Consider the following 71397-nt stretch of genomic DNA (forward strand, 5'->3'; position numbering starts at 1 on the left):
CTCAGGTGATCCTCCTGCCTCAGCCTCCCAAAGTGCTGGGATTACAGGCATGAGCCACCATGCCTGGCCAGCTAACTGCCTTTTCTTATCTCGTAGCCCTGCACCCACAGAAAATTATCCTTATCTCTTTTAGGAATTTCCCTAAGCATTTATCTCCATGTTTCTGAATAATATGCTTATATTGTGTTTCTCAATTTGTTAGTTTTAGACTTTACTGATTCATTCGCCCCTCCCAAGGTAATTATATAAATATTTTTGTTAGTGGTTGGCATTTACACTACTTTGACAAATATTGTTCATTGCTAAGATATGATTATTTGTTTTTCCTGGAATTAATAATTGCCTCACTTTTTCATTTACCTCCTTTTCCATGTAGTCATAATTAATTTAATTTTGTGACTCTCTGACACACATTGAGCAATGATCTTCCTTCCTTCCTTTCTTCCTTCCTTCCTTCCTTCCTTCCTTCCTTCCTTCCTTCCTTCCTTCCTTCTCTCCTTTCTTTCTCTCTTTTTTTTGTGAGATAGAGTCTTACTCTGTTGCCCAGGCACAACGTTCTAGGCTCAGGTGATCCTCGCACCCCAGCCTCCCAAGTAGCTGGGACTACAGGCACGCACCACCATGCCCTACACCATTTTGGTTTTTTTTCTGTTTGTTTGTTTGTTTGTGTGTTTTTTGTTTTTTTAATGGAGTCTCACTCTGTTGCCCAGGCTGGAGTGCCGTGGTGCGATCTCAGCTCACTGCAACCTCCGCCTCCCGGGTTCAAGCAATTCTTCCTGCCTCAGCCTCCCAAGTAGCTGGGATTACAGGCGTCTGCCACCACGCCTGGCTAACTTTTGTATTTTTTAGTAGAGATGGGGTTTTGCCATGTTGAACAGACTGGTCTTGAACTGATCTCGAGTGATCCACCCGCCTTGACCTCCCAAAGTGCTGGGATTACAGGCATGCACCACCACACCAGCTAATTTTTGTATTTTTAGTAGAGACAGGGTTTTACCATGTTGTCCAGGCTGGTCTCGAACTCCTGACCTCAGGTGATCCACCCGCCTCAGCCTCCCAAAGTGCTGGGATTACAGGCATGGGCCACTGCACCTAGCCAAGTTTTGTATTTTTTGTAGAAACAGGGTGTCACTATGTTGCACAGGCCCGTCTCAAACTCCTGGGGTCAAGCAATCCACCTGCCTCACCCTCCCACAGTGCTAAGATTACAGGCATGAGCCACCATGCCCAGCAATAATATTTTCTATATTCACAAAGCTTTGCGTTCCATTTTTTTCCTGTATGTAGTACTGGTCAGAGTTCTCCAGGGAAACAGAACTGATGGAATGTGTGTTATGGGAAGGTGGAGCAGTGTGAGGGTGTGTGGGGGTGGTGGAGAGAGAGGGGAATTCAGTTTGAAGAATTGACTTACATGATTGTGCAGGCTGGCAAGTCTAAAATCTGCAGGGTAGGCTGGCAGGCTGGAGACCCAGGGAAGCGTGGCTGCGGCAGCTCCAGTCCAAAGGCAATCTAGAGGCAGAATTTGTGTTTCTTTGAGGGTCATCAGTCTCTGAAGGCTCTTAGGGCCTTCAACTGATTGAATGAGACCACGTGATGGAGGGTAATCTGCTTTACTTAAAGTCTACTGATTTAAATGTTACTCTCGTCTAAAAATACCTTCACAGCAATGTCTAGACTGGTGTTTGACCAAATATCTAGTTATCGTGGCCTAGCCAAGTTGACACATAAAATTAACCATCGTAGCTTTAAAAAAAATTAACCATCATGACCTCTCTCCCAGATTCTCTGTTCATGAATACGGCCTTCTGCATTCCTGCCCTGCTGGAACATCCTGAGCTTTTCTTCCTTGCTCTCTGGAATGCTTTTTTTCATTCACTTGCCCCCACTTTGATGGAACATATCCTCCAGTAGCTTCCAGTGCACAGAAAGTGGATTTTCAAAGCCATAGTATGTTTCAAAATGTTTTTATTCTTCCCTCACACTTAACTGACATGGGTCACTCCAGAATCGTGGCTTACTCTAACAACTCTGGGTTGTACATACTTTTCCCTTCGAATTTTGGAAGCAATATGCCATTTTCTTCTCGTTTTCTGAAGTTGATGCTTTTGAACAATCCAGTGAAATTCTGATTTCCCACCTTTTGCTTATACTTTCCTTTTTCTCTCTGGGAGTTTAAGAATGTTCTCTCTTGATTCCCAGTGTCCTGAACTTTCACAGTGATGTGTCCAGGGCAGGTCTTTTTTCACTTACTGTGTTGGGCACTCAGTAGAATTTTCATTCTGGAATCTCATGTCCATCAAGAAAATGTCTTGTATCACTTTATTAATTTCTTTTTTCCACTTTCAATGATTTTGTTTTCTGGCAGCTTTTAATTTTAGCTGAGTGGACTTTCTGCCCTGATCCTCTAAATTTGTTTCTGTTTTTCTTCCCTTTGACTGACTGACTTTCTTTCTTTCTTTCTTTCTTTCTTTCTTTCTTTCTTTCTTTCTTTCTTTCTTTCTTTCTTTCTTTCTTTCTTTTCTTTCTTTCCCTCCCTTCCTTCCTTCCTTTTCTTTCTTTCTTTCTTTTCTTTCTTTCTTTCTTTCCTTCTTTCTTTCCTTCTTTCTTTTCCTTCCTTCCTTCCTCCCTCCCTCCCTCCCTGCCTCCCTGCCTGCCTCCCTCCCTCCCTCCCTCCCTCCCTCCCTTCCTTCCTTCCTTCCTTCCTTCCTTCCTTCCTACCTTCCTTCCTTCTTTCCTTCCTTCTTTCGAGATGGAATCTCACTCTGTCACCCAGGCTGGAGTACAGTGGCATAATTTCGGCTCACTGCAATCTCCAACTCCCGGGTTCAAGTGATTCTCCTGCCTCAGCCTCCCAAGTAACTGGGATTACAGGCGCCCACCACCATGCCCAGCTAATTTTTGTATTTTTAGTAGAGACGGGGTTTCGTCATGTTGGCCAGGCTGGTCTCGAGCTCCTAACCTTGTGATCCGCCCACCTTGGCCTCCCAAAGTGCTGGGATTACAGGCGTGAGCCACCGCACCCGGCCCCCTTTGACTTTTTAGTTAACCTTTTGGTTGGTGGGTTTCCCTGATTTAATTTTCCTACTTATTATGAATTTTTTATTTACACTGTTACATTTACAGTTTTCCAGAACCCTTTCTTGGTTTCTGCTGTTTGTGTGTGTTTTTTTTTTCCTTGTTGTATCTCAGTTGCTCCATTCTCAAGGACCTTAATGGCATCATTGCTGCGTCTTCTTGCACTATTTCTCTTTCCTCCAAGGCTTAGTTAGTTAGTTGGTTATAAATCTTTCTCTTTTATGTTGGAGACTTTTCCCAAATGTGTAGTCATCCCTGACTGTCTGTTTCTATTTAAGACAGTGAGGTCGTTTTTTAATAAGCAGATGTGAAGTTCTATGTGGGACTTACTCACGCATTAGTGGGTTCTCTATTAGGGAATCAATCAGTGAGCCACCCTTTTCATGGGGGAGCCCTAAGCTCTTTGCCCCTGATCTTCCGAGGATGGGATGAGGGAAAGAACTGTGGTCCCCACAGTTTATCAGGAGACTTTCATCATGCTGAATTCAGTCTGCTGCTCATCCCAACCTTTTTTTTTGAGATGGCAGGAGGGTGGAGTCTCGCTCTGTTGCCCAGACTGGAGTGCAGTAGCACGATCTCGGCTCACCGCAACCTCCGCCTCCTGGGTTCAAGCGATTCTCCTGACACAGCCTCCTGAATAGCTGGGATTACAGGCACACGCCACCATCCCCAGTTAATTTTTTGTTTAATTTTTAGTAAAGACAGGGTTTCACTAAGTTGGCCAGGCTGGTCTCGAACTGACCTCGTGATCTGCCCGCCTCAGCCTCCCAAAGTGCTGGGATTACAGGCATAAGCCAACGTGCCTGGCCTTCCCTGTTCTTTATGTCCCTAAATTCAGAACTTTTCCAAATCCAAAGCTTTGGTTATTCAGCTTCCCAAGAGAACAATCCTCAGATCTCCTACGCGTCAGGGAGGGACTGTTGTCTTATGAGTGGATACAGGAGAATGACCCAACTGCTCAGCCCTTCAACATTCAGCCAGTGCTTTAGTTTCATTAAAGTCTTTCTTCATGGTACTTGGGAAATCCAGGCACTAAGTCTGTGAGCCAACTGGCTTTCTTCTCTTCCATATCTGCCTCTGCTTAGGTTGTAACATTCTCCCTTGTTAAGTTGATTCCTCTGGTGTCTACTTTGTCTTTCAAAAATTCATTGAAATCTTTCTTCCACTGTGATCCTGTAGGCTCTTTTGGCAGGGGCTTGACATTATTTTTTTAGAAATTAGATTCAAGGGGCACATGCACAGGTTTATTACATGTGCAGTTATATTGCATGATGCTGCAGTTTGGGCCTCTGTTGATCCCATCACCCAGGTAGTGCACACAGTACCTGATAGGTAGTTTTTCAGCCCTTTCTCCCTTCCCACCCTCCCCTCTTTTGGAGTCCTCAGTATCTATTGCAGTCTTTTTTTTTTTTTTTTTTTTTTTGAGATGGAGTCTCACTCTGTCACTCAGGCTGGAGTCAGTGGTGCGATCTTGGCTCACTACAACCTCCGCCTCCTGGGTTCAAGCGATTTCCGGCTAATTTTTGTATTTTTAGTAGAGGCGGGATGTCATCATATTGGTCAGGCTGGTCTCGAACTCCTAATCTCAGGTTATCCACCTGCCTTGGCCTTCCAAAGTGCTGGGATTATAGGCGTGAGCCACTGCGCCAGCCTATTGCTGCCATCTTGGTGTCCATGTGTACTCAATGTTTAGCTCCCACTTATAAATGAGACTATGCAGTATTTGGTTTCTGTTTCTGCATTAATTCATTTATAATAATGGCCTCCAGCTGCATCCATGTGGCTGCAAAGAATATAATTTCATTTTTTATGGCTGTGTAGTATTCTATAGTGTATATGTACCACTTTTTAAAAAATACAACCCACCATTGATGGTCACTTGGGTAGATGCCATGTCTTTGCTACTGTGAATAGTGCTGCCATAAACATATGAGCGCAGGTTCCTTTTTGGTAGAACAATTTATTTTTCTTTGGTTATATACCCAGTAATGAGGCTGCTGAGTCAAATGGTAATTCTATTTTTAGTTCTTTGAGAAGTCTCCAAACTGCTTTCTACAAGGGCTAAACTAATTTACATTCCTCTCAAGAGTATATAGACATTCCCTTTTCTCTGCAACCTTGCCAACATCTGTTATTTTCTGACTTTTTAATAATAGCCGTTCTGACTGGTGTGAGATGGTATCTCATTGTGGGTTTTCTTTGTTGTTTTTTTTCTTTGTAGAGATTGGATTTCACTATGTTGACCAGGCTGGTCTCGAACTCCTGGCCTCAAGTGATCCACCCGCCTCAGCTGCCCAAAGTGCTGGGATTGCAGGCGTGAGCCACCATGCCTGGTCTCATTGTGGTTTTGATTTGTAACTCTCGATTAGTGAAAGATGTCAAGCATTTTTTCATGTTTGTTGGCCACTTGTATGTCTTTTTTTCAGACAGAGTGTCGCTCTGTCACCCAGGCTGGAGTGATATCGGCTCACTGCAACCTCCACCTCCCAGGTTCAAGCAATTCTCCTGCCTCAGCCTCCCACGTAACTGGGATTACAGGCATGTGCCACCACACCTGGCTAATTTTTGTATTTTTAGTAGAGATAGGGTTTCGCCATGTTGACCAGGCTGGTCTTGAACTCCTAACCTCAAGTAATCCACCGCTTCAGCCTCCCAAAGAGCTGAGGTTACAGGCATGAGCCACCATGCCCCGCCTGTATGTCTTCTTTTGAGAAGTGTCTGTTTATGTCCTTTGCCCACTCTTTAATGGGGTTATTTTGGTTTTCTCTTATTGGTTTGTTTAAGTTCCTAGATTCTGGATATTTGTCATTAGATGAATAGTTTGCAAATATTTTCTCCCATTCTGTAAGTTATCTGTTTGCTCTGTTAATTTTTTTTTTTTTCTGTGCAGAAGTTTAATTAGGTCCTAATTATCAATTTGGTTTTATTGCATTTGCTTTTGAGAGCTTAGTCATAAATTCTTGGTCTAGGCCAATCTCCAGAAGAGTATTTCCTGGGTTTTATTCTAGGATTTTTATAGTTTGAGGTCTTGCATTTAAGTCTTTAATCCATCTTGAGTTAATTTGTGTGTATGGTGATAAGTAAGAGTCCAGTTTCATTCTTCTTCATATGGTTAGCCAGTTTTCCCAGCACCATTTATTAAATAGGATATCCTTTCCCTCAGTGATTATTTTTGTTGACTTTGTCAAAGATCAGTTGGTTGTGGGTATGTGACTTTTTTTGTGTGTTCTCTATTCTGTTCCACTGGTTTGTGTGTCTATTTTTGTACCAGTGCCATGCAGTTTTGGTGGTTACTATAGCCTTGTAGTATAGTTTGAAGTCAAGTAATGCGATGCCTCCAGCTTTGCTCTTTTTGCTTTGGATTGCTTTGACTATTCACGTCCTTTTTTAAGTTCCATATGAGTTTTAGAATTTTTTTTCTAATTCTGTGAAAAACTGTGGTTGAGCCTGGTGGCAAACACCTGTAATCCCAGCACTTTGAGTGACTGGGGTGAAAGAACCACTTGATCCTAAGAGTAAAAGACCAGCTGGGCAACATTTTGTAGAGACTTTGTCTCTACCAAAAAAAAAGAAAAAATTGTTGGCCAGGTGCGATGGCTCACGCCTGTAATCCCAGCACTTTGGGAGGCCAAGGCAGGCAGATCACGAGGTCAGGAGTTCGAGACCAGCCTGGCCAACATGGTGAAACCCCATTTCTACTAAAAATACCAAAATTAGCTGGGCGTAGTGGCAGATGCCTGTAATCCCAGCTACTCGGGAGGCTGAGACAGGAGAATTGCTTGAATCCAAGAGGCAGAGGTTGCAGTGAGCTGAGATCGTTCCATTGCACTCCAGCCTGAGCAACAAACCAAGACTCTGTCTCAGAAAAAAAAAAAAAAAAAATTGTTAAATTAGTTGGGTGTGGTGGCATGCACCTTAGTCCTAGCTACTCAGGAGGCTGAGGAGAGAGGATTGCTTGAGCAAGGGAGGTCGAGGCTGCAGTGAGTTATGATCATGCTACTGCACTCCGGTCTGGGCAACAGAGCAAGTCTCTGTCTCAAAAAAACTTATGTTGGTAATGTGATTGGAATACCATTGAATCTGTAGATTGCCTTGGGCGATATGGACATTTTAACAATATTGATTCTTCCAATCCATGAACATGGAATGGTTTTTCCATTCCTTTGTGTTGTCTCTGATTTCTTTCAGCAATGTTTTGTAGTTCTCCTTGTAGAGATCTTTCACATCCTCGGTTAGATACATTCTGAAGTGTTTATTTTATTTTATTTTATTTATTTTATTTTATTGTGGCTATTGTAAATAGGATCGCTTTCTTGATTTGGTTCTCAGCTTGAATGTTATTGGTATATAGAAATGCTGCTGACTTTTGTATGTTAATTTTGTATTCTGAGGCTTTACTACAGTTGTTTTTTCATGTCTAGGAGTCTTTTGGTGGAGTCTTTAGGGGTGTCTTGGTATCAAATTATATAATCAGTGGAGAGAGAGAGTTTGACTTCCTCTTTTCCAATGTGGATTCTCTTTATTATTTTATCTTGCCTGACTGCTCTGGCTAGGACTTCAAGTACTGTGTTGAGTAGGAATGGTAACAGTGGGCATCCTTATCTTGTTCCAGTTCTTAGGGGGAATGTCTCTACCTTTTCCTGATCAGTGTGATGCCTAACACTATTTTACCCTGTTTTACAGTTACTCTAGCAGGGTTTTGGGAAGGAGGGGAAATAAATGTGTGTGAACAATCTGTCATTTTTAACCAGAAGCTCTAAGTAGCCAAGTTTTCATGAGGAAACAGAGGGTGGGGCTTTATCTGGGAAGAGGGCTCAGATGGTGCATCGCGGGGCTGGGCACACTGGGTAGCTTGAAAGTATAGAGCCCCTGGGTAGAGCTGAGAAAGGTACATTCCAAGGATCTGCAGAGAGGAAACCCAAGAAGGCTGGAGCACTCGAGGAGCACTCATAGTTTTGCTCTAAGTAATCCTGCTTGAACCAATCACCATACCTATAATGAATTTAATACCTACCTTTTCTAAACTAAGCACAAGAATCAAAGAGCAATCAATGTTCTTCCTATCTAACCTATATAACCCCTCCTTTCCTTGTCACTTTTTGTTGGTTTTCTCTCATTTTGCAGGGTCTTTCACAGAAGTTGAGGTCATTTTATTATTTTCTAAATATACGTTAGTAGGTCTGATCTCACATAGACATACCTTCATATTCAAAAATAAGTATTTGCTCTCAGGGAGACTGTCACATAAAATTGTATGATCACTGCGTGCAGGGGCTCACGTCTGTAATTCCAGCACTTCGGGAGGCCGAGGTGGGTGCGTCACTTGAGGTCGGGAGTTCAACACCAGCCTGGCCAACAATGATGAAACCCTATCTCTACTGAAAATACAGATATTAGCTGGGTGTGGTGGCACATGCCTGTAATCCCAGCTACTCAGGAGGCTGAGAATCACTTGAACCGGGCAGGCAGTGCTTGCAGTACGCCGAGATCACACCACTACACTCCAGCGTGGGTGACACAAAATTTCATGATCAGAAGGATCTTAAGATGTTGTCTAGCTTATGTTTCTGTGTCTGAAGATGAAATGATACTTAGGAAGTGACTTTACATACTCATTCACAACTGCTGAGAAACAGAGGGACAGAGCTGGGAATGGCATTACAAACCTCTGTTGGCGTCCGTGCTCTCACATTGCCTGGAAATGAGCTAATGGCTGAGATCCTCAGCTTCTTTGTCCACAAGATTGCACAAATACTTGCCGTGCCCATTTTGTCAGGTTGTCGTAAAATCAAATGTGGTAATTTAGATGAAGATATTTCTTAATTGTACACTATGCTGGTGTATTTATAGATAAGTTAATGGTGTTTTCCAGGAACTTCGCAAGGTGTAATATGGAATGTGCAGTTAAAAGTTGTACAGTCTCTGACCTTATGAAACTTACAATTTAGTAACATCCCTTTAGAGAAAAACAACAGACAAAAATCTGGCTTCATTTTTTTTTTTTTAACACTGGAATTTCCTTTTCAAACTTGAAATAACTCAGTGCATACTTCTCTGATTCATGCCTACTGCCATTAACTCTATTTTGTTTTTTTCTTTACCGGTGTACAGCACATTATATTTGTACTAGATTGTACCTCAACAGTTTTCAGGAGTTGCTCTAATCTGCAAATGAAGGCTTTAAAATAATTAAATGCAATAGAAACAACCCAAATGTTCATCCATGGGTAACTGGATAAACTAAATGTGGTATATACATACAATGGGATATTATTCATCCTTAATAAGGAAGAAAATTCTGATACATGCTACAAGCATGGATGGACCTCAAGGGCATTATGTGAAGTGAAATAAGCCACTCCCAAAAACGCAAATACTATGTGATTCCAATTATATGAGGTACCTACAGACATAAAGTAGAATGATGGTTGTCAGGCACTGGGAGGAAAGGGGGGTTATTTAATGGACAGAATCTCAGTTTTACAAATGAAAAGAGTTCTGGAGGTAAACAGTGTTGATAGTTGCACAACAATGTGAATGTGCTCATTACTGAACTTAAAAATGTTTAACATAGTAAGTTTTATGTGATTTTTATTTTGCCACTTAAAAAAAAAACGAAGTACTGATACATGCTACAACATGGGTGAGCTTTAAATACATTCTGCTTGGTGAAATAAGCCAGATGCAAAAGATCACATGTTGTATAATCCACTTACACGAGATACCTAGAATAGGCAAATTCATAGAGACAGAAAGTAGAATAGTGGTTCCCAGGGGCTGGGGACTAGGGGGAAGTGGGAGATTGAGTTATTACTAATGGGTACAGAGTTTCAGTTTGGGTTGATAAAAAAGTTCTGGAGATGGATGGTGATGATGGTTGTACATCAATTTGAGTGTAATTACCGCCACTGAACTGCCACTTAAAAACGTTTCAAAGAGTAAATTTTATGTTGTGTATATTTTACCGTAATAAAAAATGAAGAAAAAGCTTAGAAATAAAATCAAGTGGCTGGATGCGGTGGCTCATGCCTGTAATCCCAACACTTTGGGAGGCCGAGGTGGGTGGATCATCTGAGGTCAGGAGTTTGAGACCATCCTGGCCAACATGGTGAAACCCCGTCTCTACTAAAAATACAAAAATTAGCTGGGTGTGGTGTCATGCGCCTGTAATCCCAGCTACTTGTGAGGCTGAGGCAGGAGAATTGCTTGAACCCAGGAGACGGAGGTTGCAGTGAGCCAAGATTGCACCAATGTACTCGTCTGGGCAACAGGGCGAGACTCCAAAAAAAAAAAAAAAAAAAGAGAAAGAAAAAGAAAGAAAATGAAGTGTGCATGACATCTGCTACACAACAGTAGACATTACCGAACTTAAAACTCGTGGGATGTGTTGAATTGCATTGGATTCCTACATACCTGCTTTTCAAGTGATTTCAAGGCTGAAATTATTCTGAAGCCTGAGTTTTCTGGACAAAATTTGAAGGAGTTAAAGAAAAGCTGACTAAAATTGCTTTCAATAAATCCTAAATTCCAAATTTTACATTAGAGAAAACAGCAAAATTATGGGGACTACACTTTCAAAAGGAGAGTCCATCTCAGTTGAATTATATTCCTAACCTTCTAAATTACTGGGATTTTTGGTAAATGACAGCCTTTCCACTGGGAGGGATCTTGGGCAATCATCCGATCCAGCCCATGCCTTCAGGCTGGTAAGAGATCATCAGCTCATTTTTCAGATTAAGCAATCCTAGTGCCCAGAGAGGTAAAGCCACCTGTCTCAAGTCACACAGCAAATGGGGGACTGGCATCCAGACTTCAGGACTCCTGCCTCCCAAGATTTGTGCTTTTTTTCGGTTGTCATGCTGTTTAATATAACTTCTTTGGATCTCTATTTTTCTACCACATTCTAGAGTTAAAATATTAGCCATTCTAATCATTGTGTAAAAATTCCTTGAGTTTCCCAGGCAGTTGCTTATCTAGGTAAAGGTGAGTGATCAAAAAGCTTTTACAGGGGAGATGTCGTAGTTATCTGGAATCCAGTCCTAGATTCAGAGTATAAACACAGAAATCTGAGCATGTGATCTGGATGAACTGGTTAATCTTTCTAAATCTCAGGTTCTTCATCTGTTTCAAAACATGCCCAACTAAAATATTTTTGGGAGAGTTGAATGAAATTTGTGAATGTATTTTGTAGAGCATAAAGCAATGGTGTGGTCCAGGGAGTCTTGGGGCTCCCCAGACCCTTTAGGGAGGTTTCTGAGATCAAAACTTTTTTTTTTTTTTAGAGATGGAATCTCGCTCTGTCACCCAGGCTGGAGTGCGGTGGCGCAATCTCAGCTCATGACAACCTCCGCCTCCCGGGTTCAAGCGATTCTCCTGCCTCAGCCTCCCAAGTAGCTGAGGTTACAGGCGCGCACCACCACGCCTGGCTAATTTTTTGTATTTTCAGTAGAGTCGGGGTTTCACCATGTTGGCCAGGCTGGTCTTGAACTCCTGACCTCAAGTGATCCACCCGTCTTGGCCTCCTAAAATGCTGGGATTACAGGCATGAGCCACCATGCCTGTATTTTTTTTTTTTTTTTTTTTTTTTTTTGGTGACAGGGTCTCTTGCTGTCACCCCAGCTGGAGTACAGCGGTGTGATCACAACTCACTGCAGCCTTAACTTCCCCAGGCTCAAGTGATTCTCCCACCTCAGCCTCCTAAGTAGCTGGGACTACAGGTGTGTACCACCAGACTCGGCTAACTTTTGTATATTTTGCAGAGACAGGGTCTTGTCGTGTTGCCTAGGCTGGTCTCGAATTCCTGGGCTCAAGCAATCCTGCCTGGGCCTTCAAGTGCTGAGATTACAGGTATAAGTCACTGCACCTGGCCCCAAGATCAAAACTACTTTTGTGATAATATTAAGATGTTATTTGCCTTTCTTTTTATTTTATTATTATTATTTTTTGAGACAGAGTCTCACTGTGTTGCCTAAACTGGTGTGCAGTAGCATGATCATGGCTCATTGCAGCCCCAACCTCCTAGGCTCATGTGATCTTCCCACCTCAGCCTCCCAAGTAGCTGGTACCACAGGCATGTGCCACCACGCCCAGGTAATTTTTTGTAGCTTTTGTAGAGACGGGGTCTTGCTATGTTGCCCAGTCTGGTCTCAACTGCTGGACTCAAGTGATCCTACTGCCTCAGCCTCCCAAAGTGCTGGGATTATAGGTGTGAGCCATCGCACCTGGCCTAGTTGCCTTTCTTCACAAGTATACAACAGAGTTTCCAGAAGCTATGGGACATGTGATATTTGTAACAGATTGAATGCAGAAGGAGATGGAAGATATCCAACTGTCTTCTAATAGGTCAGACATTCAAGATATTTTGCAAATATGTTAAACATTGTTACTCTTCTCATTAATTCTTTTGGAGATAAAATATTTTCCAGAAAAATGTTATCTATGTTAAAATGTAATGTGTTATTACTATTGTTTTAGATTAATTAATAATCTAAAAACTGTTGCTTAAACATTTTTCTTTTTTTTGAGACGGAGTCTTGCTCTATCACCCAGGCTGGAGTGCAGTGGCGCGATCTCAGCTCACTGCAACCTCTGCCTCCCGGGTTCGAGCAATTCTCTGCCTCAGCCTCCCAAGTGGCTGAGATTACAGGCACACACCACCACGCCTGGCTAATTTTTGTATTTTTAGTAGAGACAGGTTTCACCATGTCAGTCAGGCTGGTCTTGGACTCCTTTCCTCAGGTGATCCAACTGTCTCTGCCTCCCAAAGTGCTGGGATTATAGGTGCGAGCCACTGCGCCCAGCCTAAACATTTTTTCAATTCTAATTTCTGTTATGGTACATATTGTCAGGTATAACCATATAAGCGAAGTTCTTTAAGGCTCTCAAAGCCTTTTAAGAGTGTAAACTGATCTTAAGACCAAAACAATTAAACACGGCTGCTATAAGGTACCATGTAAATAGTATATATTTTTACTTTATACCATTGATTTTTTAAAAAGTATCACATTATTAAAAGGGGTGCATGCTTCTTATAGAAAATTTAGAAAATTATAGAGAAATATAAAAAAGGAAATAAACATTATCTGTAATCTCATCATGCAAATAACAAGATACTTTTGTTTTTTTTTTTAGATGGAGTCTTACTCTGTCGCCCAGGCTGGAGTGCAGTGGCATGATCTCGGTTCACTGCAACCTCCGCCTCCTGGGTTCAAGCAATTCTCTTGCCTCAGCCTCCCAAGTAGCTGGGATTACAGGTGCATGCCACCACACCCAGCTAATTTTTGTATTTTTAGTAGAGACAGGGTTTTGCCATGTTGGCCAGGCTGGTCTCGAACTCCTGATCTCAAGTGATCTGCCCACCTTGGCCTCCCAAAGTGCTGAGATTATAGGCATGAGCCACCATGCCCAGCCAAGATGCCATTTTGAAAGCATTTTTCTTAATATTCTTTCATTGTAAACACCTAATCTGTAATTTAACCAGGCTTCAGAGTTGAAATTGGGGTAGGAGTTTTAGACTGCATTTTGCTGGCTCTAGGATCCACCTTCAGGACCTCATCTCTGTTCCAGGTATTTTAAATTTTGTCTTCAGTGGATATCTCCTATGTGCTCGTCAGTGAGTCTTCTCAGTTACCACGTGGCGTCCACCCTTTTATTCTTCTACTGTTGTAGCCCTCTTTGGTGATGTTGGTTGCTAAGGTCTCAATGGCCTGCCAAAGGAGATACCTTGGTTGCCCTTGGTGATGCCATCTCCTATGGGCTGTGCTGGGCACCTCCACTGATGATAGTTAGGAGCTTGGACTATGGGAATGATGGGGTGCTATGTCTATTGGAATCAGTCCTGGGTGTCCCAAAGCCTTGCTGTGGTCAGGCCCTCCCTCCCATTGATAGAAATTTTGTCATATAGGTATTGATAGTGTGCAGTTTCACTGAAAACATCTCTTTTTCCTTGTCTTCCTCCCTTTGATTCTTGTGTCTTTCTAGTCCGGAGATAGGAGCCTATGGAAGGCAGGAGATGGGGCAGTTTGCACTCAGAACACTGAATATCATCAGAAACAGCCCTCTTCTTTGATGATCAAGGCTTAATATTGTAGTACTTAGAGCTGGGCGCAGTGACTCACGCCTGTAATCCTGGCACTTTGGGCAGCCGACATGTGTGGATCACTTGAGGTCAGGAGTTTGAAGCCAGCCTGGCCAACATGGTGAAACCTTGTCTCTACTAAAAATACAAAAAAATTAGCTGGATGTGGTGGCGGATGCCTGTGATCCCAGCTACTTGGGAGGCTGAGGCAGAGAATTGCTTGAACCCGGGAGGCAGAGGTTGCAGTGAGCTGAGATCACGCCACTGCACTCCAGCCTGGGCAACAGAGTGAGATTCTATCTCAAAAAAAAAAAAAAAAATTAGTACTTAGTACTTTATAGCACCAGTTCTCAAGCTTTTTCTTTTTTGGTCTCAGGACCAGTTTGTACAATTAAAAATTCATGAGGACCTCAAAAAGCTTTTACTTATATGGCTATCTCTATGTTTAGCATATTAGAAATAAGAAAAATATTTTGAAGTATTAATTGATCTCAAGTAACAGTAACAACCCATTTTTATATATATATATGTATATTTATGCGTATATATGTGTATATATGTATATATATGTGTATATATGTATATTGTTTTTGTTTTGTTTTTTGAGATGGAGTTTCTCTCTTATTGCCCAGGCTGGAGTGCAATGGTGTGATCTTGGCTCACTGCAAACTCTGGCCCCTGGGCTCAAGTGATTCTCCTGCCTCAGCTTCCCGAGTAGCTGGTATTACAGGCACGTGCCACCATGCTCGGTTAATTTTGTATTTTTAGTAGAGATAGGGTTTCTCCATGTTGGTCAGGCTGGTCTCGAACTGCCAACCTCAGGTGATCCACCCACCTTGGCTTCCCAAAGTGCTGGGATTACAGGAGTGAGACACTGTGCCTGGCTCAACCCATTATATTTTAGCATAAATAATATTTGTATGAAAAATAGCCAGGACTGGATAGCTTACTGCCTCATGGAAATGGTAGGATCATATTCCAGCTTTGCAGTGAGCTGAGATCCGGCCACTGCACTCCATCCAGCCTGGGCGACAGAGCAAGACTCCGTCTCAAAAAAAAAAAAAAAAAAAAAAATAGTTGGTGTTGATTTCCCAGTTTGTAAAAATATTTAAGAAATGGATTCAATTCTGATTTTAGCTGCATTTTTATTAACTTATAGGACACCCCATTTTTTGCCTTTTAGCACAAAACAAAAGGACAGCAAAGAATTTACAGGAAATTAGAAATCTACCACTATGAATTTGGGAGCTTGTTTTTTGTGTTTTCCTTTTTTGGGGTTGACTCTTGGGTTCATGGTTCATGATTTTGATGTTGCATATACGTATGTTAGTCATAGTTTCTATTGGTAAAACAGTTCTCAAGTCTTATAATTACATATTTTAAAGTTTCACAATATTTTCCAAAGAGGACCATGACATTCAGGAACATTCCCACAATCATCTAAGGATTTTCACAGTCAGCCAGGCTTGTCTTGTCTGCCCAGAGATTTAGAAAGAGAACACTTCTTGTTTCTCAGAACAGATACAGCTCAGAATCCAGTTTAAGATGATACAATTGGGTCTTGAGCACTGAAGTAAATTATATAGAACTTGTGGAAAGTCCACATGAGAGCCACGAATGGCTTCCAAATTGAGAAACCCTAAAGGAAAAATCCAAAGTTCAGTTTTACACAACACAGAAAAGTGATCTCTGAGTGGTACCTTGATTACCTGCTTTAGCAACTGCGCATGCTGGGTAGGTGTAAACTGAGGCCTACAATGACTATTCCCTGTGTCCTGCACATTGATTCCAGTGAGACATTACAGAGAATTTTCCAATTTTAAGCAGTGTCAGAGAAGTCACTTTTGATGCCCACTTCACTTTCATCACTTTCATTGAAGTATCAATGAAAAGGAGAGTGGTTTACTTTGAAATCTGGGCGAGATGCAGGCTTACCTAGATTAGGAGGGTGGGAAGTGTGTTAGTAGATCTCTCATAGGGGTAAGTTGAAGATACCCACTTCCAAGGAATGAAAGCATAAATGATATTTGTTGGGTCACATAACTGGAAGAGAGAGGATTGGAGCTGGCCTCGGGCTTGGCTGTGTTCAGTGCTCCCTCCTTCCTTACTTTTTCCATCACTCATCTCTTGTTGTCTCCATTCTCTCAGATTCTGCCATGTACAGCAGAGATGACCATCACAAGACTGAGGTCAGGCTTACAATTTGGCATCTGAGATGAAAGAGCAATTCCTCCACCTCTAATTTGGAAAATTCCAGGGAAAGACTGAATAGGTCAGGCTCTATGTCAGAAGGGACAGAACGTTCTAATGGACAGCCTTGGGGGAAAGGCAATTTCCTAAAAAATGGTGAGGTAAGGAGGCAGGGGAATGTTGACACCAGAAGGGATCAGAATGTTAGATAGACATACTCTCCCACGAAGGAAATGACTTTTAACATCATTCTTCTCCAGTTCATATTTTTCCTTTGACTTATGTCAGTTTGCTGATGCCAAAAGTTTGGTTACACCACCTTGTAAACATCAAGCTACTTTACCTCTCTGTGCCTCAGTTTCCTTATGCTATTTTCATACTTATATAGCTTAATAATACCAGTACTCCCTTCAACACATATGCTAATTGGAATGATAGAGAAGGTTAGCATGGCTTCTGTACAAGGATGGCATGCAAGTCAGTGAAACATTCCATGTATTTCTTAATATTTTCAGTAGCAGACTACGCTGACTATAGTTAATAACAATGTATTGTATGTTGCAAAATAGCTAGAAGAGAGGACTTGAAATACTCCCTAACACGTGAAACAGTAAATACTCAAGGTGAGGGATACCCCAAATACTCTGACTTGATCATTACACATACTATGCGTGTAGCCAAAATATCATATGTACCAACAAATATGTAGAACTACTACAAATTTATAGTACATTTCATGAAGAGGTTGTGAGAACTAAATGTTTGGAAAGATGCCAGATACACAATAAGTGATAAATAAAAGTCCACAGTAGAACAGCTGGGCACAGTGGCTCACGCTTGTAATCTCAGCACTTTGGGAGGCTGAGGTGGGTGGATCACCTGAGGTCAGGAGTTCGAGACCAGCTTGGACAACATGGTGAAACCCCGTCTCTATTAAACATACAAAAATTAGCTGGGCATGGTGGCACATGCCTGTAGCCCCAGCTACTCAGGAGGCTGAGGCACAAGAATCGCTTGAACCGGGGAGGTGGAGGTTGCAGTGAGCCAAGATTGCGCCACTGCACTCCAGCCTGAGCGACAGAGCAAGACTCTGTCTCAAAAAAAAAAAAAGTCCACAGTAGAAGAACTGGGCAAATGGATGAAACTAGATAGGGTAGATACCAGAAGGATAGAACTGTAGGTATAGAAGTTCATCCATTAGGTAGAACAAGGTATCTCGTAGGCTGTGAATTGGAAACCACAGGCAATAGTCTAGGCAAACTTGTCAGCCCTGAGAGTCTGGCATGGTCACCCCAAACCAAAGGCAGCACAATAATGCTCCCTCCCTGGTTCCCGAACATGTAGAAATATGAAGGTGTGGGTTATGGTTGATATTGTGACTGGGATGTGGCTGGCATCTTGCGTCTGGGAATTCTGTGCATGGGACAGTCTGACCCAAATAATTATCCTGCTTAAAATGCCTAAAGCATCACTATTGATGAAAAAAAAAACAAAAAACAAAAAACAAAACCCCAGAATGATCTCAATAGGCAGGCCTCAGAGTGTCAGGGAATGCAAGAGTAGAGATACTGAGAAATCCAATCATTAGTGGTTGAGGTCAGTTCCCAAGTAATAGGGCCTCTAGCCACCTGGCTTAAGGCAGGATTCCTGTCTCTAGGGGAGGAGGCACAGGGTGGAAAGAGTGACGTAGAACTCAGATTTTATAGGAGTGGAGACAAAGACTCCAGATGCTGAACACGGCTCCAGGGCTCTTCATGCAGTACCGTGGTCAACAGGCATGTCTCTGAGTTCTACCCCAGCTCTGCTACTACTTACATTTCTGTGTGATATCATTTGTCTGAGTCTTGATCTCCTTCTCCACAAAAGAGATATAAGAATAGTACCTATTTGATAGGGATGCTGTATGGATCAAGGGTGATAATACAGACAGGTGCTTAAGCGTGGTGCCTGATTCATTCTAAGTGTGCAATCAAGGGAAGCTACTAAGATTATTGTTATTAATAACAATGACAGAGATCCAATTAGGGAATGTGGCCAGGCAAGGTGGCTCACACCTATAATCTCAGCACTTTGGGAGGCTGAGGCAGTGGAACACTGGATCCCAGGAGTTCGAGCCCAGCCTGGGCAACACAGTGAGACCCTGTCTCTACAAAAAGTTTTTAAAATTAGCTGGGTGTGGTAGCATGTGCCTGTGGTCCCAGCTACTTGGGAGGCTGAGGTGGGAGGATAGGTTGAGCTTGGGAGGAGGAGGCTGCAGTGAGCTGAGATTGCGCCACTGCACTCCAGTCTGGGTGACAGAGCAAGACTCCGTGTTAAACAACAAAACAAAACAAAAACAATTAGGAGAATTTGGGTAATAAGTTGGGACCTTGGCCTTAAGAAAGCAAAAATACCCTTACTAGACTGGGACATCATGTTCACAGCTCTATCAGAATGTGGAGCCAGAGCTTCTCAGCGCCCTCCTGTGTCCGAGCAGGGTTGGTGCTTGGGACAAGGATGGCTGTGATGCTGCAGCTGGAAACCCAGCAGGTCTTTCTATGAGGAGAGGGAAAGTGGAATATCCCAACTTGGTCGTGAAGGAAATAGCAGCCTCGCTGGGGAGCCAGAACCAACACTCATCAACAATGAAAAGCAATAGCCCGATGTGGTGATGGGCACCTGGAATCCCAGCTGCTTGGGAGGCTGAGGGGGGAGAATGACTTGAACCCAGGAGTTTGAGTCTACCCTGGGCCACACAGGGAAATCCTATCTCCAAAAAAAGCAAAACAAAACCAATCAACCGAACAAATAAAACAAAACAACTAAAAGCAATAGCATGTAAAATAGGATTGCAAATAAAAATGATATCTTTTTGTTCTGTATGGGAACAAAAAGATATAGGAAAACAAAAGTTTGAAAGGACATGCCCAATATGTTAACAGTGGAAACCTATGGGAGATGAAAATATGAGTTTTTTAAAAATCATGAATTTATTTTGTAATTTTAAAACACTATTAGTTGCAAGTGATACAAGACAGCATATAATTCAGAGTTAAGAGTTCAACATGGCCGGGCACCGTGGCTCATACCTGTAGTTCCAGCACTTTGGGAGGCCAAGGCAAGCGATTTCTTGAGCCTAGGAGTTCAAGACCAGCCTAGGCAACATGGTGAAACCCCATCTCTACAAAAAATACAAAAATTAGCAGGATAGCGGGACGTGGTCAGGTGCACCTGTAGTACCAGCTACTTGGGAGGCTGAGGTGGGAGGATCGCTTGAGCCCAGGAAAGCAAGACCATAGTGAGCGATAATCACACCACTGCACTCCAGCCTGGGGGGCAGAGTGAGATCCCGTCTCAAAGAAGAAACAAAAGAGTTCTACAGCATCACAGAAATAAGAAATCATGTGTTCTAGAATAGTGTGGGAAGCTCTCATAAGGAGCTCTCGTAAGGATTTATTGCCTGTTGACACTAAATCCACTCTTTACTCTGCTTTGTGATTCTGGTGCTAGACCCTGTAGACATCCTTTTTCACCAGCTGGCATAATTTTAGGCTTTGTCCTCATACAATGTATCTGAGGGATGGAGAAATGTCCTCCTGACCAACAAAGGGATTACAGAAAGGAGACCAAGACTGGCCAGATAAAGTACAATAAGATCAAGCAGGGTTGGCCAGGCGTGGTGGCTAACTCCTGTAATCCCAGCACTTTGGGAGGCTGAGGCGGGTGGATCACCTGAGGTTAGGAGTTCAAGACCAGCCTGACCAACATGGAGAAACCCTATCTCTACTAAAAATACAAAATTAGCTGAACTTGGTGGTGCATGCCTGTAATCCCAGCTACTCGGGAAGCTGAGGCAGGAGAATCACCTGAACTCAGGAGGCAGAGGTTGTAGTAAGCCAAGATAGCGCAATTGCACTCCAGCCTAGGCAACAAGATCGAAAATCCATTTGAAAAAAAAAAAAAAAGAAGCAGGGTCTTAAACTTCAGGCAGGAAAGGAATTTGTTCATGAACTGAAAGACAAATGGGAACTCTATTAGGGGCCGCTGAATGCAACTATGAGGCGTTCCAAGCCTTTTGCCTTCTGGTCTTCTCATCTCTGCCTCCTAATCCTCATCCTTGAGAGTCTGGACCTTCCTGACAGGTACTGATCCCTCGTCATGTTGTCCAAGATATTGTCACTCCCCTAAACACCCTCTTCCAGTCCTTTGTGCCTTGATAAATATCTATTTGTCCTTCAAAAGGCTCATCGAGCATCATTTTGGTGGTTTTCTCTGGTTCTCCTCCCTCCAGCTTAATAGCCTTCTCATTTATATTACTTCTATTCTATGCATCAATTTTAAATGGCCTTATTTAGTAGCTTTGTTCATCTTTTCTACTAGAATGAACTTCTTAATGGCTTTCATTCTCTCTTGTGTTGCCAAGGCCTAGCAGACTACCTAGAACAAAACAGATGAACTGAACTGATTTAGGCTGTACTGCGGATGTCACTGAAAGGAAGAATAGCACTGAGGGTGTCTCTAGAAGAAAGAATTGGGGTTTTTTTGTTTGTTTTTTTGTTTGTTTGTTTGTTTGTTTTTTGAGATGGAGCCTTACTCTGTCATCCAGGCTGGAGTGCAGTGACGCGATCTCAGCTCACTGCAACCTCCGCTTCCTGGGTACAAGCAGTTCCCTGCCTCAGTCCCCCAGGTAGCTGGGATTACAGGCGTGTGCCACCACACCCGGCTAATTTTTGTATTTCTAGTAGAGACGGGGTTTCACCATCTTGGCCAGGCTAGTATTGATCTCCTAATCTCATGATCCGCCGACATCAGTCTCCCAAAGTGCTAGGATTACAGGCGTGAGTCACCACGCCGACCAAGAATTGTGTATTTTTAGGGGATTAGAACACTCAGAAGTAGTGGGACATTATTGCTAGGGTTAAGATAGCATTTCAGTATTTCTGGTAGAGAGGATGTTGGCTGTCCACTGTCTATACCAGTAAATTTCCTCACCATAATATCTCTCTCTCTCTGTCTGTCTTCTCTCTCTTGCACACACGAGAGAGAACTATGACCTGCCGCGTAAACAGTGGGAGAATTAGGACCTACTGTGAATCGTCTGCCTGGGGCCCAACCTGTAACATCACAAGAAGAAAAACTCTGTACTTCCTCATGAGGTTCTTTTCAATGTCCATTTTAGTTCGAATGTCCTCATAACATAAAGGGAGGGGGAAGTTCAGAGATACATCATAGAATATTCATCACATTGCTGGCATTCTGAGAAGAATCAGGCTGGTTAAGTGACTCCCAGGCTGCTCTTACCTATCCAGAGCCTAGAGCATCTAGATTTTGATTGGACCATTGCCAGAACTCATTAGCATAGTGTACCCTGACCTGGAGTAGGGAACAGCGTCTGCTCAGAAAATGACCAGAGCCTGCTGGGACTTGAACCAGCAGTAAGATTTTCACGACACAGTTCTGTCTGCTTCTCCGTAAGAAGTTAGAAGGTAAGGAAGCCAGAAATCCCGTGGAGAGGCAAATGTAAGGGATGCGGCAACGACCACTCCATTCCTACAGGGTTTCATTTGTTCTAGTTCATTTTTCTGTAGAAATGATGAAAATTGAATATAGTTTGCGCAAGTCGCTTTTAAAAAAGTAGTCTTGACAAGTGTAGTTTTTCAGTCCTAGAAGAGGAAAACAGAGTTTACTTAAGGGCTGTAAAATGGTTTTTTCTTCTTTCCTATGTTTTGTTCTTAACTTTTAGGGAAATATTAAATTAATGCTCATTCGCTTAGCAAATGTTAATATTGGGAGAAAATCTAAAAAATAACATAGTTGTTCTGTAATGAAATTTTCTGTATTATTCTTCCCTTAATTTAAAAACAAAAGAGTTATGTCTATATTGCCTAGGCTTTATAGCAATGTTTTTGATTTTTGAAAATATGAATCTTATTTCCCAAGGTTTTTAAAAAGTAGATCTATTCTAATTAGTTATAACAAAATTTGCAGCATCAGAGACGATATCGTTACTGTTCGGGGTAAGTACATGGAACTGCTGCTTGATATCTGCTTCTTCTATACCTGTTATTTAAGTCCCTTGAATTAGAATCAGTTTGCGGCAATATTTCTTCAGTAACACAATGTTTGTTTCCTAAACATAGAATTTTACTTAAAATCCATGAGGATTTAGTCTTGAAAATCAACATTCAGTTGGGGAACAGAAACTTCATGCTCTGCAACCACTAGGTTGTAGCTCAGTACGGGTATGTGGAACAGAAAGGAAGAGACTCTGATTAGCTTGTCATTTAATGGTCAAGAATTTCATTTATAAAGACTGTACTTTCAAGGATCATTTCTATAGTTTGTTACTAGAGAAATTTCTCTGGACATCTAGAGCACACACGTAAAAGAAAAAAAAAAGGACTTCATTCTTATGTTCAGGTCAACAGTCTTCTATATACATACACTTTCCCTTGGTAGAGTTCAGTGATTGACAAGTACTAGGATCATATAACACTAAATAACTAAAGAACAGGCCAGGCACGGTGGCTCATGCCTGTAATCCCAGCACTTTGGGAGACAGAGACGGGTGGATCACCTGAGGAAAGGAGTTCAAGATCAGCCTTTTCGACATGGTGAAACCCTGTCTCTACTAAAAATACAAAAATTAGCTGGGTGTGATGGTGCGCGCCTGTAATCCCAGCTGCTTGGGAGGCGGAGGTAAGAGAATCGTTGGAACCCCGGAGGTGGAGGCTGCAGTAAGCTGAGATCGTGTCACTGTACTCCAGCCTGGGTGATAAGAATGAGACTCCATTTCAAAAAGTAAAACAGAAACGAAAACAATAAAAACTAAAGAACAGAGTTCATGGATCTTGCCAAAGCTTAGGCTATTAATCTGCCTTGCAGTTTGAGTTCCCTATTAAATAGCTCTACATAACATCATTATGTCTCTTGTTTTATAAGAGTACCAATAAATGAAATGTTACACATGTGAACATGTTTCACTTCATAGCCTACTAACAAGTACCTTTCATCTGCAAAATTATTCATTTTTTTCCTCAGGGTAGAACATTTCAAATTTTCTTTCTTTTTTCTTTTTTTTTCTTTGTAAATCTCCTTTAGCCAATTATAGTTAGAAATTAGAGCAGTATTTCTCGTGAGGGAAGAAATGCCATTTGAACAAACTTTTACTTATTCGTTCATTTATTTACTTATTTTTTGAGACAAGGTCTCACTCTGTCACCCAGGCTGGCTTGCAGTGACACAATCTTGACTCACTGCAGCCTCAACCTCCTGGGCTCAGGTAATCCTCCCACCTCAGCCTCCCAAAGTAACTGGGACTACAGGCACGCAACACCACGCCCAGCTAGTGTTTTGTACTTCTTATACAAACAGGGTTTCTCCATGTTTCCCAGGCTGGTCTTGAACTCCTAGACTTAAGTGATCCATCTGTCTTGGCCTCCCAAAGTGTTGGGATTACAAGTTGCTAGCACCTAATGGGTAGAGAACAGGGATGCTGCCAAACAGTTTACAACATGCAAAATCTCCCAACAGCAAAGAATTATCTGGTCCAAAATGTCAGTAGTGCCAAAGTTAAGTAACCCTGTTTCAGATGAATCAGATATAAGCATATTAGTTGATAATATTTGAAGATGTATAGTGCATACAGGATTTATTGCAGAGACCAAAACTAATCTTTATGGTGATTTGGATTTTCAAATATATTTTTTTCTGGCCATGTGCAGGGGCTCACGCCTGTAATCCCGACACTTTGGGAGGCTGAGGTGGGTGGATCACTTGAGGTCAGGAGTTCGAGATCAGGCTGGCCAAGAGGGTGAAACCCCGTCTCTACTAAAAATACAAAAATCAGCTGTGTGTGGTGGCACATGCCTGTAATCCCAGCTACTGGGGAGGATGAGGCAGGAGAGTTGCTTGAACCCATGAGGCGGAGGTTGCAGTGAGCCGAGATCGCACCATCACACTCCAGCCTGGGTGAATAAGTGAGATTCTGTCTCAAAAAAAAAAAAAAAAAAAAAAAATATATATATATATATATATATGTATATTTTTTCTAGATAAATTCAATGTGATGTTCCCCTCTTGCAGCTTCAACCACACATTAGCTAATTTATGAAGGCATTTCTGTGGAAACAACTCCAAGCTAGTATCCTCCTGCCCTAGCAGGAAAAGGTCCTAGCCATTGTTTACAGATGACAACTGTCTCTGCTAAGGCCTTCACTACTCTGCTAAGGATCTTGCAATGAGAAAGCAAGCCCAAACCCAAGGGTGAAAGCAATGATCACATGCTTGTAATTCCCGATGGCCAACTTTTAAGTAAAATCACTAATGGCTCCTATGTTTTGTTTTTTATTAGTATGTTGGTACTTGCAAAAATGTCAGTGAAACAGGTTTTTCTGGCAGAGGAGCACTGATTTTTTTAAATCTCTTTAATGGCCAATACTAATATAATTTATTTTTTAGCCCTAGAAAACAATCTCCTGGTCTAAGGTGCTTGAGTGGGCCAATCCAGCTATATCAAGAACCTTTGAGAACAAAATTCTCAAGCACTTCTGAGGGGAGTCGAATAGGTGAAAACCTTGGCTGGCCTGACCTTATCATGGAACCTGATGACTTTGATTCTGAAGACAAAGAGATATTAAGCTGGGATATTAATGATGTGAAGCTGCCACAGGTACGTACTTGCTATAAAAATCTGCCTTCAACATTGGGCTATGAAGTCTTGACTATTAACATGCGGAGACCTGGAAGGCAATTGGTGAGGGTTCGCTGGGTAAATTCCTCTCCCCCAGAGCTTCAGCTGGACAGCTGACTGAGGGATTTTAAGAAGAGACGGCAAGACCTATGATTGGAGTGGGTCTTTACTTACCAGACTCCCACACTTAGAGACTGATGCAAAGAAATTTCTACTTCCATTGTCTTTAAAAGTTGGCTTGACTCAGGTTGCCCTCGCTCTGGCTAGATGGTATGATAAAACCCATGATAATTTATTTGGCCATAAATTGACTCTTTTTTATGCGCAAGTCCTCATACAACCTTATTTGCTGTAGTGATAGTTTTAACTCAGATTCATGTCTAACTGGAATGTGCTGGAATCCAGATGATATTGTTCTCTTGTGGAATACAGCATGCTCTTCTTCCTTTTGTCTTTTTCCTCTTCTTTCTTTCTTCTCTTTCCTTCGCCTTGCCTTGCCTTCTTGTCTTCCTTCCTTCCTTCCTTCCTTCCTTCCTTCCTTCCTTTCTTTCTTTCTTTCTTTCTTTCTTTCTTTCTTTCTTTCTTTCTTTCTTTCTTTCTTTCTTTCTTTTTCTTTCTTTTTCTTTCTTTTTCTTTCTTTCTTTCTTTCTTTCTTTCTTTCTTTCTTTCTTTCTTTCTTTTCTTTCTTTCTTTCTTTTCTTTCTTTCCTTCCTTCCTTCTTTCCTTCCTTCCTTCCTTCCTTCCTTTCTTTCTTTCCTTTTCTTTTCTTTTCTTTCTCCACTTTTTCTTTTTTTTTTTTTTGAGGCAGGGTCTGGCTCTGTGAACTAGGTTGGAGTGCAGTAATGCGATCTCAGCTCACTACAGCCTCAGCCTCCTGAGTTCAAGTGATTGTCCCACCTCAACCTCCCAAGTAGCTGGGACCATAGGCGCATGCCAACACACCTGGCTAATTTTTGTATTTTTTGTAGAGATGGGGTTTTGCCGTGTTGCCCAGGCTGGTCTTGAACTCCTGGGCTCAAGTGATCCCCCTGCCTATCTGGGACCACAGGCACACCAAGCTAATTTTTGTATTTGTGTGTGTGTGTATGTAGAGACAGGGCTTCGCTGTGTTGCCCAGGCTGGTCCCGAGCTCCTGGGCTCAAGCAATCCACTCGCTTCTGCCTCCCAAAGTGCTGGGATTACAGGCGTAAACAGCCTGGCCTCTTCTCCTCCTATTTTGTAAATACCATACATGCACTGAAAATAGAGAGACTTCATTTCACATTTTATTTGGCAACTGACTTTTTTTTTTTTTTTGAGATGGGATTTGCCTGGTCTCCCGGGCTGGAATGCAGTGGTACCATCATAGCTCACTGCAGTTTCAATCTCCTGGGCTCAAGTGATCCTCCTGCGTCAGCCTCCTGAGAAGCTGAGACCACAGGCATGTGCCATCACTCCTGGCTAATTGAAAAAAAAAATGTTTTTTGAGAGGAGGGTTTCACAATGCTGCCCAGGTTGGTCTCAAACTACTGGCCTCGAACAACCCTTCTGTCTCAGCTTCTCAAGTAGCTGGAATTATAGGCACACATTACTTGTTTAATACTGATTTTCCATATGTATCATTGTTTACTTCCTTGGCTTCCTTTATTAACATTTAAGATATTTTCACTAGAACTTGTTTGAAAAGGTGACTAGACCAGTACCAAGTCATGAAAAAGTCAGTCCCATCTGCCTGATTCTGGGTGATAAGGAATCTGAGTTATCAGAAGCAGAGGAGAGGGAATAGAGATTCCCCTATCTTTGTAACTGATCCAGAATTTCTAACGAAGACTTCCTTTTGTTTCTCTTTATGCTTTTTCTTAACTTCCAACCTCACCCCCTCTACCCCTCCCACCACCCCCGACCCCACATCTATATCCTCTATTGGTAGGTCTTGGGACAGATCTGGAGAACAAAAGTGTGCCCCACTTTCCCTCCATGGTTCTAGAAACCACAGTTGAATCATATGCAAATATCTATTTTAGGGATTTGTGTTTGTTGTTGCTCTTAATTAGTATTACAATTATTGTCACTGTTGTGGAGATACTTTAAAGTAAACCTTAATTGCTCTTGGCTCCAGGACCCATATTTTCACCTATTTCTAACTTCATGATTGCAACACCCAAATAGAAGTTGGACAGACACGAAATCAAGAGTTGAAGTAAACAGATACGTAGAAGACTTTACAGTGTCACATTCTATAGCAAGAGTTTTAGTGAGTTTGAGAACCCCATGAAATGGTGGGTGACACTGTGTCTTAACAGGCATTTTTTTCTGGGACACAATTCCTCATCAGATCCATAAAAAAGAGATGAAGACCTCTTTCCTATAGGGAAACCTGAGGCTCATAAAAGTTCATGTTCCAACATGAATTTCCAAAAATGAAAGTATTTGCAGCTACCTAGGACATTAAATGAGAAATTTATAGCAAAAACTGCACATTTGGTTTTAGAAATGTATTTATAGTTCATTAAAAAGTACTAAGATTGCTCATGGAAATAGCTAAGTGTCTTCCAATTTGTTAAATATGTCAGGGAAATGATTAAAAATGCAAATATTCCTTAGTATTTTCTGAGTAGAGAGAATACCATCCTCATCTGGGTTTATGCTAGCTTTATCATAGGACCAAGAAACACTTGAGCTCTTGGAAAGATTTCCAGGCATTAGATTTTATATTGTGTGAGCATATCTGGAGACAGAGGGGTATACTATGAAAAGTACAGGACTTGGAGACAAATGCCCTAGATTTGAATTCTAGCTCCACCTCCTTTTTTTTTTTTTTTTTTTTTGTAGAGCCTTGAGTTGTTTACCTTTTCTGAAACTTCCTTTCCTCTCTGAAAATGAGGGGGTTGCGCCAAATGGTCTGGTATGTACCTATTAGTTCTAATAGTCTAGAATTCTAGAAATGTCAGCCTTGTGCCTAGCACAGTGCCTGACGTGTATGAAACAACAAATGTTGAATATGGAATTCGTTAATAAGTGGCTCCATTGTTTAGAATCTGTGTGAGACTGGAGAAATTGATTTTCTTAAGTCTTAGCTACCTCCTGTAGAATGAAAATAGTAATTCTCCACATATCCTGCCTCAGTCTCTAAGATGTTTAGAATACTGTTCCCTAAATATATTCTGTAGAGTACAAGTTACATGGAATTTTAATAGGTACTGTGAAGAAAGAAAAAGAGCAATACAAGGTTCAACAAGGTTAACCAGATTTCTTGACTGCAGGCATGGAGTCTTTCTCACCATCCTGTGCATTGGTGGGTCTCCCAAGGAGGCTGTGTTAGGCAGTGTAAACCCAACTTATTTTTGACCATGAAATGTTTTTCCTGAAGCCCTTCAGGAGTTGATGTTCCCCAGACTACATATTTGGCATTTAACAAATGTGGTTTAAAGGATCAAATGTAATGGCTTATTATGATTATAAATTTTTCTAATTCCACTCTCTGCCCCATCGATCCAAATCATTTATAATTTATATTTCATAATTTTATATTCTTGCCAGAATTATTAGTTATAAAACACGTAGGAGAATTCCTTTTCTGTTTATCCTTTCACATGCTTCAAGTTTCAAGTTTCTTTTCCTTCCTTCCTTCCTTCCTTCCTTCCTTCCTTCCTTCCTTCCTTCCTTCCTTCCTTCCTTCTCTTTCTTCCTTTCTTTGTTTCAGACGGAGTCTCATTCTGTTGCCCAGGCTAGAGTGCAGTGGCGCTGTCTAGGCTCCCTGCAAGCTCCACCTCCCGGGTTCAGGCCATTCTCCTGCCTCAGCCTCACAAGTAGCTGGGACTACAGGCGCCTGACACCACGCCAGGCTAATTTTTTGTATTTTTAGTAGAGACAGGGTTTCACCATGGTACAGGATGGTCTCAGTCTCCTGACCTCCTGATCCACCCACCTCGGCCTCCCAATGTGCTGGGATTACAGGTGTGAGCCACCGCGCCTGGCCTTTCAAGTTTCAAAATGATTACCAGTTGCATCTTCTGATCTGAGAAACTCCATGTGTCTTTAAATAGTTCAGATACATCAAGGTTTATGGGTTAATTTTGACAACAGTGAGCAGTAATATCCTCACTAAGATATCAGACGTTTTTGAGAAACTGAAATGTGGGAGACACTGCAGTAAGCTCAGGGATACTGGGGCCATTAAGCTACGTTAACTTCCTTGGAAATGCTCATGATCTTCTGGGCTAGTGGAACAAGATTACTGCTTAAATAGAGAATCAATGCCTTGTAGAAAAATGCTAGAGGAGTTTGAAAGAAGGAGTGTGTAATTCAACATGACCCTGGCATGGGGAACAAGGCCAGAAGAGTTTGTGTAAGGTTAGAGAAAAAAAAAATTAAATCAATCATCTATTACTTATGTCATTAACTACAACAACAGTCTGAATTCAGCAACAGTCTGAATTTAGGAAACATGCTGGCCTGGACAACAGGAAGGAAACATAATGTAATGAGTTGCATTACTCTCTGCTTGATACTACACAAGCCATTTCCATATAACCATCCTGGCAGGGGCGTTGACTTTCAAGGTCCTTGTAGGGAACCAGGGTCTGAAGACTCAAATGTTCACATTTTAGAGAGTTGTGCACAAGTGTTCAGCATGAAGATTTTGGGGACTACTGGTGGTTTGGAAGCAGGCCATCCTAAGAGGACTCTATTGTTTTACAGGTAGTAGAAAGCCGTTAATCTTGGGCTGGAAAATGTCAAGATCAGATCCTAGGGCTTAGAAAGTCCTCAATTCTTCCAGCTTCACTTGTCCTTAGTAAATCTTTCCTCTCTTGTATTTGTTTCCTGTGTGTTGCCTCCTTTATGTTGTGTGTGTCTTTACAAATCCTCATTTCACTTTTTTCTGGCCATTCCTCCATTTTGATTCCATTTCTCTTCAATATAACCTGTGGGAAACCAGCCCAGAAATGCAGGCACTTGACTTAAATTTTTTTTTTTTTTTTCTTCTTGGAGACAAGAGTCTCTCTTTTGCCTGGGCTGGAGTGTGGAGTGGTGTGATCTTGGCACACTGCAACCTATCTGTCTCCCGGGTTCAAGCAATTCTCGTGCCTCAGCCTACCATGTAGCTGGGGCTACAGGCGCACACCACCACGCCTGGCTAATTTTTATATATATGTATTTTTTTAGTAGAGATGGGGTTTTACCATGTTGGCCAGACTGGTCTCGAGCTCCTGGCCTCAAGTGATCTGCCTGCCTCAGCCTCCTGAAGTGCTGGGATTACAGGCATGAGCCACTGTGCCCAGCCAGCTTAAACCATTATTGATAAAACTGTCTTTATTTCAAGCCAATTTGCTTTCCCTTCCTATTCCCCTTAAATTACATTTGCACCTAGAAAGTTCAAATCTAATTGCTTTAAGGTTTGCTTGATCCAAGCAGCAAATGTCTGGTGTTGATTTAGTCTTGATTTAAAATGTGGATTACATGGTCCTGGAGAGTGTCACACTCTTATTAGTACTGATTGTAATACTTTAGAGAACTTTGAATCTCTACGAATTATTTTCTTCTGGTTGAAAATTGGGAAGAAATTCAGTTCCTTTTTCTCTTAAATAGTACCCATTTCACTAGTGAGAGGAGAGCACCCACTGTGTTTCAAATACCAGCCAGTTTCTCTCAGTTCAGATTGTGCCAATAGCACTACAGCCAACAAACACCCTGGATCATTTTGTTCCTACACACTGAGCAGTTTGCAGATTAAACCCATGGCCAAAGCCACCCCAAGCCATTAACTCACAAAATTACAAGGTTTAAGTACTTTTTTTTTTTTTTTTTTATAGAGAGAACATTCTCTAGTATAGAATAGTAAAGTCAACTGCAAAGGGGCCACAGTTCTGATTAGTTCATTCCTGGACTATGATTTTAGCCAGCTAAATCTGAGTACTACAGCTGGCTTGTTCTGATTACATGTGGACACATGGATTCACAGAGAGAGCTCAGATATTCATGTTTGTTTACAATTTTGGGCTTCTCTTTTGCAGACACAAACTTCCTTTGTGGCATGCAGTGCAGTGGCATGATCTTGGCTCACTGATATCTCTGCCTCCCAGGTTCAAGCAATTCTTTTGCCTCAACCTCCTGAGTAGCTGGGATTACAGGCATGTGCCACCATGCCTGGCTAATTTTTGTATTTTTGATAGACAAATTTCCTTTGTCTCCGTCCTTGACCTCAAGGGTCATTTGAACTTCCCTGAGACAGCTCTACCTATATGGGCTCCCATGATCACTGGGGCCTCTGCAATTTGGACCAGAATTCTTCTGCCACTTTGTGCTTCTGGTGTGATGCAGATAGGAGCATTACTGCATCTGCTGGTACCCTGCAGCAGGTCCCTTGCTTAGCTGGGTGGAGTGGAAAAGGGAAGCGAAAAGAGAATACAGACAGAGTTTGAAAGCTGGGGTAACTTGGCATAGTTTAGTGTTTTCAGAGTAAATAAGGAACTTTGTCCTGAGTCTTTTTTTTTTTTTTTTCAGACGGAGTCTCGCTCTGTCGCCCAGGCTGGAGTGCAGTGGTGTGATCCCAGCTCACTGCAACCTCTGCCTCCCGGGTTCAAGCGATTCTCCTGCCTCAGCCTCCTGAGTAGCTGGGACTACAGGTGCCCACCACCACGCCTGGCTAATTTTTTGTATTTTTAGTAGAGACGGGGTTTCACCGTGTTAGCCAGGATGCTCTTGATCTCCTGACCTTGTGATCCGCCCACCTCAGCCTCCCAAAGTGCTGGGATTACAGGCCTGAACCACTGCACCTGGCCTGTCCTGAGTTTTGATTTCTTGACTAAGAAATACCAGGATTAGTCTAAAGAGTAATCAGTAATTTTTTTTTTTTTTTTTGAGATGGGGGTCTTACTATCTTGCCTAAGCTGATCTTGAACTCCTGAGCTCAAGCAACCTTCTGCCTTAGCCTACTGGGTAGACATTCCCCACCATGCCTGCCCTAAAGAGTAATTCTTGAACAAACACAGAAGCGTTTTGTTGAATTGAATTTCTTTGCTTGGTAACACTTCAAGTTTTATTTCCAGTTGGCCCAGAAGAGATAAGTTCTTGAAAAGTTGTGTGTAAATCAAAACGTTGGTAGAAGATTTTTTTTTCTGTTTTCCATAATATCTGATTTTTGTACCTCTATATAATTTGCTTTAAAGTATGTTTGTTTGCTATTCCTGTTCTACTTGGAAACATTTATTTATAAGTAATGAATAAGCTATATAATTAATGAAAATCTGGAAGGTAATTGCTTTATACAAGTGCAGACTATATTCCAAATGAAAATCAATTTCATAATATGATCGTATGATAATGTAGATATTTTTGATACTTTATTTCAGAATTTGTATTTTACTTTATTAGTTTTATATAACAATACTTAATTTCTTCAGGTACCCTCTTAAAACTTCAAGTAGTTGAACAAATTAGAATGAGGTGAGGATGAAGGGTGTTCTAGGAGTGCATAGAGCTACAAAGATTTTGATTGAGTTAGAGGATTAAATACGTTAGTAAAAAATTGTACCCAGAAGTCATCAAAATATCAGTTAAGCCCCCAATGATGTTACCCAGGAGATTATAAATATAAATTAGTTAAGTCTACCTGTTGGAAACCTTAGAAATATTCCCTTTCAATTATAAACTTCTTAACTAAGAGGAAAAACAAAGAGTTACTCATGAAAAGTTAGAAATTAAAACAAACAAAGGATCTAAAAAGAAGAAAGTATTTTGTGGGGATTTGCTAAACATGAAGAAATGATTATTGTTTCTTATTAAATTTTACCTCTCTGAGGCCTTGGTTTAAACAGGTTTCAGAAATCACAATCATCCGTCTGACACTTGAGTTCCTTTGCATTATTGAGAGCTGGGTTTTCTCTTAATTTCAGTGTAAAAAGACATCAAAGACCCCACTAAACGTCCAGGTCAAAGACCAGGCATGAATAAATGGCCCAGAGACTAGCTTGATGTGAGTACATTTACTCCTAGTAATGTTCTCAGTCCATACATTGTCTAAATTATTACTGTTTTTTTTTTTTTTTTTTTTTTTTTTTTTTTTTTTTTTAGACAAAGAACTCTTGTCACCCAGGCTGGAGTGCAGTGGCATGATCTTGGCTCACTGCAATCTCTGCCTCCCAGGTTCAAGCAATTCTTTTGCCTCAACCTCCTGAGTAGCTGGGATTACAGGCATGCGCCACCATGCCTGGCTAATTTTTGTATTTTTCATAGAGATGGGGTTTCACCACGTTGGCCAGTCTGGTCTCAAACTTCTGGCTTCAAGTGATCCACCCACCTTGGCCTCCCAAAGTGCTGGGATTACAGGGGCGAGTCACTGCACCTGGCTATTACTGCATTATTAATAGAACAGGAAAACTAACATACCAGTGGAGGGACTATCAGAAAAAAGCTTAAAGGATGGTAGAGACCAATTCTTCCTCTACAAGCAAGGAGTCTTTGCTTTAATCAGAACATCTGAGATGTTCTCACAAATACATTCCACTCCTTCTGGTTCATGAGGTCTATGGCTCTGACCAACCTAAAGAGGCCACCTACCTTTAAAGCATGAAAATCTCAGCTTTCCTCTAAGTCTACCTTGCCCTCATCTCTGCTATCCTGACAACTGTGCTTTATGTTGGAATAATTCAAGTGCACCAGTAGTTTTTTACAGTTCAATATTAGAGGAAAGTACACTCAGAAAAAAAATCTATTTTTAGGGGAGACGGTCTCACTGTGTTGCCCAGGCTGGTCTAGAACTCCTGGGCTCAAGAGATTATCCAGCCTTGGCCTCCCAAAGTGCTGGGATTACAGGTGTGAGCCACTATTCCTGGCCAAAAGTACACATTTTAATGTTTTAACCTACATTATTATTTCAAAAGGTAAGATACTCTATTATGCTTTCTATGGTATTTCTGTGACAGAAAACAAGAGAGCATTGTTTGCAGCTTTGGGTCAGAAAAAGGAAGGAAGGAAGGGAAGATAAGGTGGGTGGAGAGAGCAGGAGGCATGCTGCCTGGGGAGCTTCTCTCACCCCGGGCATTGAGTCTCAGCAAGCCCAAAATTACTAGGGAACTGGGGAGGAGAAGGGACAGTCTGGGAAAGCAAATGGTCCAACCAGCATTCTGGCCTGGCCATCTGGGAATCTCTGCTGTAACTACCTAAAGGACCACAGGGAACTTCTCCAGATGTAACCCTCCTACTATTTATACCCTTCCCCCTCCCAAACCGCAGTAGTTACAGCACAGCACACAAAGGGCCAGCCACTGTCATGCCGTGAGAAGGAAGTTTGTGGAACAAGAGGTGTACTAATTAAGCTTTTATTTTATAGGGACTTGGACTCTTTTATTATTATTATTTTTTATTGAGACAGAGTTTCACTCTTGTTGCCCAGGCTGAAGTGCAATGGCACGATCTTGGCTCGCTGCAACCTACACCTCCCAGATTCAAGTGATTCTCCTGCCTTGGACTCCCAAGAAGCAGGGATTACCGGCGCCCACCACCACACCTGGATAATTTTTTGTATTTTTAGTAGACGGGGTTTCACCATGTTGGGCAGGCTGGTCTTGAACTCCTGATCTCAGGTGATCCACCCATCTCAGCCTCCCAAAGTGCTAGGATTACAAGCATGAGCCACCTTGCCCAGCCGGGACTTGGACTCTTATCTTGCATTCGGCTTGGCAAGGTTTAAAGCATGAAGTGACCTCTACTGGGTCTTCTCTCTCCCGAAAGCCAGTGACTCTTAAAACTGCATTGACTGGCTGAGGGCAGTTCCAGATCTGATAGAATAACAGTTAATATTGAGGAGGAACCTGCTGCATGCGAGGCACTGTTTTAAGTGCATCGTGTATGTTAATTCAGTAAGTCCTCAAAACCTCCCTCTGGGGACTCATGTTACCCCATTTTGCAGAGCTGGAAACAGAGGCACTGAGGAGAAAATAACTTGCTTAAGACTCATACCCAGAAAGACAGTGTACCTCCAGAGTCCAAGCTTGCAGCCAGGAATCTCAGACTCTTTGTGAAGGGTCAGATAGTAAATATTGCAGTCTTTGTGGGCCATAGAGTCTCTGCTGCGGTGGTGTAAAAACATCCATAGGCAACACTTAAGTGAATGAACATAGATCAGTTTCTATAAAACTTTATTTACAAAAACAGGCAATGGGCAGGATTTGGCCTATGGGTCCTAGTTTGCTCACTGCAGCTCTTAACCACCAAATAGTACTACCCTGCATGTACCTAAAACCTCTCATTTATATTTCCTCAGACCACCTCAGGCCCTGTGACATTCCATTCAAGAAGTATCGTTATATGGAATCTATAGTTTACAACACATCTGCTCTTCACAGCACTTTTGTGAGGCAGGTTTAATCAATGTTCCAGTTTTAGAGAAGAGCAAAACAGGCTTTAAAGACAAAGTTACTTGCCCAGAGTCTCAAGTTACAAAGTTCTTTGGCACGTTCTAAATTTGAATTCTAACTCAATAAATGCCCATCAATCCTGACACTTTTACTTTTTTCTTCTAAAATTTGTCTTCTTTTATATTGTGGGCTATGCTTTCTGGTTGGGAAAGCAAAGAAGAAGCAACCTAGTCTCTTCTTCTGGACCTTCTAGAATCTTCTATTTTGACCTTCTAGAACCTTCTAGATGAAAAATGTTCTTACACCATGCTAAGTCTCTGAAAGCCATAGGGCATGGACACAGCCTAAGTTTGACTGCTGACACTGCTTACTGATTCTCATTCTAAGAACAAGGGAGGGTCTGTCAAATGCAGCATCTGTGCACCAATGTAGGGCCTAGGAATATGAGCCACAGCATCAGTGACTAACAATTATTTAGAGCTTACAGCATGCTAGGTGCTGTGCTAAGTATTTAATATATATAAAATCGTATTTAATCTTCAGAACAACTCTTCAGGCAGGCAGGTCTCATCCCTATATTACAGATGAAGAAACAGAGGCACAGAGAGCAAAACAATGTGTGCTATAAGGACTGAGTGTCCTGTGTCCTTGGCCTTTCTTAAATTATTATTTTATTTTGGTCAAAAACACAACTTAAAACTTACCATCTTAACCATGTTTAAGTGCATAGTATAGTCGTGGTAATTATATGTACACTGTTGTGCAAAGGAGCTCTAGAACCTTTTCATCTTGCAAATGGAAACTTTGTCCATTGAATGACAACTCTCCTTGTCTCTGATGTTTTAAAGGAGAGTTTAGTCAAATGTTCATACACAGGGCATAGCGCCAATCCCGGGCAATAACAGAGACGCTTTCAGTCAAAACAAGCTCTTTCTTACTCTCCATCATGTTTGAGGCACATGAGTGTAGGGTTAAAGATAAAGGAAGAAAATCTCTGGGGGAAAAGTGGCTCTTTGATCTCTCTGAACCAGGGCTTTTCATCCCTCCCACTGCTTATCTCTGGTGATATTGCATAAACCTGTGTGACTCCCAGCAAGGTAACCACAGCGTGGTACGAGACATTATCTCACTATCCCACCACAATGTTTTCCACAGTTTATTTTGAGTTTTTAGAGAAGGGGTCTTGCTACATTGCCCACGCTGGTCTTGAACCCCTGGCCTCAAGTCATCCTCCCACCTCAGCCTCCTGCAGGCACACCCCACCACACAGGGCCCTGTTTTCCACTGTTATTGTGTCAGAGCATAGCATTACTTAACCTTCAAAAATTCGTACTGAGAAATGGTCATTACTTGTGTCACTGAGGGCTAGGGAAGTGTCAATCAGATGGAACTCACAGGGGCTACCATTTATTTTGATCCAGCGGCTGAATGCCTGACAGACATAGCACTCAGTTGCCATGTTGTGCTGGGCTCCCTGATCCCACTGTCAGAATTAAATGTAGGGAGGCTTTTGCCAAAGGTCTCTTGCCCAGCTCCTGAGTGCCAAAACATCCTTCCCATCTACTCCCTCCACAGTGGGTGACAGCTGTGTTTTCTAGCTTAAACTATAGTCGTATCTTTTGTGTTTCTATCAGAACGTGAAAAAGACTGACTGGTTCCAGGAGTGGCCAGATTCCTATGCCAAACACATCTACAGCTCGGAGGACAAGAATGCACAGCGGCACCTGAGCAGCTGGGCCATGCGCAACACCAACAACCACAACTCCCGCATCCTCAAGAAGTCCTGCCTGGGTGTGGTGGTGTGCGGCCGCGACTGCCTCGCAGAGGAGGGACGCAAGATCTACCTGAGACCTGCCATCTGTGACAAGGCCCGGCAGAAGCAGCAGCGTGAGTAGAGCTTGGTGGCAGCAGCAGAAAAGCTGGCATCCCTCAGATGCCCCTACCGGATGGGTCACTATGTCCCAGCACCGCCCAAGGGCACAACGCTCACCCTGGAGTGTAGTGGCAGCCAAGGCTGTTCTGATACGGAGCATATGGAGGGGAACCAACCAGACCCCTTGTGCTCCAGCAAGGACCCCCCGTATCTGCCATACCCAGAGCACCTACCATCAAAAATGCCCCCTTTGGTTAAGGCAGTGGACTGAAGTCTCCTGTTAAAGGGTAGATGGCAGGCGTGGTGGCTCACACCTGTAATCTCAGCACTTTGGGAGGCCAAGATGAGAGGATAAATTGAGCCCAGGTGTTCCAGACCAGCCGGGGCAACATAAGGAGACCCCAACCCATACAAAAAAAATTTAAAAATTAGTCGGGTGTGGTTGCACATGCCTGTGGTCACAGCTACTCTGGAGGCTGAAGCATAAGGATTGCTTGAGCCTGGAAAGTCAAAGCTGCAGTGAACCATAATGGAGCCACTGCACTCCAGGCCGAGCAGCAGAGTGAGATCCTGTCTCCAAAAAAAAAAGGGAAAATGGCTGGGCGCGGTGGCTCACGCCTGCGATCCTAGCACTTTGGGAGGCCAAGGTAGGCAGATCACCTGAGGTCAGGAGTTTGAGACCAGCCTGGCCAACAAGGCGGAACCGCATCTCTACTAAACACACACACACACAAATTTGCCGGGTGTGGTGGTGTGCACCTGTAATCCCAGCTACTCGGGAGGCCGAGGCAGGAGAATCGCTCGAACCCAGAAGGCAGAGGTTGCAGTGAGCCAAGGTTGCACCACTTGCACTCCAGCCTGGGTGACAGACTCCATCCAAAAATAAAATGAAAAATGTATCACTGAAGGGGTTAATGTTAATTCGTCAATGACCCATGTAAAATTTAGAAGAAAGTAGTTTATTGGACTTGCCACTGGACCTCTTGTGGGTCCCTAAGTGATCTCAATGTGTGCATTAATGTGGAATGGCAGCTGTGAAAGGTTAGACTCAATTCCATTCATTTAGGTTCACATCATAATCACGTGCTGAGATATTTGTTCATTTTCTTAGACACGTTCACTGGATTATGAAATAGATACATTCAGCGTGCCCTGTACCTCGCCCACTTCAAACCTCAAGTTACCTTATATTTTTCCCAGTAGTTTGTCTTCCAAACTTGCTCTTAGATCAGGACCTGGCATCAGTCATTTACACCTCTGTGAAAATGTAGTAGCTGCATTCACTCTCCCATGTAGCTTGGCCCCTTGACCCTTAGTTCTAATTGTGAGTTGAAAGAACTTCTCTTTTTTATTTTTTGAGACAGAGTCTCGCTCTGTCACCCAGGCTGGAGTACAGTGGCGCGATCTCAGCTCACTGCCACCTCCACCTCCCAGATTCAAGTGATTCTCTTGCCTCAACCTCCTGAGTAACTGGGACTACAGTTGTGCACCACCACGGCCGGCTAATTTTTGTATTTTTAATACAGATGGGATTTCACCATATTGGCCAGGCTAGTCTCGAGCTTCTGGCCTCAAGTGGATCCGCCTGCCTTGGCCTCCCAAAGTGCTGGGGTTACGAGTGTGAGCCACTGTGCCTGGTCAAAATTTCAAATATCACTAAATAAGTAGGGAGGGATTTTCTGCTCAGAAGAGCTCCTCCCTGACCTGTGAAATACCCTACTTGGTAGGCAACCACTTCCCCTATGTATGTGTGAGACCCATCTGGGCCATTTTGGGGGCCAGGCTTCCGAGGGTCAGGGGTAATATCTAGTGGATGGGAGCTCATGAGACTGTGCCCAGATTTATCCTCTACCATCCTGCAGTCGGGGCTAAAATCTTCAAGGCTGCCCAGGAGTCAACCGACATGGTTCAGCCAGGTGTAGTCATTTTCCTCTGCTCTTTTGTAGGGAAACGCTGTCCCAACTGTGATGGGCCTCTGAAGCTCATCCCTTGCCGAGGTCACGGGGGCTTCCCGGTCACCAACTTCTGGAGGCACGACGGACGCTTTATATTTTTCCAGGTTGGATTTTTGAGTTAGTTACGTGAGAGTTTCGTTACTGAGGAGTTTCACCAGAGGCTAGAGATACACTGGTGAATGAGATCCTGCACCATCCCCGAGGGCTCACACTCTGAGAAAGCAAGTTTGTCTGTCCCCTGCACTTCTAATAGATGTTTGAAGTGCTGGGGAGCTCTAGAAGGGGAGCTGGCTGCTTCCACTCCTCAGGAGAAGTGGCAGCTAATCTAGTCACATTGAGGTTAGCACAGTGCTTCTAAGCATGCCACATGCCACTGGTAGCCTTCAGCAAATCTGAGTTCGAACACCAGCTCTGACTTTTTACTTGCTCTGTAAACCCGAGCAGGTGACTTTCCTCTTCCACGTCCCAGTTTTCTGTAGAATGTGTAAGAGTACTAATGGGGCAGTGGCACCAACAGGGGTGAAGAATGGACCCTGACTCAGACTGCCTGGGTTTGAATTAGTGGGATGCTGGTAAACCAGCTCTCCAAAAAGAAAATGTCCTGATTTGTAGCATTTGCCAGCTTGGGCAATGGAAATATTCCCACGGTGGCTGATTTCAAGCCTGCAGTCATTTTTAACAATCAGCCTAGAAAATTCCTGAATGTTTAACTATTGACTCTCAGCTTTGGCCAGCTCCAGGTAGGGGAATCCTATCTCCCTCACTTCTAGAGGAGGTTACCCAGCTGGCATAATCACTCCGTGCCTCAGTTTCCTGTTCTGTAAACTGGGGGTGATAATAATAGTATGTACCTCAAGGGTTGTGCTGAAGACGAAATGAGATATAAGGCGCACAGGGTGTTTATTAGTGTCCGGCACATACCACAGGAAGCATTTAATAAGTGTTACTTAGCACTGTGATTATGGCTTTGCTGGGTGGGTGAGAGGCAGGCAGGCAGGAGCGTGGTGGGCTTGGGAGCGTCTTCAGAGGTTCATCCAGTCTTGTTACCATAGGAGACTGCAACACCACTCCGGGGGCAGGACACAGAGTGAAGCACAGTCTAGTTAGTGTTATATCGTTTCTTTTCTACTTCCTTGTCTCATTTCAGTCAAAGGGAGAGCATGATCATCCAAAACCAGAAACCAAGTTGGAAGCGGAGGCAAGAAGAGCCATGAAGAAAGTGCATACAGCACCTTCCTCCGTCTCCTTGAGCCTGAAGGGGGGCACAGAGACCAGGGTAATCCTTCATTATGTATGTTCAACACATGCAGTACCTTGCCACGCCTGTGCTGGGAGCGATTTCCTGGGTCCCTTGCTGACACAGGAAAAGCCAGAAATCATGGATTATCAGGCTCATCTGCAAACAAACATGTGCCAAAGAAATTAAATCTGAGGCTTTACTCTTACTTTCTACCATCTTTGTAGCCTGCTCTGAACCATAAAGTCCATGTAGTTGGAGAATCATCTTCCCTACTACAATTACAAAGAGAAAGTTGAATTAGCACTTAACTTATATTTGACAAGAACCAAAAACAATTGAAACGATCTCCACAAAATAGTAACCTCATGCATTTCACCGCCCGCCCCCTCCCTGCCCTCCTGAATTTCCATACATCCCCAAACAGATTGTTTTCTTAGCGTATTCTATCAAGATGAAATAAGCAAGCAGTTTCCGAAAATGATGGCTGTCCTAGGGTGGCAATAGTGGAGTGGAGGCTCTTTCCCACAGACAAACTGTGATGTGAAGTCCACTGCTTTATGGGCAGCAGTGCATAGGTTTTCTTGCATTTGTCTGTTTAATATTTATAGTAGTTCCCATACTTTTTCTACTGTTCAAAGTTGCACATGTCTTTTTGGGAGAACAGAGATGGAGCTGGTCCATCCCTAGAGGCTCTAAATGTACTTTATTTAAACAAAAATTGTAATGTGGGTCCGTTGTAGGGAAATGCGAGCCCCCCAAACCCAAATGGCTATTTCCTCATCCTTTCTCCCAGCCATGGGACAAGTCAAGTGGCATTTCAGTCTCTCATCCAATCTACCTGGTCACAGCCCTTTTTCTCTACCCCCTAAAAGTATCCCCTTAACAGCAAGTACTTTTACCTAAACAAGAGCATAACTTAATTCTCAACCAGATCCTTTTTTTAAATAATTAACTAAAGAATAATATACTTCTTCCATTTAGAAAAATAAATGAATGTACCACTCATGTTCTAGAGGTCTGATTTATGGTTCAACAAAATTCCCATGAATTCACAGAAAAATCTCTTGAGGAAAGGAAAAAGAAAAAAACAACAGCAACCATGGTCTCTCACACTCCAACGAGCACTAAGAAACAGAGAAGTCAAGGGAGGAAATGATGAGAGCGAGAGACCCCTGAGAGTTGTGCTGAGTATAATATAAATCTTTGAAGTTATACTTTGATATTTTGTGAATAGTTCCTTATAAGTCTCTCAAAAAGGCAATTAGAGGCCAGGCGCTGTGGCTTATGCCTGTAATCCCAGCACTTTGGGAGGCCAAGGCGGGCGGCTCACTTGAGGTCAGGAGTTCGAGACCAGCCTGGCCAACATGGTGAAACCCCATCTCTACCGAAAATACAAAAATTAGCTGGGCGTGGTAGCAGGCGCCTGTAATCCCTGCTCTTGGGAGGCTGAGACATGAGAATCGCTTGAACCCGGGAGGTGGAGGTTGCAGTGAGCTGAGATCGCACCACTGCACTCCAGCCTGGCTGGGCAACAGAGCGAGACTCCATCTCAAAAAAAAAAAAAAAAAAGGCAATTAGGATATCAGATTTGTGTTTGAGTGTGAGACATCCTAAGTACACTCATGTCTCCACAGAATGTAGGGAAATGTGGCTCTTACTGGTTAGTAAGCTTTAACACGGAAACAGGCAGCCTTTGCCTTTTTCAATGTGTCGTGGTTGTGGTCAAGCTGCTGCATGTATTTCTGCGTCAAGTATTAATGTGTAAGGAATGAGGAAAATCTGACGGAGCTCTTATTTGTGCAGAGTAACTCATGGATGCCTGTGGTAGTGGTTTGGATTTGCTTAACTTATTAACACGAGCATTTCACTTTCCTTTCCAGTCTCTTCCAGGTGAAACACAAAGTCAGGGGAGTTTACCTTTAACTTGGTCTTTCCAGGAAGGCGTCCAACTGCCTGGTAGTTACAGTGGACATCTAATAGCTAACACTCCTCAGCAGAACTCACTAAATGATTGCTTTTCCTTCTCCAAGAGTTATGGTCTGGGAGGAATCACAGATCTGACTGACCAGACTTCCACTGTGGACCCCACGAAGCTCTATGAAAAGCGTAAATTGTCCAGTAGCAGAACCTACAGTAGTGGAGACCTGCTTCCTCCTTCTGCCTCCGGAGTCTACTCTGATCACGGCGATCTGCAGACGTGGAGTAAAAATGCTGCTTTGGGGAGAAATCATCTTAATGACAACTGTTATTCCAATTATCCTTTTCCTCTGACCAGCTGGCCTTGCAGCTTCTCTCCTTCCCAAAACTCTTCAGAACCCTTTTACCAGCAGATTCCACTGGAGCCACCTGCAGCCAAAACTGGCTGTCCCCCATTATGGCCAAATCCAGGGGGGAATCTTTATGAAGAGAAAGTACATGTGGATTTTAACAGCTACGTCCAGTCCCCTGCATACCATTCACCTCAGGAAGACCCCTTTCTCTTCACCTATGCCTCTCATCCTCATCAGCAATATTCACTGCCAAGCAAGAGCAGCAAATGGGATTTTGAGGAAGAAATGACATACTTGGGTTTGGATCACTGCAACAGTGAGATGCTTCTGAACCTGTGTCCTCTGAGATGACCCGAATCTTTCACTATGTGCACCTCCGCCCCTCAAAAATGGGGAAGGGCTGAAAGAATTTCTGTAGGAAATAATTTTTAAAACATAACCATAGATAAATGACGATCACGATAAGCAGTAGACAAGGCTTTTTTTCCTTTTCTTTTTCTTTCTTTTTTTTTCTTTTGAGACAGAGTCTCACTCTTTTGCCCAGGCTGGAATGCAGTGGTGCAGTCTCGGCTCACTGCAACCTCTGCCTCCCGGGTTCGAGTGATTCTCCTGCCTCAGCCTCCCGAGTAACTGGGGTTATAGGCGCCTGCCACTGCGCCCGGCTAATTTTTCTATTTTTAGTAGAGACAGGGTTTCACCATGTTGGCCAGGCTGCTCTTGAACTCCTGATCTCAAGTGATCCGCCCACCTCAGCATCCCAAAGTGCTGGGATTACAGGCGTGAACCACTGCGCCTGGCTGACAAGGCTTTTTTTTTCATATGAGTAATTTTTTTGGCTCCTTCTCCTCCACTCTAGTACTTCCACCCTCAGTAAGGAATGGAAACCTGTCCCGTCTGGGATGTGAAATGCCCTATGCTTTTTCCCCCACATTGTTTGGGGCTCCCAGCACCTCAGCCACATTGCATGCTGGATTTTCATTGTCATTGTTGCAAATGAAATGGAGCAGACATTTGACATGCCCCTTATGCAGGACCTGATCTATGCCTTCCTGGGAACTGAGAATGAAGAAACAGAAGTAGATGGTAGAAGAACTGCATAAGGTGTGAAAAGCTGAAGATTCTACCACTGAAGTACTGAATATGTTATCTAGTTGTGAGATTAGTGTGTAAAATACATGTTTTCTAGATGATTTCTAAGACTTGTGATGACAAGGAACCTGACCTAACCCCATTATTCATAAAGACAAAGAACAGCAATGTTAAATTGCCATACGAAGAGAAATACTAGTGATGTGCATGGTCTCCTTGCCTCTCACTGACTTCCCCTTGCACAGGGGCTTCTGTTTTGTCCCATTTATTATTTCTGGCACCTATATGAATGTGGGGTTTGTAATAGGTGAGAAATATTTGCTTAGAGAAGCTCTTGGGCAATTAGCCTGGCAGTGATTGGCCGGCCATGTTTGAATGCCAGTTTCTCTTCTTTGCTGAAGTACTTCATAATAAATAAAAGTAAGCCTAGACACAAAATCTGGAGAGAACCATGCAATAAACAAGTATTTTTAAAATAAATGATTCCTTCTCCTTTATTAGAATAGTAACAGATGCACATGATACAAAATTCAAAAGTGAAAAAGAAGTCTCCTATTTCTAGTCTCCTCTCTGTAACACTGACAAGTTTCTTGTCTATTATTCCAGATAGTAGAGATGTTCTCTGCATATATATAATTATATGTAATGTGTATGAAATACATTACATAAAATACATACACATAAAATATGTTTTTTTATATATATATATATATGAGAGAGAGAGACGACATAAGTGGTATCATATCAGATTCATTTCTAACATGGTTTTTGTTGTTTTAGGACCCAATTTGAGCATTAGGTTCTTATAAGCATATAGGATCACAACTGCTTCATTTTTAATAGTGCATTATGCATTACATGACTATTATAATTAAATAGTCCCTATTGATAAACATTTAGATTTGTTCAAATCTTCTAAATTCCTTTGTTTAAGTGGCAAGACTATATATAAAACTTCTATATTGGCCAGGCATGGTGGCTCACACGTGTAACCCAGCACTTTGGGAGGCCAAGGTGGGTGGATCACTTGAGCCCAGGAGTTCAAGACCAGCCTGGGCAACATAGCGGGACCCCGTCTCTACAAAAAATTAAAAATTAGCTGGGTGTCATCATGCATACCTGTAGTCTCAGCTACTTGGGAGGTGGGAGGATCACTTCAGTCAGGGAGGTTGATGCTTATCAAATCAGTGAGCCATGATTGTGCCACTGTATTCCAGCCTGGATGACAGAGTCTCAATCAATCAATCAATCGACAAAAACCTTATATATTCAGTTCAGCAGAATTGTAAAGCGAATACTTTTGTAAACACTATCTGGACCAAGAAATAGGATCTACTGGCACTGCAGATGTTCCCCTTATTGTGGATTTCAGTCCCACCCACTGTTGATCACAACCCTCTCCCTGTATCCCAAAGGTGATCACTAGACTGGCTGTTTACATTTTTACTACCTTTGTATGTATTCCTAAACTATAGTTTGGTTTGGTCTTTTTGGGGAGCCTAAGAAATAGAATCGTATGGTGTACTTTAAAGGATTAATTGAAGTATAATGTGCATATAGAAGAGTGCACAGGTCATAGCATAGAGCTCAATTGTTGTAAGAACACACCAGTCTAGCCATCATCTAGTTAGTGTACATTTTTTATTTTTTTATGATCTTGCCTTTTCTGGTCAACACTGTATCCATAAGAAGGTAGCTGTAATTTGTTATTTTCATTGCTGTAATACATTTCTTTATTCTCACCCAAAATGAAATGAAAGAGCTAAGGAAACAGTAACTGTCTGAAGGAAACTTTAGCTCCTGTTGGTCCAAGGCTTTCTGGGTATTGCAAACATTTTGCCTCCACCAGACTAGGCATCCTGTTATTCCAAACCTTTTCTCATTTTCAAAAACTAATCTTGGCCAGGCATGATGGCTCATGCCTGTAATTCCAGCACCTTGGGAGGCCGAGGTGTGAGGATCGTTTGAGCCTAGGAGTTTGAGACCAGCCTGGGTAACATAGCAAGACTCTAAAAAATATTTTTAAAATTAGCTGGGCATGGTGGTGTGCACTTATAGTCCCAGCTACTCGGGAGGCTGAAGCAAGAGGATTGCTTTAGCCCAGGAGGTCGAGGCTGCAGTGAGCCGTGATTGTGCCACTGCATTCCAGTCTGCGCGACAGAGCCAGATTCTGTCTCAAAAATAAATAAACAAAATCCAAAAAACTATTCTATTGATATTTATCAAAGTGAGAACATATACGTAGCTCAAAGGTCAGCTAGTATCACAAAGCTTACTATGAACAACAGCTGTCTCTGCTCCCAAGTCCTATTCCCAACCCTCCAAGAGGTTTCCACTTTTTAACTCCTTGAGTTATTTCTAGTACTTACTTCTGTATTATTAGAGAATGTGCTTACACGTCTTTTAGTTTTATATGTCTATTGTTTTCTGACTATAGGATTTAGGACATATGCACCACTCCCTGCCTAGATCATGCATTCTTCCAGCAAATTACAAAGATCAGTTGTATTGAAAAACAGTTTACATACAATAAAACTCAACTCGGCCAGCATGGTGGCTCACGCCTGTAATCCCAGCACTTTGGGAGGCTGAGGCAGGTGGATCACCTGAGGTTGGCAGCTCAAGACCAGCCTGACCAACATGGAGAAACCCTGTCTCTACTAAAAATACAAAATTAGCCGGGCGTGGTGGTACATGCCTGTAATCCCAGCTAATCAGGAGGCTGAGGCAGGAGAATCGCTTGAACCCCGGAGGTGGAGGTTCAATCTTGCGGTGAGCTGAGATTGCGCCATTGCACTCCAGCCTGGGCAACAAGAGCGAAACTCTATCTCAAAACAAAAAAACAACAAAAAAAACTCAACTCATTTTACAGAGTTTTGAACACTGTACATGTGGTCATTGTATACAGTGAAACCTCACCAAAATCAATATATGGAAGTTCCCCTGAAAAGTCCTACTGTGCCTTTTGCAGTTAATTCCCTCTGGGATCCCCAGCCCCCAGCAACTCCTGGAGCCTTTTATCTCTGAACAAGTGTGGGCAGGCTGCTCTCTGATCCTGCTGCTCCTTCGTCTTTGGGCTTACTTTCCTCTCCTCTCAATTGGGTTCGTGTCTTTCTCATTCTGGGTGTATTCCATCATTTTGGTAGCGCACACACCCCACTAGTTCTCTAAGAAAAGTTGCATGGGAGATACATTTTTGAAGCACTTGAATGTCTGGAAATGTCTTAATCATATACTTGGTTTTTGTTTTTGTTCTTTTACTTGACACAGAGTTTACCTGAGATTAGAAGTGCAGGTTGAAAGTAGTTTTCATTCAAAATGGCCAGGTGTGGTGGCTCATGCCTGTAATCCCAGCACTTTGGGAGGGCAAGGTGGGTGGATGACCTGAGGCCAGGAGTTCGAGACCAGCCTGGCCAACATGGTGAAACCCCATCTCTACTAAAAATACACAAAAAAATTAGCCGGGTGTAGTGGCACATGCTTGTAGGCCCAGCTACTGGGGAGGCTGAGGCGAGAGAATCACTTGAACCTGGGAGGCGGAGGTTGCAGTGAGCCGAGATCGCTCCATTGCACTCAAGCCTGGGGGACAAGGCAAAACTCTGTCTCAAAAAAAAAAAAAAAAAAAGCCGGACACGGTGGCTCATGCCTGCCTGTAATCCCAGTACTTTGGGAGGCGAGGCAGGCGAATCACAAGGTCGGGAGTTCAAGACCAGCCTGGCCAATATGGTCAAACACCGTCTCTACTAAAAATAATTTTTAAAAAATTAGCTGGGTGTGGTGGCCCATGCCTGTAGTCCCAGCTACTCGGGAGGCTGAGGCAGAAGAATTGCTTGAACCCAGGAGGCAGAGGTTGCAGTGAGCTGAGATCGTGCCACTGCACTCCAGCCTGGGCAACAGAGCGAGACTCCTTCTCAAAAAAAAAAAAAATCATTCAAAAATCTGAAGTTACTGCTCCACTGTCCTCTAGTATTCAGAGCTGCTGTTGAGAAATCTGGATATCATTTAGATTTCTGGTCCTTTGAACATGGCCTACTTTTTCTTTCTAGGAGCTTTCAGATAGTTTTATTATTTCTTGTTACTTGAAATTTCATGACAATAAGGCTTGAGATGGGCCTTTTCATTTCTTATTCATTGTATAAGGCCCTGAGGCTTTTAATATAATCATTCATATTTTTTAGTTCTTGGATATATTCTTGTATTTTTCAAAAATATTTTTTTTCTTTCTTTTTTCTGGTTGTCTTTTTGGAACTTTTTTCAGAAGAGTATTGCATTCAACAAATTTTCACGGAGCACCTAAGAATGCTGTCATCCTGGGCACTGTGCTTTTGTGGGCTGCTCTGCCAGGCAAAACTGCATCTGCTCTGTTTAGTGAGCATTGACTGAGGGCAAGAACCACACTTGGGCCTAGAAAATGTTACAGGATATTTCACCTGACTGTGAGGATTCAAACCTGTTATGGTTAAGATAAAATACAAACAGAAAAATATAATAGGGACCAGGCATGGTGGCTCATGCCTGTAATCCCAGCACTTTGGGAGGCCGAGGTGGGCGGCTCACCTGAGGTCAGGGGTTTGAGACCAGCCTGGCCAATGTGGTAAAACCCATCTCTACTAAAAAGAAAAAAATTAGTCAGGCATGGTGGCTCATGCCTGTAATCCCAGCTACTTGGGAGGCTGAAGCAGGAGAATTGATTGAACCCAGGAGGCGGAGATTGTAGCCGAGATCGTGCCACTGCACTCCAGCCTGGGCAACAGATTGAGATTCCGTCTCAAAAAAAAAAAAAGAAAAAAGGAAAGGAAAAATATGAAAGGTAAATAAAATGGGAACATGGATATTACTACAGCACTAAAATGTATTATATTTGATACTGTCTTGATTTGTACGTGTAAATCATTTCCTGTTTAGCACCTGGCTCAATGCCAGACTCCTAGAGATGCTCAGTGTGCATAACTACCTCAGAATGGACCAAATGTAAAGAATTATCAAAGGCCAATCAAAAGCAACTGTTGGACTGGGCGCAGTGGCTCACACCTGTGATCCCAGCACTTTGGGAGGCCGAGGCGGGCTGATCACTTGAGGTCAGGAGTTTGAGACCAACCTGGCCAACATGGAGAAACCCCGTCTCTACTGAAAATGCAAAAATTAGCTGGGAGTAGTGGTGTGCACCTGTAATACCAGCTACTCGGGAGGCTGAGGAAGGACAATCGCTTGAACCCAGGAGGTGGAGGAGGTTGCAGTGAGGTGAGATTGTGCCACTGCACTCCAACAAGTCTGGGTGACAGAGCAAGACTCCGTCTCAAACAACAACAACAACAAACCACCGTTGGGACTATTACTCTGATCTTAATAAAAATATAGTATGAATAAAATATCCAAAGTAGGGACTTGTTTCACTGCCTATTTCGTATAAAAAGTCATTTATTATTTAGCTTAAGGTAGCAGACCAAATGTATGCCTTTGCTGGAAATCTTAATTGTCAATAATGAGGCATAAAAAAATGAACCAAGAGAACATAAGGGAGATAATAAGTGCATCAGAAATGTTGACAAATTTCTGGGAGATGGGAAATGGATGGGGTATATGGACCTATAGTGAGGAGTCACAGAGAAGTGAAATGGAAAGGCAGGACCCTGGAAAGGCTGTGGGCTGACGTCACTGAGCTGAAGGGTAGGAATGAGGAGAGATGGGCACGGGAAACAGGACCAATACTTGAAAGTTTCTGCAGATCAACTGCTACCAGTCAGGACTTCACCCAAACATGCATCCCAGGGAGTACAGTTAAAAATAATAAAAATATAATAAAAATAAAAGTAAGACTTGTCTCGAGAGAAATTGAATTAACTATTCTAGGGGAACTGAGGCTTCTACTTGGGTTCTTGTTCCTGAGAATAAAGCACTTTGTATTGTTGCATTTTGGAAGTGAAGGTCTAAAGGCACCCTGAAGTGAAGTCTGTCTGACATTTGATCTTGATGCTGGAATCTTTAAAGCCACAGATAAGAAAAGATGGCCCTTGCTACTATGTAGCTGTGTCCTAAGCTACTTGCGTAGACACAATTAATGGGTTCCAACTTTTTAATTAACTGCAGATGAAATACAGAAGACCCCATAATAGTTCCAGCACAGAATGTTACTGTGGTAAAGGTGTAGTTGACAGAGGCAAAAGAGAAAAAAAAGTGGAAGAAGATCTGGGTAGGGTCAACACATCTGTGTGTGCTGGCTAAGGATAGAAGAATAAACAGTGGTTTAATGTTACTTTAAGTTGCAAAGATATCTAGCAGAGGCATGGAGAATAATCATACAACAGCATATGACTGCAAAAAGTCAAGAAGAAGAAGGTAGAGACAGGGAAAGGAACAAAAACACAAGTGAGGAAAACCCCATTTTTCATCCTGGGTAATCACTAGAGATCCAGATTTGATACATTAGGAAACTGAGGAATGAGCATGTGATTTAGAAAGATGAGGGTTACCTCAGAAAAACCAAAGTTAGAAAAGGTTTAAATTTGCTTTGTCTTGGGGAGCACTGGGGGAGGGGCAGTACTTTTTAGTATAAACTCTGTGTGTACTATCGTATTTCTTTACCATGTACAAATGTTCTTGATCCAAAAATGAAACAAAAATCACTAGATGAACTTATCTTAATGTGAATTTGTCACACATATTTTTAATGGCTTATGTTGTTAGTTGCATATGATTAGTATATTTGTGGAGGTTGTTTTGTTTTGTTTTGTTTTGGTAGAAACAGGGTTCTCCCGTACTGCTCAGGCTGGTCTGGAACTCCTGGGCTCAAGGGAGCCTCCAGCCTCAGCCTTCCAAAGCACTGGGATTACAGGCATGAGTCACCACACCTGGCCAACATTTGTGTTTATATGCAGGTAGTAACAGCTGTACTACTATTCAGTATTTTTCTACGAACTACTGACATATTAGCTGATCCCAAGGGCACTAATGGTCTTCCATTTAGGGGAGTGCTTTGCTGTTCACTTGTGGGTACTATTTAATTAGGAAATGGGTAAATGGAGAGGACTAAGCTCAGAGAGGCAAGGGAGAAGATATTCCTGGCCTGGTCAATGGGGTAGGATGGGGGTGAAGGCAATTGGCTGAGGTGCTGCCAGACTGTATGTGGCCTTGACCCCAGATGGCACCTTAACAGTCGTTGCTTTTGTCCACCTGCCTCTGCCATGGAGTCCACCAGGAGGGGTCAAAGCTAAGCTGGACTTGGACATCTGGGCTGGGTTGGTAGGTGGAAATGCTGTCTTGGTGGCCAAATGGGTCCTTCCAAGCTCCTGGGATGAGTGAGAGAGAGAGACCTTCAAAAAGTAGGGAGAGGGGAGGACTGAGGAAGACAGAGTGGAAGCTAAACAATTGTATGTCGCAATGAAGGGGAAAAAATGGGACAAATTTTAAAACCAGAACCAACTCCTAAACTTTAATTCTGATGTTTACAACAGAAAGAATAAATTTCAGATTCTGACTAGAATCCCTCCCTTAAATTTAGAGCGTTGTCCTGGGAAGAGAGAACGTGCCAGGCCCTGGGTGACTTCAGCGGTTTATGTGCTCATTCTGCAAATATTGACATAGAGGCCACTTCCACAACAGTTTTTTCTGGCCAGGAGAGAAGACACATCCCCATAGCATTCTTTTCCTAGCTATTTTTTGCCTTGCCAGGAAAAAGTGATTTTGGAATCTAAACATTTTCCTGCTAAGCCTTGGGATTTTTGATTTGTCACAGAGCACCTGTGTTCCTTTTGGTTTCACATAAAATGATAATTGGACTGTAACCAAGATACATAAGGTTTTGTGGGCTGATGGATGGTAAGATTTAAAAGCCTGAGTGTTCTTGTTTCTTCACCTTCCCTTTGTGAGACTTCATGCCAGCATTTTTCTCTTTGTGCGTACAACAAAAACAGAATTGCTATCCTCTTCTCTGAGGATAGTAAATCACTTGTATCTAGATCCCTGTCAGTCCAGGGTCTTCACATGTCCACATGTCCATGGGATTGTTTTTCTCCAGGCTGTTTGGACCCATTGGTATTTGCTCTGAACATAAGAGAGATGGAGAACATTAATTTGGGGAACTCAAGTCCCCGAGCTGTTGAAACTTCGTTTTGAGATGCTGAACGTTTTCTATGGAGGTTGGGACAGGAGGTTAAATATTCTAATACTTTTTAATTGAGAGTGTGGAGTGTGGCAGACATTGTGCCAAATGTTTTATATAATTATTTAATGCTTATCATGATGACGAAGAACACATTGTTTTCCTCACTTAACAAACAAGGAAACTGAGCTGTGAGATACAAGGAGGTAACTTACAAGGATGCCTGAGAGATAGTATGAGTAATGGTTAGTGAAGAGTATAAGCCTTCAAACCAGGCAATACTGCCTCGTGTGTGTGTGTGTGTTTGAGTGGGTAGATGGGGTACCCAGACACCTTTCTTTTCAATTTTGGGAAGAATGTTCGAGGCAGTCTTTGCCTGAAGAGGAAATGGCAGGGGTATTTGCTGCTGCAAGTAACTGTGCTCAAGGCTAGCCTGGAGGCCAGGCACAGTGGCTCACACCTGTAATTTCAGCACTTTGGGAGGTCAGGCAGGAGAATTGCCTGAGGACAGCAGTTAGAGACCAGCCCGGGCAACATAGGAGGACCCCTTCTCTACAAAAAATCAAAAAGTAGCCTGGTGTGGCGGCACACTAGGTGAAGGATGGCTTGAGCTCGGGAGTCCGAGGCTGCAGTGAGCTATGATTGTGTCACTGCACTTTAGCCTGGGCAATAGACTAGTACCTGGGCAATAGAGCATATATACACACATATAAAATAGAGCATATAATATATATAAAGAATATATGAAAATATATATTCTTTATATATATAAAAGAATCTTATATATAGATATATAATCATATATATAAAAGAATCTTAATGTAGTTTTCCTTTGCATTTCTGTGATTATAAGGTTGAATATCCTGAAAAGAGTTCAAAAGGGATACTGAAGTAGGATATCAAAAATAAACTTGTGTGATTCACACAAATCTATTCCAGGCTAGCCTTCATATATATATATATATATATATATAATAAATAAATATATATTTAATATATATAAAGGGCTATATATATATATATAAAGGGCTGTATATATATATATATATGGCTAGCCTAGAATAGATTTGTGTGATTCACACAAGTTTATTTTTGATATCCTACTTCAGTATCCCTTTTGAACTCTTTTCAGGATATTCAACCTTATAATCACAGAAATGCAAAGGAAAACTGCATTAAGATTCTTTTTTCACCTCCCAGATTAGCAACAATCCAAGATTTTGACCATACAGCCTGGTGGCCAGGTACTCTGATATACATTGATAGTGAGGGGATTCATTGGTACAACCACCAGTCGCCTATCTTCTTTCAAAATTTTTTTCACGGCCGGTCACGGTGGCTCACACCTGTAATCCCACTACTTTGGGAGGCTGAGGAAGGAAGATCACTTGAGGCCAGGAACTCGAAACCAGCCTGGCCAACATGGCAAAACCCCATCTCTAATAAAAAAAAAAAAAAGTAGCCAGGCATGGTGGCATGCGCCTGCAGTTCCAGCTACTGGGGAGGCTGAGGCAGGAGAATCACTTAAGCCCAGGGGGCAGAGGTTTCAGTGTGCCAAGATCACGCCACTGCACTCCACCCTGGGTGACAGAGCAAGACTCCGTCTCAAAAAATAAAAAATAAAAAATTCTTTTCACAAACACAGTCCCCATCCGTGCTTCCTTGGAGCCAGTCTGGGTGTGTCCTTTCCTTAGGACCCAGGAACCTGCCCCACAGGGTTGTGTGAGAACTACCCTCCACTTCGGTGAAAACTATCGTCTTTGTTCGTTTTCTGCCAAAGGTCATAACGAGTTACCCTTGCAAGATTTAATGACTGCATGCTAGTAGGGGCCCTTGTGGGTCAACAATTTGGGCCTGGAGGGACTTGGATGAAAAGTCTACCTTAGCAGGATGCTGAGACATGCTAGGACCAGGTGGTGCTTTATAGGTACTCCTCAAAATGCACTCCATCACGTTGGCCCTGCTTATTTTCTAGCTAGTGGTTCACATTTACTAAGCACCTACCACATGCCAGGTTCTGTTTTAAGGACTGTATATTCATTTACCCAGTTAAGATTTACAGGAACACTGTGAGGCTAGTGCAAGTATCATCACTCCCATTGTATAAGTGATAAACTGTGGCTCAGAAAGAACTAATATTCCCAGGAGCATTTAGTTCACAGTTTGACAAAGCCAGGATTTGGACCCAGGTAGTTGTGTTCAAAGCTGACGTTCCCTCAAAGCTCAGTGATGTCCAAAACCTTTGGAACGAGGAGGAATTGCTCATGGGTAAAGGAGAAGTGCATACGTCCAACAATTGCTCTGACACCATTAGGGTGTAAAGCATCAGCACTTGGCTACCTCTCCACCTGCTCCTAGTCACCAGTACTCAGCAATCTCTCCTAGAATAGGGGCAGACCCTCTCCTTTTCACACACAACTTTTCCCAGGGAAGTCCCACTGCAGAGATGCTTGGGCTGAAGGCCCAAGTCAGTGGTGGGAGTGGTGTCTAGGGTGTGCTGCCTTCAGAGTTTCTTTGAGGATCTGGGTCTCGGTGCTGAATCTGGCCTTTCTGCCACACTCCTTAGCAGTCACGGAGTTTTCCTAGGATCCCCATTCTTCCTCCTTGTAGCCTCACTTCCTGCAAGCCTCCGCCACCCTTCTCAAGTCCCTCATTCATATTTGTACACACCTTTATCCTAGCCATGGAAGGATTTTATTCCACTCCTGTAGAGCTCCTGACAACCTGCAGGGCTCCCTGGCTCAAGAAGCAGAAGAAAGATGGACTGCTACATAGCAGGTGGAGTAGACTTCAGGGTAACTACCAAGTGACCAACTGTAACTGACATTCAAGCAGGTAAGCCTGAGGCATACCTGGGTTACACCTGTCACACAGTGCTTAGGGACTCAGACACTGTGGCCAGGTGGGTGCTCACAACATCCAGTGACACTTACCTAGGTCCCACCATTAGGGCCCAGCAAAGCCCCCTCTGTAATACTTGGAAATAAGAATTCTTTACATTCCGTGGTGTCCCCAAGGTTCCAATAAATACATACATTTGCATATCAGTTGTCACTCCATCTACCTCAGCCTGTTTAATCTACTAGTGTTGTGGTATCTCTGGCTGGATTTTATTGCTTCTGTAGTAGCAGAAGGCGCCAGGGCTTAGGATAGAGACGTGGCACACTGGGCTGAGGTAAAGAATTCTGGGCCTAGATGTGGAAACATGCTTTGCATGAGCAGAGGTCAAAAGCTGACTTTAAATGATAGCTTTCATAGAAATGCTTGCCATTTCTTAGAAACCATCAAAGCTTGGCATTGTTTGTGTCACGAAGAAATTGTAAACAAAACACAATTTGAACCTGTCTCTCTCTCTGGCTTCTGGTTTCCCTTGGCTGGGCCACATCATCATAATGTTGATGAGATATGGGCCGCAGCTTGCTTTGGGCTACTGACGCTGAAAGATGCTGCCAAGAAACCTACAAAATGCTGGCCATGAAGACTGAGATCTCAAGCCTCACCTCACAAAATAAAGCCCATTTAGGAAGGCAGACAAAGGGGTGAGAAGGTCAGGTTTGGGTAAAAGGAGCACATGAGGATTAAGAATGGAACAATCTGGTAAATGTCAGTCACTGCTGACTCAGGAGTGTGGTATCAACATCATGAAGTAGAAAGGGCATAAGTTTAAGTGCCAGGAGATTTTGTAGGGGAGGGGAAAAAGCTTTTTTTCTCTATCCTTTTCAATTCTGCAGCTGTGGCCCTGGAAATTCAATTGACAAAAGCCATAATTACAGGAGAAAAAAAGCATATTTCACGTGCACATAAGGTACCTCAGAGAAACGAAATGAAAATCCCAAAGACAGGGTCAGACTTGGAGGTATATACACCATTTTAACAAAGAGCGATGAATTTCTGGAGAACTAACAAGACAAATGAAAAGGCAGTTGAGCTTCTAGAGGCAGGAAGCTGTGAGAAGGTAAATATATGGGGAAGCTAATGGAAGGTAAGTGTTATTTTAGTAGAGTTTGTGTTACAGATTCCTTTTGGTGTCATGTTTGGGATGAAAAGAATCTAGAGTTATCTCTGGTAACTAAGACTTATTCTGCCTTTCCTGGTATGAGAGAGGGAAGGATAACACCTTCACAAAGAAAAATACATGCCCTGCTTTTAAGCAAATAGGGGAAAGTAGAGAGCCTTTCTGCAGTCTGCTCTTCCCCAATTGCCTTCAGCTCAAAACAATCCTTCTACGAAGGTGATACACTCTGATCCCTCTCAATTTTATATAATTTATTGACGGTCTCTTTCCTGCTAGGCTGGAGGCACTTTGAAGGCAGGAACTGTGTCTATTTCACTCACCTTTGTATCTGCAGAACCTAGCATAGTGCCTGGCCCATTTATTTGACTAAAAATTAACAGATGAATGATTTTGAACATCACTTTGAGTACAACTACCTGGGTCCAAATCCTGGCTTTGTCAAGCTATGAACTAAATGCTCCTGGGAATGTTAGTTCTTTCTGAGCCACAGTTTATCACTTGTACAATGGGAGTGATGATACTAGCACTAGCCTCATGGTGTTACTGTAAGTCTTAACTGGGTAAATAAATACACAGTCCTTAAAACAGAACCTGGCACATAGTACGTGCTTAGTTTGAGTTGCCCTGAGTCTCAGTTTCCTTATCTGTAAAATGAAGGTAATGATCTTGTCTTAGTACTTCAATAGCTGCCTTCCTCCATTGACTTACTCTTCAGCAGAGATTCCCATGATGGCATGAGAACACACAATAATCTCTTATTTTGAAAAAGTAGTGTAAGTGTAAACTATCTTCTTTTTTTCTCTTTCCCTTTTTTCTTAAACCAGGCAGCCCCTGACCCAGAATAGGTTTGGAGAGGCTCCCAAAATGTCTTTTCTTGACTTTCATGGCAGCTATTCCTCATTTGAACGTTCCCAGGGAAATATGGCAACTGTAGGAGACCAGAATATACCTCCTCAAAATCTGAGGATTGTTGACCCGAAGATAATTAAGATGCTGGGGAGCTCTGTGTCTTCCCTTTGCTTGCCTAAAATCGGGACAGAGATTTACAGAGACAAAAGGTCTTTTTATCCTCCCTGTCTCTTTTCTTACCTAAAGATAAGATGTACATTCTTCGTTACTGGAGACAACGCTGATCAGCTCAGAGATGGTGCCAGCGGGACCTGTAAGCAGACTTGACTCCACTAGTGTTTGCCCATATATTTTCCTTCCCATAGCTTCCCATCTTTGGAAGCCCAGGACTACTTTCCTTTGTCTTGTCACTTCTCTGAAATTTATTGTTCTTTATAGACATGCTATATACGCCAGACTCGTAAACACTGCCTTGAGTTAACGCTTCACTGAGGTTTCTCCCACGTGATGTGCCCTGTACGTGTTGATAAGCTGGACTGTTCTCTTGTTAATCTCTCCTTTGTTGCAGAAGTCTGTCCCAACTACAAACTTAGGAAGGTTGAGAAAGAGAGCAGACCAAGAGACATTGCAGCAAACTACCAGTGATTATTCTCTCATTTTATCTGCTTCTGTGACACGTTCTCCGGGGAGTTTGAAAAGTAGAGACAAGCACACAGACACATACCACACATCTTCCTAAGCTAAGGAAATTACACTGAGATCAGAAGTGGCTGGAGCAGCAAATGTCACGCTCCAAATGCCACATTCACAGAAGCAGAAAGGACAAAAACAAATCGGCAGCCCATTTGTGCACAGCTGTGAGACGGAGTGTCTGAAAAATGTAGTCATGAGCTATCTCACTTTTGTTTTTAGCAGAACACTTCACATGATAGCAGCAAAACTTTGACTTAGTGGAAAAACATCTCCAGAGTTGGAGTTAGATGTCCTGGATCCTATCTAGAGTTCACCCTTATCTTGTCCTGGGGCAAATCACGCTTCTCTGGGTTTCAGTTTCCTCCTTCAGTCTAAATGGCTCTATGGCCTCTCATGGCCCTAACACTGTGAGACGATAATAGTGGTATTAATTTGGATTAGTCAAACAAGGGACAGCTGCCTCAGGGCATCACTTTCTGCTTCCAGGTGATGCTGGCATCCCTCTACCAGCACCTGGATCCACTCTCCCAGGAGGAGGAGGGTGTGATTTGTACATCCAGCTCTCCTAGCCTGAGACCTTGAGTGACCCAGGATGCAGCTAAGAGATGCTGGCCATGCCCACGAAGAGAGCAGAGGAGCTCAGAAGGGGCTGCAGAGAGATGGGAGAGTTTTGCTCTGCTTGCAGCAAGCCCAAGAACTTAATTTAAACCTAGTGAGTTAATCAGCTGCAGTCTTCCAGTTTAATCCCTTAGAGCCAAAGCTTTCAAGAAGCCTTGACAGTCTTCTGGGACCTATGAGACACTGTCCTGGATCTTGGTGGTGGTGGGAGGAGCTGGGGCGAGGAGCTGGCAGTGGGGGGGCTCTGCAGACAAGTTGCTTATGATTTAGTAGGAGAGAAGTGACACAAGCCAATTAGTCACAATTTTTCTCTGAAGCCTTCTGAGGTGTGGCACAGGCCAGGATGTGGTAGAAAGTAAACACAGGTGAAACAGAGCTCTTTGAGAGTGCCCTGGAGGCCCAGGGGGAGTAGATTGTGTGTAATTATTTAATCATTCATTGGCTGGAGTTAAACTGTGAAAAGCCTCCGGGAGGAATAGTAGAACTTCCAGGAGGAGCTGGAGGGTGGGGAAGGTGAGAGAGAGAGCATTCCAGATGCCAGCAGAGCAAAGGGGCAGGGGTAGGGAGGGGCCGCGGGTGTCCTGGGAACCAGAACCACTCTTGGCTAGCAGCAGACCTGAAGGAGGAGCAGGAGGTGAGCTGGAAAGGTAGGTCAGTGTCAAACCTGTACAGACCTAGAATGCAAAGTTTATGATTTGGGCTTTAACCTGCATACAAAGGGTCAAAAATTGGCCGATTCCACTCATCCTGCAGATGGCTTTTGTTTGATCTGTATGGTGTTTTTTTTTTTTTTTTTTTAATTTGAGTTTGCTTAAACATCCAACATTTCACATACAACACAGATTTCCAGCTTCTCTTTAAAAATGGGAAGGCCAGGCCTTACAGAGAATCTTCGAACGAAAGCTGAGGAGCTGCTTCCCTTTCAGATGAGAGACACAGAGTCTGGCTTGCCACTGTCTGCATACCTGGTCCACCTCACTCACTTGTGGTGCCCTCTGGACCTTCATAGGTGTTTAAGTTCATCACCCTTGCCAGAGAGAGCAGGCTGTAGAAAGTTTAGAAGGTCACAACTTGCGGATAACAGAGGAAGGTTGTGCCTCAGTTAGACTAACCTGAGGTCAGCGTTTTGTTTGGGCAGTGGCGAGAGTAGAGGCAGAATATCTGATAGGAAACTGTTTTATAGGTTCAAGCCAGAGGTGGTAAGGTCCTGACCCAGGCAGTGGCAGTGAATGAAAATACAGAGGTGGCCCTATATGCAGAAGGAACAGGGGCTGCCCAGTGCTATGCTTTGAGGGCCAACAAGTTCTCTGTCTCAGATTCATGCTCAACAAGCTTGAAGCCCATGCTCTAATAAGAATACTACCTCAGCTAGATCAAGGCTGCAGTGAGATATGATCGCACCACTGCACTCCAGACTAGGCGACAGAGTGAGACCCTGTCTCAACAGAAAGAAAACAAATGACCTTAGCTCTAGGTAGTGAATAACACTTTAACACTTTTATCCAATGAGATCAGGAATGTCATTCCCCACCAGAACCTTGTGAGCTTGGTATTGTGACTGTCATCTTCGTCCTGCAGATAAAGAAATTGAGACTCAGAGATGATCTATTATTTGTCTACGACCATTCAGCCAGCAAAATGGCAGAACCAGAACAAACCTTCACTCCCAGTCTGAATCCATCTCCCTCCGGCAGGGTGTACTCCTCTGTGTGACACAAAGCATCACTGTCTGTGCTCTTTAAAACTGCAAATACATCTAGGAAGGTAGGAGAAAGCACTTCACCTCCCAGCGATGGTCTGAATATTATCACTGGATCTGTATTTGTCTAGAGGCACGCTAGCATTAGGGACAGAGTGTAGGCTCTGGAGCCAGCGCATCTAGATGTGAATCCCGTCATAACCACTCACTGGGAAAGTTACTAAATATCTCTGTGCCTTAGTTTCCTCACTTTTAAGAAAAGGTGATGACACCCACTTTACAGGGATGCTGCAAGGATTCAATGAGTTAATGTGAATAATGCATTTAGCACATAGAAAATGCTGTGTGTTTGCACATTATTTATTTTATTTTTGAGACAGTCTTGCTCTGTCACTCAAAGGCTGGAGTGTAATGGTGTGATCACTACTCACTGCCACTTCAACCTCCTGGGCTCAAGTGATCCTCTCACCTTGACCTCCTGAGTAGCTGGGACTACAGGTGGGCATCACTGCGGCCAGCTAATTTTTGCATTTTTTGTACAGTGTTTCGCTATGTTGCCCAGGCTGGTTTCGAACTCCTAGGCTCCGGTGATCCGCCCACCTCGACTTCCCAGAGTGCTGGGATTATAGGCATAAGCTACCACACCCATCTGTTTGCACATTATTATCCACATTTTTCATAAGCCAGTCTGCAGTCCCAGGTGTCTTGTGATGAGGAGAGAATTGGAGGGAGGGAGTTGCAGAGGAGTTAGGAGAGACATAGCATGGATGTGGCAAGATAATTGGCACAACTCTCTCCCCATGGTGTTTGCCAACAGCAAGACACACCACTGCATCCATCTGGGTTGTTATCTGTGGTGGAAAGTGAGCGGAAGGGATAAAATGGGGGTGGACCTTTCTTTAGCCCTCCCTACCTGAGGGTCAAGCACAGTGCTATGTATTTCTGAGCCAGCCAGAGGAAAGGGATTGGGAGCTGATGGAAGTGCCAAAATGCAAATGTCTACAGGTGCCTGAAGGAAAACTAGATATCTGAAGCTTGCTGGGATAATCATGGGTGCCAAACTGCTGGTATTGTGCTGAGGCTAATATTAATACCTATTCTAGTGACACCGTCTTCTAAAAACTCTGAGCTCATGACCTGTGTCCAGATCCCTAGAAGTGGAGGCATAGAGTGTGAGTAGTGTTGCTATAGCCCAGGAAGTCATGGCTATGGTAGGCAGAATGATGGTCCCTCAAAAATGTCCATGTTCCAACTCCTGGAACCTGTGACAAAACCTTACGTGGCAGAAAGGACTTTATAGATGTGATTACGTTGAGGACCTTCAGATGGGAAGGCTAGCCCAGATGATCCAGGTGGGCCCAATCTCATCACATGGGTCCTGTTGTTCCTGGTGAGTCCTGAGGAAGACACCCTGCTCCTCTGACTCCTCATTGAGAGGCAGCCACCCCTCAGTTCAGTCCTCTGAGTCCTGAAAGTCTTGTGGTCAGTTTTTCTGCACACAGGTAGATGCAACCACAACTCAGGCATTTATGAATGGCAGTTACCTGGGTAACTGAAAGGAGATAGTTTTAATTTTGAATAGTCACTAATTGCAAAGGGGCCATCTTTCTAGAAAACACCTCCTTATCTTTTTGGTGAGTGTATCTACTGTTTCTCCTGCAGTGTTTGCACCATTCTGGCAATTATCCCCTTGACGACATCTTCCCAGGGCTGAGCAGAGAATTCCAAAGACTGTTCCAATGATCAGGAACTAGAGCTAATCTTAGAACAGCATCTAATGAGTCTTTCTCCCTCTGTATTCCATCACCTCTACCAATCCAGGTAAATCAGGCAGTCACTGCCTAACTAGAGAAACGTGGCCTGGTAGAGGGCTGGGACCCAAGGTTGAGATTTAAAGGCACTATTGGCAAAATCTCACTGTGTGTCCTCTGTGTCCCATAAACTGATTTGAAACAATTACTTCATTTCTAGGTTGCAGGGAACTTTGCATAATTGATCTGGTGTAAACAAAGGTCTTGAGGAGTGAAGAAATTAGGCCTTGAAAGATGTTTCTCAAACTGTGAAATACTTCTTCACCTACCAGAACACATCAGAGAAGACTAATTGTCACCAAATTATTCCCCCGTTCAACCATTTGTGTTGCCACATCTATAAGCATAATGCGTTAAATTTACACCATGCTCACAAATACTTTCCATTCTGCCTCCCAACTTTTCAGCATTGTAGTGATCACTGTTTTTGTCCCCTTCTTCTGCCTCCCCCATCCTAAACCCTGCCAGTACTGCTCCTGGTGAGAAAGTGGCAAGGAGACACTAAGAATCCCTTCCTAACACACCAATGTCCCACAGCACGTATGGAGAAGGATGACCCGGGTACCCATTAGTCAGTGATATATACTAAGCCAGTGAATGTAAACAGTGGTTATCTCTGATGGTAAGTTTATGGGCAATTCCTAATTTCTTTTAATGCCTCTCTGCATTTGCCAGAATTGATATATTAATGTTTGCCAAAAAGTTTGAAAATGTCACAGGTACTTCCCAGTCTGCTGTGGCACTGGAAAACGTAGGAAGAAAAGATAAAAGAATATTGGCTGTCTCAGAACTACTTCAGTGGGAATGGTACCAAAATTAAAAAGATTTACAAAAAAAAAAAAAATTAAAAAAAAAAAAGAAAGATTAGGGGGAGAGATGGACCACGCCCCTCCATGCAGCTGACCCTCGGGGTACAAGCAACAAAGTGACCACATGAGCAGCTGTCCTCACGTCAAGAGAAACCTGCTTAATGACAGTCTTGGTAGGAGAAGAAGAGCCTGTTCCAAAACTTGTTCTTTCTTAAAGTTAAGGCTCTTTTTCTCCTGACTCTTCAAGTTCTTCAGGATTATTTTTCCTAACTCAGAAGGTCTGCTTCAAACGCTGCTATTTCTTGTTGAGTCAGGGCAGGGGGCACGCAGGGCTAGGAATAGGAATTTGCTATTTATAATCTCCATGACCTCTATAAAGGTCATCTTTTCTACTCTATCATTAAGAAAGAAACAGGCTGTACTTACTCAATTCTGCTCAAGATTAGAGCTCTCAAAACAGATGTATTGAGACGTCATTCAGCAATTACAGGAAGGCCATTAGATTTTTGGAAGGAGCATTACTTTGTGGGGCATTTAAGGCTTTCTTGCTTGCGACCATTTTGGTTGTTTCCAAGCTAGTGCTTTTTTTTTTTTTTTTTAAGATGGAGTTTCGCTTTTGTTGCCCAGGTATGATCTCGGTTCACTGCAACCTCTGCCTTCCAGGTTCAAGCGATTCTCCTGCCTGAGCCTCCCACGTTGCTGGGATTACAAGCATGTGCCACCACGCCAGCTAATTTTTTTATTTTTTAGTAGAGACGGGGTTTCACCGTATTGGCCAGGCCGGTTTCGAACTCTTGGCCTCAGGTGATCCACCAGCCTCAGCCTAAAGTGCTGGGATTATAGGCGTGAGCCACTGCTCCCAGCCCAAGCTACTGCTTCTTAATCGAATGTTTCCAAAGACAAGGTTGGGCATTTGCTTTAATTTTACCTTATACTCTGTTGCTCTTCCCATCTCCTCCTGCACTTTAACTCACGCTCTGTGGACTGATTTAGGGTTTCCCAATATTCAGAATTTTCTCTTGGCTCTCAGAGGCAATTGCTCAGGCCCTTTTGACTACCCTTGTGGGGCTGTCCCTGGGTAGAGTTAGGAAATCATTGAACTTTGCCTACATACTATCAAGATTTCCCACGATCTTCCAAACCTTCCTATTTGCATCAGTCTTTGGTGCATCACTACCTTTCATTTATTTCCCCTAAGCTACCCAAAGCCTGAGTGCTGTTCTAGACTTGCAAATTCTTCCCTGTATTAAGAGCAGTCTCATCAGCTGGTGGGTGAGGAACACAGGGTAACTATGTGGTATGCTTGCTTCTGCTTCCCAATCCTGTGCCCAGAGCAGGCATCGCTGATCAGTCAGCCACGGCACGCGTCCCCACTGAGTTGACTCAGCAGCAGAATATTTCTTAACCAGCATTTCAGACAACCACTACCAATGAATCAAGCCCAGCCATTGATTTAAGTTGAAGCTTAACTTGCTGTAGTGTAAAGGGATTTCTCCTATAAACTACATAGTTGAAATGGCTCACAAGTACAGTCTTAGGGTTGTTGTTTTGAGATTTATGATTTTAGAGTCTTCTTTCTGGCATCTTGCAGTCACTGGTTCCTTTTTAGTATAGAGCTATTTTCTCAAGTGACCCTAAGTGTTACTGTCCTTTTAAATAATAATAGATTCCATATGGAGAGTCTATTATGTGCTGGAACCTAACATCTGTAGTATTTTGTTGCCATAGCAACCCTGCAGGTAGTTTTCATTATCCCCAGTTTACAAATGAGGCGCCAGGTGTTAAGTGACTTTGATTAAGTAGATGCTGGTAAGGGTAGGTGCTCAAACTCAGGGCTGGCCGGGCATAGTGGCTCATGCCTGTAATCCCAGCACTTTGGGAGGCTGAGGCAGGCAGATTACCTGAGGTCAGGAGTTCAAGACCAGCCTGGCCAATACGGTGAAACTGCATCTCTACTAAAAATACAAAAAAAATTACCTGGGCATCGTGTCCCTGTAGTCCCAGCTACTCAGGAGGCTGAGGCAGGAGAGTCCCTTCAATTCAGGAGGTCACACCACTGCATTACAGCCTGGGCAACAGGGCAAGACTACATCTCCAAAACAAACAAACAAAAACAACAACTAAAAACCCAGGGCTATCTAACCCCAAAGTCCTGATTCTATCCACTGTTTTATGATACGTCCTTACTTCTCCTGTCAAATTCTGAGTTAGAGGAAGGCTTAACTTTTTCATGTCTGGGTAGTATATGATCCTTTCTTATTCAGGTCCCCAGGGACCTAAAGGAATCATGTTTAAGATTTAAAGGATCCATAGCTGAAAGATCCTTGATCTGTAGAGGCCTCAGTGTTGGTAGTTCTCACTTGCTCTGGATGGTCCTAGCATCTACTAGGTTTGAACTGGGGGGCACCCAGGCAAAGAACTCTTCTGACACAGTGTTGGTAGAAGCCACAGAAGTCTCCCCTCCACTGCAATGGTTAACTAGAATGATCTGATTGGGAATCAGCTCACATTTACTGAGTATCTACTAGGGGCAGGATCTGTACTAGGTTCACTGATCTCATGTCTTCTGATCCAGTGTGTGGTCTTTGCACCACACCATGCAGCTGGCTCCTTGTATCGCAGTGCTCAAAATCAATCCACTCCTCTAGGAGATCATGCAGAGGTACACACCCCTGCTGGGGATGAAGGAACAAGCAAGGAGAGGAGACTTTGCTTTTAGCCATACGCTTCAAGGACATACAAACTATAAGGCAAAGAAAGATAACTCTCTGCAACTGTCCACATTAATTTGGGATTATAGGTCTAGGCCTGGAGGAAATTAGCTAGTCTTTAAAGAAATCAGACGGAAATAAAGAACAGATCATGAGAAAAGTAGAAACTGATATCTGATATGGATTCACTTTTTTAAGCTGTCGGGAATTCCTGGTACCAAAGCCTCTGTTAGCCAAATGCAGAGTCACTGAGAATTCCGAGGGACTTCAGAATCCACTGCAGGGCAACAGATACGTTGGACCCTTCTGCAAAGTGGTTTTCCTGGTAAAATTATGGAAATTAGTGAGGTCTAATCGCAGTCACTCTGCTCATCATACACTAGGAAACACCGCTGGTATTTTCTTCTGTTGAGGAGGAAAAATAGCCAGAACAGAATGGATAACCTTCATTCTGAGTTACATCTGACAAGCTGAATGTAGGGCACTGGCCATGCCTTGTATATAGAGTGACCATCCATCCCAGTTTGCTCAGGAGCCTCCCGATTTTTGCTTGCTGTTCCAGTGCAATTACAAAAACACACTACTCTTTCCTCTGAAAAGTGTCTTGATTTTGACAATAAATTGACTATTTGACCATCCTACTTATATAGCAGGTTTCAACTTACTGCTCCTTTGGCCTGAATACAATAAATTGGGCTGGATATATTTCCAGGACTCGAAGAATAGTCTGCACAGAAAAGCCATTTCAGCAGAAAGAAGCCTGTGTTGCTTATGCAATCTCCACACTATCCTTCTTCAGTCTACCATACACACACATGCACACCATGTCCAGAATTGGCCAGCATTCTTAGGATAGTCTTGCACAGTTTTCTGAATCTCAATTCTGCTGCTAGATATTTACTGGATTCATAAGATGAAGGTGCAAATATGGAAGCCTTGAGTGGATTTAACAGTGGTCCCCCCAAAACTCTGCACTGAGCATTAGACCACAGCAAGAGGGGCTGTGGGCCTCCCAAGAGAGTCACAAATCAGGCCACTTGCTTGTCAAATGGGGACAGGTTGGCCCCTCTTCTGGCTCTCAACAACCCCAACCCCAGATACTAATCCCAGGATCCCTTTCCTATTCATTCCAAATCAGGATATTCAATTTCCTCACGCAGCCAGGACAAACTGGCCAGATTTTAAAAAGCAAAACAAAACAAGAAAACTGAGATTTCTGGACTGCTTGCTGAAGAGCTGGCATGACAGGAGGTAGGGCACTATCACCAATATGGCATTTCCCTTTGAATATACATCTTAAATCTTAGATCCTGTCACTTGGAGCTTTGAAGGTCAGCCAGAAAGATCTGGGATGCTTCTATTTTCTTGTGAATGTGAAAATCAGCTTCCCCTAACACTATGAAGAATAAGAGCAAAAACAAAAAGCCTGGGACAAGAGTGTCACCTAGTGACAAAGGCATGCTTTTGTTGGTTTCTTCCAATAGAGCATCAAGAGCCCATGAAATGTATCCAGTGCTTTATAGGGATTCTTTTATCTCATGTTCACAACAGAGAGGTGCTTTGGAATCAGAGATTTAAAAGAAATGGGCCCTGTCCTCAACCCAAGTTTGATGGAGGCCATTAGCATGTAAAAACAGAATTAGCATGGAGTGTGATAACTGCTGGGATAGAGGCAATGTGGAATATTTTGGAGACAGACAAGGGACACCTTCTGGTGGAATCAGGAAAAGTATACATAGGCACTGAGCCTAACAATTAATTGGGCATTAGCTCCCCGCTCAGCTTACCTATCCCTAGGCCAATTACACGAGGAGAGAAACTGAGGTTGAACTTGGCACAAACCATCCTCTGACTCTCTTTCTTATGATGCACCCCTGGGTTGATGGCTGCGCTGTCCATTGCAGTAGTCACTGGTCACATGTGGCTAGGAGCACTTGAAACATGGCTAAGCCAATCGAAGTGTGCTGGAAGTGTAAATTACACTCCAGATTCCAAAGATTGAGAATTTTTTAAAGTGTAAAAAAATTCCATTAGTAATTTTTATTTTGAGTACGTGTCAAAATGATACTGTTTTGGATAGTACTGGATTAAAATAAATTATTAAAATTAACTTCACCTTTTTAATAAAAAATGGCTCTAGAAACTTAAAAATTACATGTGTGGTTCAAATTATATTTCTACTGGGCAGCACTGGTCTAAGCTTCAGTAGGAATTGTAACATATTGGAGTTTTGATATTATTTCTTTAGAACTGGACTCTACTCCTGGCTCTGGCTATGAGAAAGCATTCTGGAGTTAGCCTTGCTTCACTATTCAGTAATCAGGATGAGCTTGACAGGTTTATTTAAACTCTCTTAATCTGAAATTTCTTATTTATAAAATAGGAACAATAATACCTGTGTGTTGTGAGCACAACTGAGATAATCCATATAAAAGAAGGCCTTCTGCCTCATACTTAACACATAATCTCTCAGCGTTTTTAAACGACTTTATTATTACTTGCATGTAAGTTCTTTCTTTATTTTGAAAATAGGGTTTACTCTGTCGCCCAGGCTAGAGTGCAGTGGCATGATCTTGGCTCGCTGCAGCCTCTACTTCTCAGGCTCCCGAACAGCTGGGACTCAATTTTGTTTTTCTTTTTTCTAGAGATGAGGTCTATGTTGCCCAGGTTGAACATATAAGTTCTTGATTCTCTGCATTGTTAAGTTAGCAAATAATGGTACATATTCGTGGGGTACAATGTGATGTTTTGATACATGTACACATTGCAAAATGAGCAAATCAGATTAACATATCTATCACCTCATATACTTATCCTTTCTTTGTGGTGAGAACATTTAAAATATACTCTTCTGGCCATTTAAACATACGCATTGTTAATAACTACAGTGAGCATATTGTGCCATAGATCACTAGAATGTATTCCTCCTAGCTGAAACTTTACATACCCTTGGACTAAAATCTCTGCTTTCCCCATCCACCCTTCCCTCCAGCCCCTGGTAACCACCACTCTACTGTCTTCTATCAGCTTGACTTTTTTAGATTTTACAAATAAGTAAGATCATTCAGTAACATCTAAGTTCTTAATAAACATTATTAAGACTAGAATTTACTCAGTGCTTACAACTGCCAGGTCCTCTGCATGAATACACGCCTTTAATTTGTGAGGGTCCTGGTTTTACCACCTGAGGCAAACAACTTCACCCTTCGTGAGCCCCTATTTCCTCACCTCCACATGGGGATAGTTGGTCAGTAAATGACCTCTAGGGAAACTTCCAGCTTTGACATTCTATGTGTCATCTGACACTTAAAAATATTTGGCTATCGCGTATGTATTATTCAAACGATCTGACTTCCAATGTTTTCTAATAGCCTTTTGTTCTTGTTTCTTCTTGCATGTCTCTGAAGAAATAGAATTTTGTCTTTCAGATTTCTTCTTCTACCTGTATTTTTTGATTGCCATCACATCCCCTTTCTCTGCTTACTTAAAAAGTCTGATTTCTCTGTCACTCATTTAGACTTTCTCTTCAAATGCCTGGTGTTCCTTGCTTGTCCATTGATAGCCAAGCAGCAGCCAATATGATGTTGACTATAAACTACGTGGGTAGGTGGTACTTGCTGACTGAGAGGCGTGGGAGAGGACCTATTTTGTTGATTACTAAATGTCAGTATCTGCAGGTCTTTTTTCGGGGGGGGGGGGGATCTTTTCCTAGAGGGGAAGGCTCCACTTTCCTGCCTGATGGTGTGAGCCTGACAACTTGAGTTCTGGGAATTGGCTGCGGATTCTTCCCGCAGGGTCTTGCTGTTTCCATGTGGTGCTTTACCTTCTGTGGGAGGCTACTTGAGTTAAGTTGCCCTTTTTAGCTTCCCCTGCTTCTGGCTGATGTCTCAGATCTCTCTGGAACAGCAACAGTTATAATACATATAATGGCTGCTATTTACTGAGCACCAACTCAATCAGGCATTGTCCTAAGCAATTAACATGGAGTGTTATCCGTTACTCCTTTCAACTCTGTGGGTAGGTACTATGATAATATTTCCTCTAATTTATTGTGACATGGAGAGTTAACCAACTTGCTCAAACTCAGTCGTGGATCTAGCACTTCAACACAGAGCCCATTCTTAATACCACTTTACCACTTGCCCACCTGCTTTCTATTTTCCACATCCTAACCTGTCTTGTCTGCTTTCAGCACCTCTCCTCTTCTCCCTGTCTTGACGGACTTAAGCCTTTTCTTTTTTGTTTTTTTTTGAAAGATGGGGGTCTCCCTATGTTACCCTCAAACTCGCTATGTTGCCCTCACTCAAGTGATGCCCTGGCCTCAGCCTCCCAAAGTGCTGGGATTATAGGCATGAGCCACCGCACCCAGTCCTTTCTATTTCTTTACTACCATTTTAGTGGAATTTCAGGAGACAGTGGAGATAAATGTGCAGGTGTTGTTCACTACACATAACCAAAGACTGAAATCACTTTTTGGATGTGGAGGCTATCATGACTGGTCACAGTGACTGATGGATGGTCACTGTGAAACTGGGATCCCACTGCCTCACCTTGGCTTCTGTTTCTGCTCTGACTGCAGTTAGATTCTCTGTAGCCAGAGAAGCCTTGCGAGCCTTAGCCCATACATGTCATGGTTGCCAACTTACCTAGAGCTGTTGCTGACACTCAGCATCCATTACTGGGGAAATGACTGGCCAGGTTTTAAGATCCAGAGCATGAAAGCATCAGATAAAGGAGACAGAACTGGCCGGGCGCGGTGGCTCAAGCCTGTAATCCCAGCACTTTGGAAGGCCGAGACGGGTGAATCACGAGGTCAGGAGATCGAGACCATCCTGGCTAACACGGTGAAACCCCGTCTCTACTAAAAAATACAAAAAACTAGCCGGGCGAGGTGGCGGCGCCTGTAGTCCCAGCTACTCGGGAGGCTGAGGCAGGAGAATGGCGTAAACCCGGGAGGCGGAGCTTGCAGTGAGCTGAGATCTGGCCACTGCACTCCAGCCTGGATGACAGAGCCAGACTCCGTCTCAAAAAAAAAAAAAAAAAAAAAAAAAAGAGACAGAACGGGAAGTGTTTCAATGTATGACTGAAAAATCACACATACGTGTGAAAGGCCAGGATGATTAAAATCAAAAAGTGACTACAGGTGATTTATATTTTCTTATGTCTGCTCATCTATTTTCCAGTTTTTCTAGAGTGTATATATTATTTACCAAAAATGTATATTTTAAGGTATTTTAAAATGTTCATTCTTTGATTCAGTCATTCTACTTCTTGGAAACATCTTAAGGTAATAATTCAAGAAGTATGCAAAGATTTAGCCACAGGAATGTTTATTCCAAAAACATTGACACTAGCATTAAATTAGAAAACCAAAACGCATAAAGAGGAGTATAAAGTTGGACTCTAAAGTCATTAAAAATATTTAACAAAATGCTTACATGGCATTCTTATGTGGGGAGAGAAAGCTTACAAAGCATTATTTACAATATAGTCCCATTTTTAATAGATGCACAGAATAATCCAAAGATAAAAACCATAGGTTGAGGGCGTGGGATTGAGGATTCAAAGCTAATGCTTTTCCCTGGGGGCTGGGGGTGTAATTGAAGTCTACACCCACAGCCCCTATGGGCCCCAAGCACTCTTACCTGGCCCTCTGCTAAGGGGCAGGAAGGGGGCTGGGAGGAAAATGCAAGACAGGAGGAGGTGATTATACATGATGGTGCTCAGGCCAGATTCCCTCTGAGGGTATCTTTTGAACACAGACAGTTCCAGCACTATCTGAAATGAAATTTCTGTAAAATGCTTTCATTGTTTTTAAAAAGTTAATCCAGATACTGCTGCCAGCTTTCCATAGTATTGATTTCTGTAATGTCATAATAGAGCAAAGGAAGGACACTCCTGAAGTTAAAAAAAAAAAAAGCTTCTATGGCAGGATTTGCAGAGACCAGAAGAAAAAGGTTACATAGCAAAAATTTCTTCTGGTTATCTTTGGGTGTTTTTTTTAATTTTATTTTTAAATTATCTGTGTATTCTAATTTTCTCACAACAAATATATATTGCTTTTGTATTTTAAAAAAAGACATTTTAAAAATATACAGAAAATGTAATCTGGAAAAAAGTTCCTTTTTCCAGTTCCAAGTTAAATAAGTGAAAGTCACTTTACCGCTTACAAAGAAATCTTTAAATTTGAACTTGGTATGCATTATCTGCAACAGATCATTCAGTCTAGGGATGCTGTAGAACAAAAGGATTCCTCAAATCTCACTTTCCTTAGGAATATATTTTTCTAGCTATATTTATGTCCTAATCATGTTCTA

The 71397-nt window shown here is 42.7% G+C and overlaps 1 protein-coding gene and 2 pseudogenes across 4 annotated transcripts; all 3 read left to right on the forward strand.

Moving 5' to 3' along the window:
* Window positions 1-16743: 16743 nt before the first annotated feature.
* On the forward strand, window positions 16744-16843 carry LOC123573181 (U6 spliceosomal RNA; annotated as a pseudogene).
* A 4887-nt stretch (window positions 16844-21730) lies between these two features.
* GCM1 (glial cells missing transcription factor 1) lies at window positions 21731-44257 on the forward strand. 4 transcript variants are annotated; one of them, XM_045391045.3, is made up of 8 exons: window positions 21731-21807; window positions 24782-24992; window positions 27825-27897; window positions 32888-32967; window positions 36985-37237; window positions 39170-39282; window positions 40326-40454; window positions 42299-44257. In XM_045391045.3, the coding sequence occupies exons 5-8, from the start codon at window positions 37090-37092 to the stop codon at window positions 43037-43039; spliced, it is 1131 nt and encodes a 376-aa protein (XP_045246980.1). In that variant the 5' UTR covers window positions 21731-21807; window positions 24782-24992; window positions 27825-27897; window positions 32888-32967; window positions 36985-37089; the 3' UTR covers window positions 43040-44257. The 4 variants fall into 4 exon arrangements, with proteins under 4 accessions (XP_045246980.1, XP_045246981.1, XP_045246979.1 ...); XM_045391046.3 differs by lacking the exon at window positions 32888-32967; XM_045391044.3 differs by lacking the exon at window positions 27825-27897.
* LOC123573300 (small nucleolar RNA U3) lies at window positions 22631-22734 on the forward strand (annotated as a pseudogene).
* Window positions 44258-71397: the final 27140 nt, after the last annotated feature.

Source organism: Macaca fascicularis, chromosome 4, assembly GCF_037993035.2.
Source record: "Macaca fascicularis isolate 582-1 chromosome 4, T2T-MFA8v1.1".
Classification (NCBI taxonomy): Eukaryota; Metazoa; Chordata; class Mammalia; order Primates; family Cercopithecidae; genus Macaca; species Macaca fascicularis.

Coding starts and splice junctions, on each gene's coding strand:
- GCM1 (XM_005552732.5), top strand. CDS start 24,918: ATGGAACCTGATGACTTTGATTCTGAAGACAAAGAGATATTAAGCTGG. Junction 24,993..36,984: donor ATGATGTGAAGCTGCCACAG/GTACGTACTTGC, acceptor TGTTTCTATCAG/AACGTGAAAAAGACTGACTG. Junction 37,238..39,169: donor GGCCCGGCAGAAGCAGCAGC/GTGAGTAGAGCT, acceptor GCTCTTTTGTAG/GGAAACGCTGTCCCAACTGT.